We start from the raw sequence: 65,479 nt of genomic DNA on the forward strand, positions 1-65,479 counted from the left end.
TACTGGACAATCCCAACAACACAAATTCAGTCACTTCTGTCCTGTTTTCAGTAGCCATAAATCATGTTCTACATCACCTGTAAAGAAAGAAGATCAGAGTTGGGAAAGCCCAGCCATATCACAGGTATCTGCATACCACCTGGGGTAACTGGGTAACTTGTGAAACCTGTGCTTTTTAATTTAAAAATCTTTATAGACATTTAAAAAGACAAAATGTGACTTTCAAAACAATGTCTCTACATCTCAGATAAGCAACTCTGGACTGAAGATCTTATTCTAACTTTGAGCATCAAGAAACTCAGTTTTGTTCTTCTGTTAACTGTGTTGCATTAAATAAACTAAACTTACTCAGGGTCTAAGTAGATTGAGTAAGATAAGTTCTGACTTTATTAGAGGCTATTTTCCCCATAGTATTTGATTCTCATATCTTTTCAAGTCAAATTTTCAGGAAAAAAAATGGGTCAAGAGGTATACCAATCTTTTCATGTGGCTATACAAATAAAGACATTTTGAAATGCAATATGTTTATAACTACTTAGCCTTAGCTTCTCAGTGGTCTGTAATTTTATGCCTCTGAACAATATGCTGCCATCTTATACACACACATTTGACATTTGTGTCTAATCAACTTAAAATCCCTTTTAGCCTTCTAAAAAGGTTTTTAAAAATATCTTTTTAGAGTATTTTACTCTTCCCTTTCCTCAATTTTTAATAATAATTTTAGCTTTCTGATGTTTTATATATTTCATTCACAAAACTTGAAATAATATAACAATGGTAACAGACATTCTCAGTCTTTGAATGTCAAGAATATTGTCAGGTTACAAGAATTACTACCTGACAGATAAAGTATAACTTTTTATTTCTTATCTAAAATCAGTTTTAATAAATTTTCTTCTAGTCAGCCTTCCATTTCTTTCCTAAGTTTCTTCCTGGTATTATTTTTAGAATGTTTATCCTATGCATCTTGGAATTCTATAACACTGCTTCATGTAGTAGTAGTCCTGTGATGAGTCAATATGAGAATATTTTAATCTAAATTTAATTATCAATTCTGAAAAAGTTTCTCATAAAAGTTTCTTAATTTTCTCCTTATAATGTGTTCAAAAAACCTTGCCAATTGGGTCTTATGACTCTTTGACTTATATTTCTGTCTTAATTTTTTCAGATATGCCTAAGATTATATTCCTAAAATTGACACTTATTTTGGTCCTGAAATCCTATTTTTTTTTCTCATGAGCTCATTGTTCTACGTCTTTTGTTGTTCCATAATATTTTAGTATGGAAACAGTTCTGGAAGTACACATTTTTTAAGTTTTAAATTTTATTTAAATTTTTTATTAGTGAGCACACTTTCGGTTTCATTATGGTCTCAGCTATACATCCAAAATATTCTAAATCCTACCACAGAGGTTCCTGCACATCCATTCTTCTTGCTGCTCTATACACAGTAGCAAATAAATGGAAAAAGTTTTAATATCCATAAAAAACTGATGATTAGTAAAAAATGCCACATGCATTCACAGTTGAATTTTATTTAGCTATAAAGAAAGGTGAAATTGAGAATACATATCTTGTATTAACCTATATTGTTTGAATGATTGGTTTCTTCTTGTGTCAGTTACATAGTTTTTAAAATATTGAGCGTTTTCTTTTATGCTGCTGGTTTGTCATTTTCATGCTTTCATTTTGCTTGTTCTAGATAGCTATTGTCCATTTATCATGATACACACACATACACACACACACACATACACACACACACACACACACAGCCATGCTAATCTGTCTCAGGAATGAGAAAGTTTGCTACATGAACACATAGAAATCTTGTCTATATTCTACTTATCCCAACTAAAGTTGAGGGCTTTCTCTTATATATTACACCCAAATTAATAGCCATAACTTTCTCACTTTAGAGAAAATGTTCAAACTTCCATTGGAATAAGGTGATAAGCTATCAAGATTTGAGCTTTAAAGTAGAGAGAAGAGAAAAGTGCACATACAATGCCTGATGGGTTTGTACTGTAGGGACACATCAACTTTAGTCAGCATGCATATTCACAGCTTTTTCCCCATTCTCCCTTTTACACACCTTCCTCCTGGCCTGGCTACTTCCAGCATAGAGTCTTTCCTGTAAGGTAACCTCTTCCACTGCAATCCTTTGACTGCATGCTAAACATGTGGTTATATTATTAATACTTTATCTCTTAAAAATCCACTGTCACATTTGATAATGATTTTACCTGGTGTTGTATATTTTGCCCTCTGTTTCATTGATATCTCTAAAGAGACAGAGGAACAAAAACAGATAAAAATGCAGCACCAAATCCATCTGAATTATAGCTGATTCATTGAGCTGACTGTCTCTACCATAAAAATGAATCAGTCACAAAAAAAATATATGTGCAATCCATTAGTCAGGGATATTTGTTTTAAATATCTTAAAAATTAACTTGCCTTTTAAACTCTTAGATATCAGGAAAATCTTACACTGTATTTTATCACAAAAATATTCATCTCAGTGCACTGAAGCTTTTTTAGCATCTCACATTTTTTTAAGTTCATCCCCATTTGCTTGTTTCAACTTTGGTTTTCCTATATCTTCTGATTCATACATTCAGACCATCTTTAATTAATAGAAATTATCTATACAATAGAAGTTGGAATGTTCAAGAAAACTTACATTTTATGTTTACTCTCTTGTCTTCATTTTGTCCTTTATCTTTCCATGTTAGTGAATGTAGCTCAAATTATAAGTTATCGTGGTACAATCACTCTTTCAAAATAGAGCCACACAAATGTCAATGTGGAAGTGTAGATGGGAATGAAAGAAAGTACAAGAAGAAAAAGATATAAATTCACTTCCTCCATGAGGACAGGGTAAATGATCAGTCTCCAAGAAAAAAAAAAGCTACCAAAACTGTTGTCTCTTATTAACATTAAAAATGTAATGACAAAGTATTCATTTTATTTTAAACAGAGCAAAACTATTTTTAAAAGTATGATCCTGTTATAGTGCTCACTCATATCACTAAGAATAAGAATCAGTAATGCTGTTCTTGTGAGCCAATTTCATAGATTCATCTTGATACTATCTCTACTTTTCAGCCTCATCATCATGTCCAATAGGTTCCACTCAGAAAACCTGGAGAGAGAGAAGAAGGATGAGCGAGGGAGACAGATGGATGGATGGATGGATGGATGGATGGATGGACAAATGGATGGATGGACAGACAGGCAGCCAGAGCCACATACACAGCATTGGAACATTTCAAGTCAATAAACTAAACAAACATGAGAAGAAAAAAAGAGACTCCCTGAAACCACACTTAAGAATATCTGATCTCAGCACCAATCCCTAACACTATTAATGATACTCTGTTGTGCTTGCAGACAGGAGCCTAGCATAATTGTCCTTTGAGAAGGTCTGCCCAGCAGCCATCTAAGCAGATACCCATAGCCAAACATTGAACAGAGGTTGAGACTCTTATGGAAGAGTTGGTAGAAGGATTGAAGGCCCTGAGGGTGATAGGAACTCCAGAGGAAGACCAACAGAGTCATGTAACCTTGTCCCTTAGCAGCACTCAGAGACCAAGCCACCAACCAAAGAGCATACATGAGCAATTGTATTATATGCCAGGGGCCTCAGTCCAAACAAACAAACAAAAATATCTAATCTTTCAATACATATCCAGTACTTTGAGAATAGCTAGAGTCAGAGGAGGGACAGTGGGAGGGTCTCCATCTAACTCAATTGTCTTCTGCTCTCATTTTATGAAAGCATCATTAGACATAATATATTATTTCTACAGTTCTGTTGGTATCTGAACATTATGCAAGGGATCTCTTTGGGACCTTGTTGGTCAGAATTCTATTTTCAGTCCACTCACTTTCTTTTGCTGAAGATTCACAATGACTGATTCTGTGATGTGAAACTAAGATCTTCTTTGGTTATTGTCTCAAAAATAGACACTCCAAATGCTCACAAAATGAATTACAACTTCTGTCACATACTTCTGAGATGCAAGGATAATGAAAGGTTTCTCTATATATACTCTACTTGATTCCATCATTACTTACTTCATAACTTCACTCTACACTCCAAAGCACATTGCTGGTATGACTGATAATTCCTTCATTTTATCTCTTGACTCTAATATTGTACCTCATTCTGCTTTCTTCAGTCTTCTTGGTACAAATATCAAGCTATTTTCTATAAAATTGATATAATTTATTTCTGGCTGACTCCTTCCCATTTACTTTAAGACAGGGCACACATTTTTTCCTCTATATTTAACATCGTATGCTAACATAAAGTTCTAGACAGACATATATTCCTCCCATAAAACCCCATTTTTATCACTTTCCATAAAAGCTTTTCCGAAGGGGTAGGTCATTGCAATGAAGCAAGCTTATGTGGCATATACTCACTCTGGGATTCTCCTAACCCCAGGAGGCTCAAATTGTGGTCAGATGAAAAAGTAGTGTGATTAATTTCAAATGAATCACTCTAAATAACACTCCTAGAATTTAGAAAATTTCTTCTCCCTCCAATTCACATCATACCCTGCCCACAGCTCTGAGTTGACTTGATTTCTGTTGAATCAAACTGCTGTAATGTACACAAATAGCTGCTAAAGTCACAAGAAAAGTGATAGCTACCCATCTCATGGCTTGCTGAGACAACCACAGATCTACTCTTGGCCTATCTTATTAGAAAGACTACATATTAGTCTAACATAATTTTCACCTAACAGAAAATACATAGTACAAATTAATACACTATGTTGAAATGTAAGGATAAAAGACAAATCAAGAATAGAAAATTATCAAAAAAAAAAAAAAAAAAAACACTGTTCTTTCCACAAATAAATTTCAATAGATTGTCGTTTGGAGAAAAGATAAAGGTGGAAGAAAAAGCTGAATGTTATAAGAAACCAATCTCAGCGAATGAAACTTAATAGAATTCCTGATTTTTTTAACTGCTAAAAAATTCTTCACTGACCCCACATCTGATAGAGGGCTAATATCTAAAATATATAAAGAACTCAAGAAGCTAACCACCAAAAAACCAAACAACCCAATCAAAAATGGGTATAGAACTAAGCAGAGTATTCATAACAGAGAACACTCGAATGGCTGAAAAGCACTTAAAGAAATGTTAAAACTCCTTACTGATCAGGGAAATGCAAATCAACACAACCCTGAGATTCCACCTTATACCAATCAGAATTCCTAAGATCAAAAACTCAGGTGACAGCACGTGTTAGTGAGAATGTGGAGAAAACTGGATACTCCTCCATTGCTACTGGGATTGCAAACTAGCATAACAACTCTGGAAATCAATCTGGAGATTCCTCAGAAAATTGGAAATAGATCTACCTGAAGATCCAGCTATATCACTTGTGGACATATACCCAATAGATGCCCTACCATACCACAGGGGCATATGTTCCACAAAGTTCATACCAGCCTTATTTGTGATAGCCAGAAGCTGGAAACAACCTGGATGTCCCACAACAGAAGAATGGATACAGAAAATGTGGTTCGTTTACACAATGGAATACTACTCAGCTATTAAGAATGAGAACATCCCAAGTTTTACAGGCAAATGGATGGAACTAGAAAATATCATTCTGAGTGAGATAACTCAGACCCAAAAGGACATGCATAGTATGTACTCACTAATAAGTGGATATTGGCCAAAAATATACAGAATACCCAGGATATAATCCATAGAACTCAAGAAGGTTAACAAGCCGAAGGACCCAAGTGAGGATGTCTCAATTCCATTTGGGAGGGAGAAGAAAGCAATCACATAGGGGAAGAGGGAAGGAGGGACCTGGGTGGGAAAAGGGATGGGGAATGGAAAGGGGGAACATGATCAGGTATTATGGGGAAGGCCACTAGAAAGAATGGAAACAGGCAACCTCAGGAAGTAGGAGGTGGAGGGACCCTCTAGAATATACCAGAGACCTGGGAGGTGAGAGATTCTCAGGACTCAAAGGGAGGAACTTTAGATGAAATGCACTACAGTGGGGAGAGGGAACTTGTAGATTCCACCTCCAATAGAAAGACAGGACATCAAGTGTTGGTATGGGTTTGCCATTCCACAGTCAAAAACTCTGACCCAGAATTCTTCCTGTCTGAAAGAATTTCGGGGACAAAAATAGAGAAGAGCCTGAAGATAAGGAGGTCCAGTGACAGACCAAATTGGGATCCAGCTAAAGGGGACATCCCAAGTCCTCACATTATTACTGATGCTATGGTGTACTTACAAACAAGAGACTATCATGACTGCCCTCCAAGAGGCCCAACAAGCAGCTGAATGAGTCAGATGCAAATACTTACACCCAACCAGTTGACAGAAGCTGGGGACCCCTGTGGTAAAATTAGGCTGAAAGACGCCAAGGAGAAGGGCAGCCCCATAGGAAGACCAGCAGTGTCAACTAACCTGAACACTTGAGATCTCTCATACACTGTTTTACCAACCAGGCATCATACACCAGCTGATATGAGGCTCCCAACATATATACAGCAGAGGACTACCTGGTCTCAGTGAGAGAAGATGCACCTAACCCTCAAGAGACTTGAGACCCCAGAAAATGGGGAGGTCTGGTGGGGTGCAGGTGATGGAGGTGGGGACATACTCTTGGGGAAAAGTTTGGGTGGAGTAGGTATGGGATGAGGAACAGTCAGAGGGCAGATAAGGAGGGGATTAACAACTGGACTGTAGAAAAATAAGACTAAAGGGTAAAAAAAATCTAGTAGTGAAAAAAGTAAAAAAAAAAATCTATTTTTAAAAAATATGGCATGCACCAAATAACAAGAGTTTCTTAGATTATTTTGGGTTTTTTAAAAACTACTGATCACAGCCAGGCATAGCAACACAGACCTTTAACCGCAGCATTTGGGAAGCTGAAGCAAATGGATCCTTGTGAGTTTGAGGCCAGGGTCTACACAGTAAGTTCCAAGACAGCCAGAGCTACATAGTATGACCTTGGGTCTAAAACAAACAAATAAAACAGAACAAAAGAAACTACCAATTAAACATTCAGATAAAAAAATTACTCTGAAAAGAACTCAACAGTGGTTAATAGCACTAATAATCAGAGAAATACAAGTTAATATCGCAATAAAATCTGTCCCAGCTGTGAGAATGATTGAGAACTGGTTAATGAGTTTGTGGAGAAAAACAAATTTTATACATAAGTTGGTAGAAATATAAAAAAGAAGATAGCATAGAAATTATAAAAAATAGCAAGGATGCTCTTCAAAAAAATTAAAGATAGAATGACAATCTAGCTTTCATTTGTATTAGGAGTGAACAGAGAATAGGAAGAGCATAGATGATGCTTACTAACACAAAGTGGCTCTGAGTGATGTTGCCATCGTTAATATATGTCTTTATACATTTGTCTCACTTCAGCAAGTGTACAGGAATGACCATAATGTGGATTTTAGAATTTCATGTGTCATTAAGTGCTTTTTACAGAATGATAACATTTTCTTTATGATTGAGAATTTAATATCTATATACACTGAAATATGTCTATTACCTACTTCCCGTTCCAATTTTCCTTATGTCTCACTCAACACATACCCTCTTATCTTGACGTCTTTCATTTTTCTATAACCCACTAAGTCCAGTGAAGACTGCCCAAATGTACATCAATGTGATGACACCCTCTGGTGTATAGGAATCTTACTAGTGACCTCATCCTCAAAACAGTTTCTCTCCCAAACTCTTCCAGCAACTATTAATAGCCAATCTGTTGATTCAGCCAATCTATGCAAAATGTTGACTGGGTTGATCTTGTACAGGTCTTGCACAGTATCTGTAGCTGTTGTGAGTTTATAAGTACAGTAACTTCCCCATGTCTAGAAGACAGCATTTTACAGCATTTTTTACCATTTTTCTGCTCTTACATTTTTCTTTCTGCTACTGTTTCTGCTTTTTCTTCTTCTTCCTCCTCCTCTTCTTCTTCTATATCTTCTTTTTCTATAATATTACCTGAATCATGAAGGGATGTCTCTCTCTCTCTGTCTGTCTCTCTCTCTCTCTCTCTCTCTCTCTCTGTCTCTCTCTGCGTGTGTGTGTGTGTGTGTGTGTGTGTGTGTGTGTGTGTGTGTGTGTGTCCTGTTTAGAGTTGAGCACATTCAATTATGAAGAACATGTAAATTTGGTGTCTGGAATTGATAGCCAAAAGGGATATGAATATGTAAGAAGAAAGCATCTATAGGAATTCTACACTTTCTGCTCAATTTTGCTGCATGATCAAAGCTATTCTAAAGTATTACATTTTAAAATAAATAACTACATATGTACATAAAAACTGAGTACAGGGGACAATAAAAGATCATGATGAACAAAACAGTATATGGTTAGTTATTCAAAAACATCTTCCTAGTTTTTAGTAAAATACAAAATTCCATACAATTTTGAAGCATAAATTACTTAAATAAATGTAAAGTCGTAACCTTCTTAATATCAAGACAAAATACTATAAAATTTGATTGGTAAAAAGTATATGAGAAGACAAGATCAAGATAAAGATGCTGGCAATAGTCTATTGAGGACCCATGTGTTGACTGCAGGTGGTTTATTTTCAATGTATTCATGCATGGTAGAAAGCAGAGGGAGAGTATTCAATCACTTTTTGCCTTTAAACCCATTCATGAAAGTTTTAAGTTTATGACCTAGTTATCTTCCTAAATTTTCACCTCCTAATACCATCACTTGAGGGCAGAGGATTTCAATATATAAATTATTGGGTGACACTCCAGTCTATCACAGAGGATATTTTTGAAGGAAAGGCCATCCAGTGACCAGCTCAACTTGGGATCCATATCATATGCAGGCACGGAACCCTGACACTCTTACTAATGCCATGTTGTGCTTGCAGACAGGAACCTAGCTTGGCTGTCCTCTGAGAAGCTCTACCAGCAACTGACTGAGACAGATGCAGATACTTACAGCCAACCATTCGACTGATGTCAGGAGCCCCTTTGGAAGAGTTAGGGGAAGGACTGAAGGAGCTGAAGGAAATGAAAACCCCATAGGAAGAAAAACAGTATCAATTAGCCCAGACTCCTCAGATCTCCCAGAGACTAAGCCACCAACCAAAGAGCATACGTGGGCTGGTTTGTGGCCCCCAGGATATATGCAGCAGAGGACTGCCTTATCGGGCCTCAGAGAGAGGGCAAATAAAATACACTAGAATTATGCTGCAGAGTGTGTGATACACTGGCCTGTAGCATTATTACCAAGAAGAAGATGTTATAAATGAGCTTTACCTAGTACTTCTGGTGCACAAGACTTAGGGATTTGTCAGAATCCAGGGAATGGAAGGTAGAAGAAGAAGAAGAGAAAACAAGAGGTGTAAGAATTATCCATGATTCAGGGGCAAGATTCAAGAGACAACATACAATTTGTGGGAGATAAAAAGAATAACTTTGTACTTACTGCTTTACAAATTTTCAAGTATAACAATATTCTTGCTGTTGATGAGTGCTTAGAAATACATATGTCTGGTTTGTGACCAGTTGCCATTGTAAATATTTCATAAATATATAATACAGTCTTCAGTTGTCAAAGCAATAAAATTCAATTTCAAAAATGTTTCAATGCACTTGAGAAAAACCACACCAATGTTACATCTTAATATTTTACAATAAAGTCATGTACATGGTGGTGGATTCATAATAAACATGTAAGAAAGGTAGAACACCAAGTCTCAGGGATGCAAAAAAAAAAAAAACTCAAATGAAACGACAATAAGGAAATTATAGAATTATTCAGGGTTAATTACAGGCTTGAAGACTCAAAATCCAAAAGCTACGGGTGCGTGTGTGCTGGTTTGCACAACATGCTCCATTGGATCAACACTGTGGACTATGGTACAGATTGGAGCTCAGATAGCCTGTTAGTGATTTGCATGGGATGTAATGATGTTCTAGACTTAGATGCAGTTTAAGAGAAATAAGAACTGAGTTTCATTTGGAGAGGCAATATAGTATCCAAGTGAACAGGGAATTCCCAGACTGACAACAACTGCCTTCAGGTAGTCAATTATTTTCTCTCTGTACTTCATGTGAAGTGGGAGATGAGTAAAAAAAAAAATCTATCATCCAGGCATGATGGCTCATACCTGTAACCTTAGCCCAGAGAAGACTGAGGCAGGCAGAACAGAGGTGTTCAAGGCTAGCCTGGGCTGAACAGGAAGTGCCAGGCCACCCTAGGCTGCAAAGTAAGACCTTTTCTAAAAGACTAAACCAAATAAATATTATTATCAACTGTCTTATAGGATTTGGAAATGAAGGACTGGGTTGGTCTGGGAGAGAACTAAAAGCAATAACTGACAAATGCTGAGTACTGCATGTGTTAGCCATTACTATTCAAATGGAAGAAATTTGTGGGAGGACTTTTTAGGAAAAATTCAGTAAATGTCAAAAGACATAAAGTCAAGTCCAATCACCTTAACTGTAGCTACATGATAGAATTATTTGGAAAATCTTTTTGAAAAACCTAAGCTTTACATCATGCCAATCAAATACAAGTGTCTAGGTTTGGGGCCGAGGCAATATCATTTTTTTTTTGTTTGTTGAAAGTAAATATGAACCCTACTTTATTACCTTAAAAAACAGCTCCAAGTTCAGGAACAGAATCAAGAGAAAGTGATTGTGGTTGGGTCAGGATCAGGATAGGCAGGCAAACTAGCAACAATTCCTTCCTCATTTTCTCCATCTGAATTTCTAGATATTTCTGGTGCAGCCTCCTTCTCCTCCTCCTCCTCCTCCTCCTCCTCCTCCTCCTCCTCCTCCTCCTCCTCTTCCTCCTCCTCCTTCTTCTTCCTCTCTCTCTCTCTCTCTCTCTCTCTCTCTCTCTCTCTCTCTCTCTCTCTTTCTCTCTCTCTCTCTGTTGGGGATGCGCATTTGTGTGCATCCATGTTTGATAGAGCACATGCATGCACGAACTTGTAGAAGCCCAAGATTGATGTCAGATGTCTACTTTTCCAACTTACTCCATCCCATGGGCAGGAAACAGAATTTTTAAGATTCATCACATGACTGTAATACAGAGTAAACCAGAAAGCACCAGCACAGACAAAAAGAAGAAACCAATGTTATTAGAACTTCACACTATTGGTGCTTATGTAAATAAGTAGAGCTTATATAGTGAACATATTGTGATGGCCCATTTCCCTAGATTGTCCCTGAAATGTGATAATAACTTAGCAGACTTGAAAATCCATGTGATATTTGATAGTGGACAAGTTATCTGAGAAAATGAGGTAATATAGTCAAGTTGGTAAAGACTCAAAGTGAGAGAAGAACGGTGATGAAGAGAAGTTGGTGTGCATGAGCATGAGATGTGCCATTTCATAGAAACCAAACGTATAAGTGAAGTGGTTGCTTCCAACAAACTGTGTAAAAAAATGCTGAAAGTAGATGAATATTTGAGTAGTAAGAAGATATCTCATAAGTAAATAGGAGAAATGTGGAGATTAAACTTGAATTGCAAAGATCTTGGACTTGACAATGTGTCCTGAGATGGACAGGACACCTACAAAAGAGTATCAGTGTCAGAAAACTCAGTAAGTAAGGGAAGCAGAGATGAAGCCTTGCCTAAGCAGTGATGCTGAATGTGCCTAAGATCATTCTATCTCTTTAGGTGTGTCTATGGTTCTTCTCATAAACTAAAAACATGAGTGTCCTTTGAATACTCAGTAAAGCTGAAAGGTTAACATTGGTGCATGAATATGGAGTCTAACCATCAACATGAACATGTAAGTCTATTAAAAGATGCCAAAGCTTATGCCAATTTATAGCTACCACAAAACTAAGCCAAATCATGTTTCTTCATTATTGAGAGATAGGGAATTTTCTACAATGAAGTACTTATGTTATGTTATTCTTGTCTATTCTTTGTTTATAAAGTAAATATTGAACATAATTTAAAATATGTAAAGTGGAAATTCAGTATATGTTCACATTAAAGTGACCTATGAACATTGGGGCAGACATGAAATAGAATTGTAATTATCATTCTAGACTCATTACTGGGCATTTGCTTGTTCATTAACTAGAATAAGTAGTGAATTTGCCAATTTATCATTGTCACTTCCTTTCTATGTGCACCAACACATGCTGTATGAAAGCATGGCACATTAAGTGTCACTATGAGTAATTCTACTGTGCTTTATTTGACTTGTGTTTTCAAAATCTTATCTTCACATTCTTTAAAAACTCTGAAATCAAAGCAACCCAGCTGTAATGACTGAGATATTGTATATATGATGAAGATACATGAGGGAGATAAAAGTAAAGGAGGTCTTGTCATATGTGGGAGCTAATGTAGAATATTATTATCACAATGAATGTTCACAATCATAGCACAATATTGACATGAGCCAAATTAGGAGAAGCTTCATTTCTGTAAGCTATTGCTTCCTCTCATCATCCCTAAAATGATCAAAATCAGCCCAAGCCTGCTCTCTTCTAACTAATATCTAAATTCATTCTACTCAGGAGTCCACTCTCCCCTGTCTCAGTAGTCTGTGGAGGGCACCTTTCACATCCTTATTACGGAGACTATAAACAAATGGGTTAGCCAATGGAGTAATGGCAGTGTACATTACTGAAGCCACCATGTCTTGATTCTGGGAGTTCTGTGAGGGAGGCTGGAAATAAACCCAAATGATTGTGCCATAGAGGAAGCCAACCATGGTGAGGTGGGATCCACAGGTGGAGACTGCTCTGCGGCGACCAGCAGCTGAGGGCAATCTTAAGATAGTGGCCCCAATTCGGGCATAGGAAAGTATAATAAGGGAACAAGGGCCCAGCATGAGAAAGCCACCCTCCAAAAATATGGCCAGCTCATTGGAATGTGTGTCAGAGCAAGAGGCTCTCAGGAGTGGTCGGTGATCACAAAAGAAGTGAGGAAGTTTAACATTGCCCCCAGCATCTCCAACCCAACACAATGGCAGGATGAGTCCCACATGCAGTATGGTGTGTACTATGGATACTGCCCAGCTCAAGGCCAGTAAGCGGGCACAGATTTGTCGATTCATCACCAAAGCATAGTGCAAAGGGTCACAGATGGCCACATAGCGATCCAGAGCCATGACAGCAATGACAAGTGTATCTGTGACTCCAAATGCATAAAAGAAAAAGAACTGAGTCAAACAGCGGGCAGCAGGAATGGCTGGAGAATCAGATGCCAGATGAACTAACAGCTGTGGCAGAGTAACTGAAGATAGTCCCAAGTCTATCATGGAGAGTCCACGCAGCAGATAATACATAGGTGAGTGGAGCCTGGAGTCCCAGGAGATGAGCAGTACCAAAGTCACATTCCCCAATATGGTGGTCAAGAAAATAAATAGGAACAATAGAAAGAGGAAGCTGTGGGGCACACCAGCCCTGGAGAACCCAAGGAGCAAGAAGATTGGAGAATGTGATGCATTAGGAGCACAGTTCATGATTAGTAACCTTTGCCTGAAACAGATGTTAGGTCAAAACCTAAGTCAGATATCAAAGGTTAAGGATCAAATCATTTCAATGTAACTCAATAATGTCATTTAAGATCCTTAGATATTTAGTTTCAACTCTATATATACTTCCTCCTGTAAGTAAATTTCTTACTTTTTATAGCTATTTCTCCTCTTATGTCTATTTTTCTAACCCATTCTAGAAGCTCATTTCGTCTAATCTACACACCTATAAGTCTTTATAGGCTCCTATAATGATAAACTCTTCATTCTTTCTCCTATTTTCATGCAAACTGGTTTATCTCCTAACAATGGCAGTCACCATGAGATAATTACCTGTATCCACTGCTTTCAGCTCTTTGTGTTCCATCCACACCTTATCTCACTGTCAACTTCATAATTTCCTTTCTCTGTGCCTGTAGAGAGAACCTTTATGAAACATAACATAGAAAGAAACAGATCCTTCCAACTATCTAACTTTTTAGAATGAAAGTTCTTGAATTGTCTTGAGATTACCTAGTTTTCCTCTTTTTTTCCTTGGATCTTAGTTTTGCCATCATTAGCCTTATATACAAACCAACACCTGAAGGAATTCCTGCCTCATCTCCCCAGATCTGGTCAATCTCTAGATTCTGTGTTTTTCCATATATCTATCCTTTGCCTTTAATCGCTTCCCACAGTTTAGTTTTCAGAATCTTTGAACAGTACTAATTTCCACTGGCTCATTCCTGGTGTCTCTGCATAGCTGTTCTGATAGATTTTCTACAGTGATTCTAGAGTAACCTTTAGACACGTGACTCCATGATTAAATAGGCAGGAGCTTCAGAATCAAATCCAAGCAATCTGATCTCTCTTTCACACAACTTTCATTATCAGTTCTCATTATCTCTTTCCATATCACATCTACCAAGCATACACTTTACTCTCATCTGTGAGCATCATGACCTCTCACACCTTGTCTATCTCTCTAGTTCATTATCATTCTCTCTTTCTCTCTCTTTCTCTCTCTTTCTCTCTTCTTCTTCTTCTTCTTCTTCTTCTTCTTCTTCTTCTTCTTCTTCTTCTTCTTCTTCTTCTTCCTTCAACCTCCCCTCTCTCTATCCAGAAACTAATTTGGAAAGAAATATTGTGAATATCATTCTTTTAAGAATGCAATGAATCTAAAAGGGTCTATAATAAATGGTAGATGACAATGAATTTGAATTTTGAATAATAACATTCCATGTGGTTTAGAGTATAAGCTCTTTGACCTGTGTGGTGCAGGAAATAGAAGCTACCAAATGAATTGCAGACATTCTATAGGCTAAACTTTCAGTGGCAGTGGTACACAACAGAGACTCAGTGCAGATAGATGCTGATATAGACTTAGTTTTATGTGCTATAAATATCAGTATTCGATGTGAGAAACCACATGGAAACTTTAGCCTCTTAGCCTTTACTATATGGGTTAGAAATTTTCCATAAGAATTCATTGGTAAATCTATGCCATGCATAAAGTGGCTAATGCTAATCTACAAAGTATACCAATTTGTCAGACTAAACAATTAAAAAGAAAAACATTCAGATGGGTAAACACATTGGAGTACCTCAGAGAAGCAAATGGAACACTTCTTGGGAACTTGCAGACTTTAAACTGCACAAAAAGACCAAAAGTAAAATCTACCAGTTTTCAAATTAGAAAATATACCCCAAATCTATTCATTATGATTAGTTAAAAATGAACAAATGACAGGATTAGTCTCTTGTTATAAATTATGTTCAACATCTTCAAAAACAAAAAAGAAAAAAATCAGCATTATGAGCATGAAGGGTAAATGGGAAATAGGGAAATGAGGGGTCAGAGGAAGGGCGTACCAAAATGAGGGTTGTAGAAAAAATCTTTATGAAAACCATTATCTTGCAACCCAAGTAAAAGATGTAACTTAAGGGGATAGCAGAACATATGTGATATAAAATAGCACGGCACCAATACTAGGGTTTAAGTGGGGTGGGGGCAAGGGAATGATAGGAAGAAGGAAGTGAGGGCAAATTGACCAAAACTAAGGATGTGCATAGAAGTCTTGAAAATATACTAATGTGCAAGTTATAAGCAATATAGTTTTAAAGTAGTTTAAACAGAGGTAGCCTGCATAGATGAAGACGTGGTTTATTAGATGAAAATATCAGTATCAAGCATGGGTTACCTCCCTATAAGTTGTTGGTCAAGAAGACCCAAGAAATACACAAAACAAATAGGGTATTACTATATTCTTGGTTACCCATCCTAACTAGATGGTAAGACTCTATTACTGAAGACATGACAGACTTAGATGGCAGGACATAAACAAATCAGTCATAAATTTATCTGACAACTATATGCTAGCTAGCTTTCATAATGCTGGAGGGTTTTCCCTTTTGTCTTATATTCACTTCCTTTTCTAGTCCCTTGAACTAGGGCCTCCACAAAAGCAACCTACAATATCCTGTCTAATCCTAAATCCTCACAGATGAACTTACTGCTAACTAATAGAAATACAGAAGTCCACATTCCCAGGAAAACCAACTGTTACAGCAAACGGCTGATGGTTTCTGCCCTTTCTTAAGGAAAGTGTGATGTGCAACAAAGCTAAGAGTTGTATATACTGGAAAGTTAGAAATACAGGAACCAGGAAGGGTAAAGGGAATTAGAGAGCAGATTACAGAGGTTATTCATATGAACACCACAAAGAATAGAGTTATAATCAAGCAGATGCTCATACAGTACAACTTTTATTTTATGTAGTACTTGGAAAATAGAATCCATGCTTCTCAGTTACTTAAGAGGAATGAGAAAAGAAAAATGAGAGGTTTTAGGGGGATGGTTTTTAAATAATATTTCTAAGAATTCCATATCCCTAAATGAAAAATGAGATATTAGAGAAGTACTTTGACTATCTAAATTTTTATATGAATGCCAGAAATAGTTTTTACTAAATTAGTACAACAGTAAGTCACATACATGGAAGCTACTTACTTACTTATCCATTCATTTATTGATTGATTCATCTCTTCTACCATTATTGATTACTAACTTGTAATAAGACATGGAGACAACTCAACAAAAAGGCCACAAATAAGCCATGGCATGAAAAGAATAGAAAATAAATATTAGATTAAAATAATATAATGTGTAATAACATAAATATGAGCAAAAGACAGTGGGTCTTACTTGCAGCTGGTCTCAATTCAGCCTTGGATGGAGTCATAGAGGAACTAAGGTCATGGAAAGATTACTAAGAAGGTAGTAAAATCCCAAGGCCTGACATATCAAGACACTTTCAAGTGAAAAGAAAACAGCCTTTTATTTTACTCAAACAGCAGCTAGCATTCCAAGTGGATGATGTATGGATGTAACTGAGTGAGCATGCATATGTCCCTCTCTGTAACATTAGATGTAACTTAGTGGGTATGCATATGTACCTGTTTGTGTTTACAGGGGAAATACTTTATGCAAAGGATAAATTAAAAATAATTACTGAAATGCAAAGTTTACTCTTAATTGGTACATTCTCTTAAACATTCTTTTGAAAATCCCATGCTTCTAAAAAGCCTATGTGAGCTTTCTATTTGAGAAATGACTAAAAGGCATGTGAGTGTCAGCAACAGGCATGAAGACATGAAGAGAAGAACTAACAAGAACAGAAAACAAAGAATGCAAGATGGTAAATGAGAATGGAAATGGGAGATGTAAGAAGAGTGTAGATGGAATAGACACATTAAAGAAACAGAAGAACTCATAGTAGCAGAGAAGATCAAGAGAACAATGATGCACTAATCAAAACATCGTATTGTAATTTCAAAAATTAGGAAAATAATTTAAAAGTTTCAAAATGATAGAAACGTTCAGTTAAATAGTAAACATAAGTTCAAGGAATCTATTGTACAACATGGTGACTAAATTAATAATAATATATAACATTCTTTAAAATAATTTAAGGGGATGGAGATGTTGCAGAGGGGAAACCGGGAAAAAAAACAATATTTGAAATGTAAATAAATAAGATAACTAATAAAAATAATTTAAGGTGTATTTAGTGTCTTTATTAGAAATAAGCATTTGAAATAATGTTTATATTAATTCACTTGATTAAACCATTTCACAATGCTTGTAAACACAATGTTGAATATGATAACTACATATAAATTTTATTTTTCAACTTAAAAGTTTTTTAATAAATAAAATAAGAGAAAAAATTTTTGAAATAATGAGAGGCAGAAATAGAATTAAGGTTGTGGCTGGAGAGGTGGCTCAGTGGTTAAGAACCCTGACTGCTCTTCCAGAAGGTCCTGAGGTCAATTCTCAGTAACCACATGGTGGGTCACAACCATCTGTAATGAGATCTGAGGCCCTCTTCTGTTGTGTCTGAAGACAGTGAGAATGAGCTCATAATACATAAAATAAATAAATCTTTTAAAAAATAATGTTGAGAACTTTAAGGAAATGACTAGGGCAAAAAACAATGATAATTTTGAGGGAACAAGAAGGACATGTAGACATCAAGTCACAGACTGGAAATGTGGACAGGATAAAGGGAGAAGAGATGAAGGAAGGCTCACAAAGGGGATGAAGGAGAAGAGAAAGCGAGAATAATAAATGAGGCAAGATGAATGTAAAAACAAGAAAAGTTGTCCAATGGCAGAAAGGTAACCAAGAGAGAGAGAAGAAATGGGCATGAGAACATAAAAAAGACGGTGTTAAGCATAGATGGATACGGCACGACTGACAGGTTATCAATAAAGATGAGAGCCAGTGGGATAAATGAGATGAAGAACAATGGTTACCTCCTCATAGTACATCTACCTGGTAAGACATTTCTCTGACTGTGGACTCTGAGCATTAGTCTGCTGGTTGGCTGTCGGGATGTGTCCATTGTGCTGAAGGCAGGTCTGTATTAGAGCAGAGGGTGAGGGCTAATGAAACCAGGTGAAATTTAGCAGTTGTGTAATCCAGGGGATCTTCTCTCTAGCGCTATTAAAGGATGTTAGATACAATGTTTGCCAACTCATAAGTTAAGATGGATGTGCTCTCAGGGGAGGGCTCAAAGAACCTCAAGTCTCTCCTAATAATATTATGCCACTGACTCTAATAGGATAGAGGAGACTATTCCATCATTTCCCAGGAATATACCATGTATAATTACCTTAATAAATAACACAATTATCACCTTTCTGACTTCTTATGCCAGACATGTAATGCAAGAGTTCAAAGTAGTTTTGGGTCCACCTATAATTGAGTGTCATTCTGGAATACAGCACCCACAAGCTCTGTGATGTTGGTGATTAGTTAACATCTCAAATCTAGCCTTGTACAGAGTGTAAACAATACCTGATTTTTATGCATATACTATGAAGACTATCCTATTATATATTGAGTATGTATGTAGAAACTGGCACACAGTAAAAGGTTCAAACAATAGTAGTTCATGATTCTTCCTCTGCTGCTAAATACAGTTATTAAAAACATTATCTAACCAAAGTGAATTCAGAATTTAGTGGTTAAGGTTCACAGTGTATGTTTTGGTTCCTATATTGGATTATGCTTCTAGATGAAAGCTTCTCTGATAAATTCTCCTCTGTATCCCGTATTGAGCCCAGTTTCTGGCACAAAGCAATCTCTCAAGAGTAGGTAACTAACTGGACAGTGAGGAATAATTCTTCATTAACCAGAATACCCTGACAAAAGGAAATGACCTAACTTTCTAAACATTCTTCAACATATTGTTTAAGGAGAATAAATATTTTTTAAATGAATGGTATTTTAATCTTTATTTTCTTTGCTTTCTTCCATCTCCGGAATGACTATTCCAATCCATTCATGCCATCATCATTTCAAAGCTATATTATGAAATTTTCAGTTCTCAAAGTTAAGTTTCAAACTTAAAGTGTTCACCAGTCATGTTATAAAGGGTCTTAGATGATTATTTTATGTTTGCTTTAGGTCTGATTTGATGGTAGGTAGTGTTCCCTAACATTAACATTTGGTGAGCTCATTTTTATGGTTTTTTGTTTCAGTTGCCATGGTAAATAAAGTATATGGATGATTATGTTGTAATTTTATTACTGGACTTCTGAACAACTGTTACCAGAGTCATAAATACAATTTTTGCTGCCAAGGGAGATGGCATATGTATCTGAATGCCTGCCTTGACCACCTGTGAGTCTCCGTGTTAATCACCAGGTACTGCAGAACAGAAGCTTCTCTGATGAGGTTTGAGAGATGCACTAATCTATGAGCATAACAATATTTTTATCTCAAACGTTCAATTTTACCAATAAAGACTTAGGAGTCAGATGCTGGGGTGAGAGCCTGCCAGCTCAGTGAAGCAGAGAAAGAAACCACCTGACCTTCCTCCTCAGCTGAAAAGCAACCTCTCCTCTTTCCCCATTGTCTCCAAAACTCTTCAAACTGAATTTCCCTCCATTTAACTTGTTCTGTGTCTCTCTACCATCCTCTTGACTTCTTACTCTCTATGGGTTTTTTCCTATGTTCATCCCCTGTCAATAGGTTGCTTGCTCCACCTCTTGACCTATGGTTGCCTTTATTTAATCCTGTTTACAATAAACAGAAAGCTCTTGAATTAAACATGAGTGCTAGGGCAGAGCCACATCACACCTAGAAACATATTTTTCCAGTAAACCACATAATCACAGAGTTCACAATGTGAGCAAATATCCTCAACATAACAATTAATCCTCTAAGTCAATTTAATACTATGTCCATTTAGCAGAATAATGGCAGTAAGTTCCCCCCTAGAGCCTATCACTCTGTCTAATCACAGGTTCTTGCTCCTGATAATGGGTCTAGCTATTGATTTTATCTTGTAGAGCAGGTCTTAAATCCAGACTGGAAGTGGTTATTTACTCACATTATGTTCATAGCAATGGTGCACCAATGGGCATGTCTTACCAGCAGGCATTCTTGTACCTCACTGTGTTCACAGTAGGGTAAATTGATGATCATTTTTCTTATGTAGCATGTATAACAACTTCCAGCACTTTGAAAACTAGATAGTAGAGATGAAGCTTCCAGGTCAATACTAGCTTGATTTCTCTAAATTCTATGATTAATTGTGTAGTATTTTCAATACTAGGTCTTAGGACCAAGTTCTGGAGGTAACCAGGAACATTGGTAATAGCCTGTAATTTCATGGTGCTTATTGGACCTCACTAGCCAATGATTTTAAACAGGCTCCTGTCTGTAAGCACACCATAACATCAATAATAGTGTCAGGCCTTGGAGCCTCTCCTTGAGACAGATCTTAAGTTGGGACTGCCACTGGACTTGCTTTCCCTCAGACTCTTCTTCACTTTTGTTCCTGCAGTATTTTTAGACAGGAACACTGGCTCAGTGTTTTTGACTGTGGGATATCAACCTCATTCCTCCACCTGATGCTTTGTCTTTGTACTGGAGGTAGACTTAACAAGTTTCTTCTCCCCACTGTTGGTCATTTCACCTAAGGTCAAAGTATACGACATTTTTAATCGGGTTATTTGGTTTGTTGATGTCAGGTTTCTTGAATTCTTTATATATTTTGATTTCAGCCCTCTGTCACATGTGAGGTTGGTAAAAATCTTTTCCCATCCTGTAGGCTTAGATTTTGTCCTAATGGTTGTGTCCTTAGCCTTGCAGAACATTTTTTCATTTATAAATTATTCATATAAGTGCATTAGCTGTTGATGATCTGTTCAAGAAATTGTCTCCTTTGCCAATGTGTGAAAGGCTATTTCCCATTTTCGTTTCTATCAGGTTCAGTGTGTCTAGTTTAATGCTGAAAACTACTTGAACTTAAATTTAGTGCATGGGGGTGACAGATGTAATTCTATATGCATTCTTGTACATACAGACATTCAGTTAGACCAGCAGTATTTGTTGAAAATTTTTTCTTCTTTCCATTGTATAGTTCTGACTTCTTTGAAAAAAAAAACAAGCAGCCAAAGGTATATAGATTTACTTCTGGGTCTTTGAATAAATTCCATCGATCAATCTGTTTTCATACCAGTATCATGCAGTTATTATTACTATTGCTCTGTAGTACAGCTTGAAATCAGGGATGGTGATGCCTCCAGAAGTTCTTTTATTGAACAGAATTGCTTTACCTATCCCAGATTTTTTGTTTTTCCATATGAAGTTGACTATAGTTCTTTCAAGATCTATAAGAAATTGTGTTGGAATTTTGGTGGGAATTGCATTGAATCTATAAATTGCTTTTGGTCATTTTTTACTATGTAGATCCTAGCAATATAGGACCACTTTCCTTCTTCTGATATCTTCTTCAATTTCTTTCCTCAATGATTTGAAGTTCTTGTCATGTAGGTCTTTCACTTGCTTGGTTAAAATTATACCAAGTTACTTCATATTACTTATGGCTATTGTAAAGTGTGTTGTTTCCTTAATTTTATTTATATAGAAAGGCTACTGATATTTTTAGTTAATTTTTCATTCAGCCATATTGCTGAAGGTGTTTATAAGCTCTAGGAGATCTCTGGTAGAGTTTGGGGGTCACTTATGTATACTATCATATCATCTGCAAATAGGAATACTTTCACTTTTTTCTTTCCAATTTGTATTCCCTTGATCTCCTTTAGTTGTACTATTTCTCTTGCTAGAACTTCAAGTACTATATTGAAGAGATACAGAGAGAGTAGATAGCCTTGTCTTGTCCCTGATTTTAGTGAATCTGCTTTAAGTTTTTCTCCATGTTGGCTATTGGCTTGTATATATTGCCTTTATAGTGTTTAGGTATGCACTTGTATCCATGATCTCTCTAAGGCTTTTAACATGAATTGGTGTTGGATTATTTCAAAGGACTTTTCAGCCTTTAATGAGATTATCATGTGTTTTTTTTCTTTCAGTTTGTTTATATGGTAAATTACATTGACAGATTTTCATATGTTGAACCATCCTTGCATTCCTGGAGTGGAGCTTACTTGATCATGGTAGATGATGTTTTTAATGTGTTCTTAGATTTGCTTTTCAAGTATTTTACTGAATATTGTTGTGTTGAGAACTGCACCGCCCCACACTTTGTGGCTAAGTGCTCTGGTCCCAGGGGATCAGCCAAAAGGATCTAGCAAGAGAGAGAGTGGGGATGGAAGGAAGAGATACTAAGAGTGGAGACAAGACAGAGGGTCTGATCAAGTCTCAAGTCTCCTGTCTCCTTTATTGAAAGGAAATCCTGGGTGTTTATACAATTTGCCATGTGCCTTGTAGACGTGGATACCATGTGCACCTTGCAGCTGGGGGCACTAAACAGCAAAACAAGATATATGGGATAAACAAGATTTTTATCAGAGTGTGCTCAACTGTTGTAGGCTGTTGAAAAACAAGTCTCTTGTCAGGGTATATGGCTTCAGATGTTTGCAAAGATGATAGCTGCTTTCTGCTAGGAGGTGGCTCCCAACAGGTCCTTTTTTTTAAATTTTTTTTCAAAAGGGAAGGCTGGGAAAACTTACAAAAACAGTACCCGCCTTAGGTCAGAACAAAGGACCCCAGCCTCCCTTTCCTGTCTTAGGATGGTGAGGCCTCCCAGTTAGGGGCAAGGGTCTTGAGGTGTTCTCTTACCCATCATTGACTATCTGGCTTAGTATATAAGTTACAGGTTAATCCTCATCAGTCTTGATGACAGAGGTTTTAGAGTCCCCTATTTCCAGCCTGTAATAGCGGACCTGTATGGGTTTTATTTGAATAGAGTCTATCTGTTGTTGTACAAAAGCCATCAGTCTGTTAAACAGGGTGGACATGAGACACAAGAGACTTAATGCCTAAATGGTTGGTATAAAATCAATACTCTTTTTAAAGGGCAACACACAATTCCCTCTGTTGGACAAGTTAAAGGTCTAAGCCTTTTACCCACAAATTTTCAATAGAAGAAATCATACCAATGAAATCCTTGAATTTGCATCAGCTTAGTAAAAATCATACAGATTTCTATCAATAGATTATGGCTGTGTAATCAATTTTAGCTCCTCCTTCCTGTTCCAATAAAACCATTACTTTTCCCTAGAAAGACAGCCTAATATTAACCACCTCAGTCCCCAAGTCCAGGGGATTGGGGCGCCGACTCTTCATTAACTTCTTCAAGCTAATTATGGGCATTGAGATATTAGAAGGGGGATTAGGGGAATTGATAAGCCTCTGATGTCTGTCTTAACTGCATCCATCTAGAAGTCCAGGGCATCAGTGAACATGCAGGTTATAAGAAGATTCATTCACCAAGGCTGTGCATTCTGTAATATACAAATCTCAAAACAAATTTTAGTATCAAGATCATTATTTTGTTTGATTCTCTGGAATCTAGTATTCTGGAGGTCTACCTATGTCATGTTGGATTCATATAATTCTGGAAGACATAACTACTACCTTAATGACCTCTTCAGAAAACACATAGAAAAACCTTTTTTCCCAAATCTGTCTATCCTTGAACCAGTAACCAGAAAAGCCTTTATATTGACCTTTTATCCAGAGGAAAAATATAACTACACAACTCAGAATCACACCCATTTTGAAAGTTAAATCAATCTAATATAGCTGATTAACACTATCTTTCTGTTCAGCTCTCTGGCTAGAGCAACCTTCTATTTATCTATTTATCTGTTTGGCTTTCGACTCAGAGCAGCCTGCAATTTACTCCTCGAATCTTTAAAACCTTTTTATCTGTTTCTACTCACTTATTTTTTGCCCCATTTCAATACTATAACCTACTGGTCTAGCTGCAATTACCTTTGTTTCACTTCTGAATTCTCAGCAGACCCTTCTTCCAGTAATGTCCCTCACTGGGTCTCTTGTTCTTGCTATCTCTCGTTGAGCACCACTACCAAGCCAACTCTGTCAGTCCACAGGTTCTCCAGTGCAGGAGTGAGGATGGCCTCTTCCAATTCCCTCAGTGTCCTTCACTGTATCCTGCTTACTGGAGCTCCAACGTTGAGGCACCACTATGTAGAGGCCACACTGCCCGGCCTCTGTGCTACTGTGTCCTGGCCTGATATGCTGCTCCAATCCACAGGTCAGGGTCTAGCAAGAGAGAGAGTGGGGATGAAGGAAAAGAGACCTGAAGAATGGAGACAAGACAGAGGGTCTGAACAAGTCTCAAGTCTCCTGTCTCCTTTATTGAAAGGAAATCCTGGGTGTTTATATGTTTTGCCATGTGCCTTGTAGGTGTGGATACCACATGTGCCTTGCAGCTGGGGGCACTAAACAGAAAAACAAGATATGTGGGATAAACAAGATTTTTATCAGAGTGTGCTAAGCTATTGTAAGCTGTTGAAAAACAAGTCTCTTGTCAAGGTATATGGCTCGAGATGTTTGCAAAGATGATAGCTTCTTTTTGCTAGGAGTCGGCTCCCAACATTGTTACATCAATGTTCATAAGAGAGACTGGGCTGTAATTCTCTTTCTTTGTGTGGTTTAGGTATCAGGATGACAGTGGGATCATAAAAAGGAGTTTGACTGTGTTCTTAGCATTTCTATTTTGTAGAAAAGTTTGAGAATTCTTGCTGTTTGTCTTTAAATATCTGGTAGGATTCTGCACTACAACCATCTGACCCTGGATCTTTTTTGCTTAGGAGAATTTTAGTGACTGTTTCTATTTCCTTAAGGGTTGCATGCCAATTAAGATTGATTACCTAATCTTGATTTAATGTTGGTAAGAGCCATCTACCAAGAATATCATTTATTTCATTTACATTTTCCAATTTTTGTGAGTTACAGGTGTTTGAAGTAAGACCTAAGTATTTTTTGGATTTCCTAGGTGTCTCTTTTTATATTCCCATTTTTATTTTTTATTTTCTTAATTTGGATACTGTCTCCCTGCCTTTTAGGTAGCTTGGCTAAGAGTTTATATATCTTGTTGATTTTCTCAAAGACCCATCTCTTTGTCTCATTGATTCTTTGTATTGTTCTCTTTGCTTCTATTTTAGTGCTTTTAACCCTGTGTTTGATAATTTTCTGCTTACTCTTCTTGGGTGTCTTTGCTTCTTTTTGTTCCAGAGCTTTTAGATATGCTGTTAAGTCACTTGTATGAGGTCTTACTAGTTTCTTTAAGAAGATAATTAGTGCTATGAACTTTCCGCTTAATACTTTTTTCATTGTATTCCATAAGTTTGGGTATGTTCTGCCTTTATTTTCATTGAATACTCTAAAATCGTTTTCTTTCTTTATTTCTCCCCTGACACAGTGGTCATTCAGTGAAAAGTTTTTCAGTTTCCATGAATTTGTAGGCTTTCTGTTGTTTCTGTTATTATTGAAGTCCAGCTTTAATCCATGGTTATCTCATAAAATGCAAGGGGTTGTTTCATTCTTCTTGAATCTGTTGAGATTTGAGTTGTGACCAAGTATATGGTCAACTTTGGAGAAGGTTCTCTGAGTGCCGAGAAGAAGGTATATTCTTCTGTATTTGAGTGAAATGTTCTGTAGATCTGTCTGTTAGGTTGACTTGATTCATAGTATCTGTTAGTTTCATTATTTCTCTGTTTAACGTCTGTCTTGATGACCTGCCCATTGGTAAAAATGAGTTTTTGAAGTCTCCCACTATTTGTGTATGAGGTTCAATGTACTAAACAAGCTTTAAAGATGTTTCTTTTACAAATGTAGGTGCCCTTGCATTTGGGGCATAGATATTCAGAATTGAGAAGTCACCTTTGTGGGTTTTTATTAGTATGAGGTGTCCTTCTTCATCCCTTTCAATTAATTTTGGTTGAAAGTCTATTTTCTTAGATATTAGATCTACTGGAGCTGTCTGCTCCAGCTTGCTTCTTGGATTCATTTGCTTGGAAAATCTTTCTCAGCCCTTTACTCTGAGGTGATGTCTCTCTTTGATGTTGAGGTATGTTTCTTGTATGCAGGACAGTGATGCATCAATTTTGTTAGTCTTTTTATTGGAGAATTGAGTTCATTGTTGTTGAGAAATTGAAAGCTGATGAATGTTAGTTCCTGGATTATTTTTATGTTGATGGTAGGTGTGTGTGTGTGTGTGTGTGTGTGTGTGTGTGTGTGTTGTCATTCTTTTGGTTTTGCTATTCTGAAATTATTTCTTTCCTATGATTTCTTGGGTGTAGTTAACCTCCTTGGGTTAGAATGTTCCTCCTAATAGCTTCTGTAGAGCTGGATTTGTGGATAGATATTGTTTAAATTTGGTTTTGTCATAGACTACCTTGTTATCTCTATCTGTGATGATTGACAGTTTGGGGTATAATAAATTAGGATAGCATCTGTGGTTTCCTAGAGATTGTGGGACATCTGCCCAGGCCCTTCTGCCCTTTAGAGTCACTCTTGAGAAGTTGAGAAGCCTTTATATATTGCTTAGTCCTTTCCTCTTGCAGCTTTTAATATTATTTCTCTGTTCTGTCCATTTAGTGTTTTGATTAGCCTCTTAATGCTTTCCTTGTTATTGTTGGTTTTCCTGGTCTGATCCTTTGGTGCTACGCTGCTGACTATTGCTGACATCTGCCTTTATTCTGTTAATGTTCACTATCAATCAGCCTGGGTTTTCTATTAATCTTTTTATTTTTTTTTTTTAAATAAAGCAAGCACTTCTATTTGTATACACAAACAGGCTGTCTTTCCCTTAAGGCAGGATTGAAGAAGTCAATGTTGGATGTGAAGAAGACAAGGTTTTTGTAGAACTCAGGGATTTGACAGACAAAATAAGTAAGGTAACAAGAGAAGAATATATCTTTTTTATCAATTTTTCCTTTAATGTTAATGAAATATCCTCTATCTTTTCTGATTATCTTTTATGCTAAGACAGAATTCTAACATTGATTTTACACCATCTAACATTGATGGTGCAAAAATATTGATATGCTTTCCTAGTCCAATCTGTTAAACTATTACTGAGGAATAATTGAGACCACTGATGCTAAAAGTTATTATTGAAATATATTTATTAATTTCAGTTATTTTATTGTGGTGGTGGTATTTTCCTATCCCTTTTGGTTACCTGTTCCAGGTTTATATATATCCTTGTGTTCTCTTGAATATGTTTAGTTTACTCTTGAGTACGTTTAATCTTCTCTTCAGACCAAAGCACTCTTTCTAGTATCCTCTGTATTACTGAGCTTATAATAAGTGCCTTAAATCTGTTTGTATCATGGTAAGGTTTTTTTTCCTTCAGTTATAACTGATAGCTTTGCTGAATGTAGTAGCTTGGGCTGGCACTTGTGATCTTTCTGAAATTGTAGAACATCAGTCCAGACCCTCCAGGCTTTCAAAGTTTCCATTTAAATGTCAAGGTGAAAACACTCACTTTTAATTCTAGAACTTGGGGGTGCAGAGTCTAACAGATTTCTGTGGGTTCAAAAACCAGCTTGTTGTACATAAAGAGGTTTAGGCCAGCCAAGGTGACATAATGAAGACCATATTTTAAAATCCAAACCAAACAACACAAAAAAGTTAAATGCTATTCCACTGTGTCTGCCTTTATATGTAATTTAATCTTTCTTGAAGCTTTCAATATATATTTTCTGTGTTTGGTATATTTAGTATTTTGGTTATTATGTGACATGGTGAGTTTCTTCCTGGTACTGTTTTGTACTCTGTGTGCCTCTTGTATCTTACTAGGAATCTTTTCCATTATGTTTGCAGTGTTTTCTTTTAGGATTTTGTGATTAGCCATCCAAATTTCTAGTAAGGATAGGCATGTTAATCCTTGCCGTAAAAGAAACTGTAACTATACATGCTTTTGTATTATATAACTCTCCCTATTTACTAGCTAATCTTTTTATTTTATTAATTATTTTATTCACTTACATTTCAAATGATATCCCACTTCCAGGTTTTCCCTCCACAAACCTTCCATCCCATCCTCCTTTTTTGTCTCTATGAGGGTGCTCCTCCACACACTCACCCACTTTCACCTCACCATTCTAGCTTCCCTCTATGCTGGTGCATCAAGCCTCCACAGGACCAAGGGCCTTCCCTCCTATTGATGCCAGATAAGACCATCCTCTGCTACATATGAAGCTGAAGCCATATATACTCTTTGATTGGTGGCTTAGTCCCTGGAAGCTCTTGTGATCTGGTTAGTTGATACTGTTCTTCCTATGGGGTTGCAATCCCATTCATCTCCTTCAGTCCTTCCCCTAGCTCTTCCACTGGGGTCCCCAGACTCGGTCCAATGATTGGTTGAATCTGCATCTTTATTGGTCAGATACTGGAAGGACCTCTCAGGGGACAGCCATACCAGGTTCCTGACAGCAAGCACTTCCTGGCATCAGCAATAATGTTAGGGTATGATGTCTGCAGATGGAATAGATCCCAAGGTGGGGGGGGGGTCTCTGTATGGCCTTTCCTTCTGTCTCTGCTCCATTTTTGTCTCTTTCTTTTATACAGGAACAATTCTGGGTTAAAAGTTTTGAGATGAGTGGGTGGCCCCATTTCTCAACTGAGAACTGTGCCTATCTACTGGAGGTAGTCTCTACAGGTCCTATCTCCCCTTTGTTGTGTATTTTAGCTAATGTCATCCCTGTTGGGTCCCCAACCTAAAAAAAGAGATGGCCATAAATGTACAAGAAGCCTATAGAAAACCAAATAGATTGGACTACAGAAGAAAATCCTCTCATTACATAATAATCAAAACACTAAATGTACAGAACAATGAAAGAATATTAAAAGCTGTAGGGAAAAGTGGCCAAGTAACATATAAAGATAGTCCTATCAGAAATACACCAGATTTCTCAACAGAGACTTTAAAAGCTAGAAGATGTTGGGCAGATGTTATACAAACCCTAAGAGAACAATATGCTAGCCCAGGCTACTATAACCAGCAAAACTCTCAATTATCAATTTTATCCCTCTCACTCATATTACTTGGATGATCCTCTAGAACATTGAGAAACCTTTGGTTTATCTATAGGAAATGTCTTGGGGGTAATATACAAAACTCTGGTATCTGCAAATCCAATGGCACTGTTTTCTACCATTTTTCCTTAAGTCCTAAAACCACAAAGAGAATCAGCCCTCATTTGCTGAGTGAGGACTTTCCCAAACTATTTCATATCCATGGAGTACTAAAGCCTTAAAAAAAAAAAAAACCTACGGATTCTATTCTCTTTGATTTCTATCTTGATTTTTTCATGTTATATTCTGATTCCAAATGTTGTCCCTAAAATGTTAAGATTTAGATGTTTTGCTTGCTTACAAAGATATACTGATGACAGTTATATAATAGATGGTAGATAGATAAATGATAGATAGATTAGATAAATAGATAGATAGATAGATAGATAGATAGATAGATAGATAGATAGATAGATGACAGACAGACAGACAGACAGACAGACAGACAGACAGACAGGTTGAATTATGCCTCCTCAAATGTATTCATTGAAATCCAAGTTTCCAATATCTCAGACTATGATTGTCTCTTAGGATAGGAATAGGATAAATTTAAGATGAGTTCTAATTCAATATTACTGGTACTGTTGAGAGTTGTCTAGGACATAGAAATGCATAAAATTACATCTGTCTACTGAAGATACAGAGAGATATGAACATATACAAGTTAAGGGAAAAGACCTCAAATGAAACCTGATCCTAGACTTTAAACCATCAGAATTTGAGATGATATATTTCTATTGTTTGCACCACTCCAATTGTAGTCCCATGCTTGCAAAATAATGCAATGTTTTGGATAACTCTGCTCATTAAAACTAAAATGTAAGTGGTAGTTAATGCCTTTAAAAAGGTACCTACAGTATTTGCCTACAAACCACCTTCCATTATGACCATCAAATCTACTTGCAAAATGTGAACATCTCTGATTCATGGATAATTTCAGATATGACATAAATCACTTCAAGCCAGAATATAAAGATAGCTGAATTCTTATCAAATAGGGTATCAAAATCAAAAATTCTTATCAAGCATAGGGTGGTGATGAAAGTCAGAGGCCCTGAAGTCAAATTAAGCACTGATTAGGTCAAGGGATCTTGGGAAATTTGCCAAACATAATCCCTTTATGTCCTACATTTTTATGATTAATTTGTTTGATACAGTTTTTAACTTATATAACTTAACTCCTTTCAACAATAGATTGGTGTGCCTTAAAAGAAAAGGCATCAATGACTATATTTAAGGTAGTTCTAGTCAACACTTCAAATAAACCCACCAACACAAAGTGCTCAAAGACATTGTTGGCTCCCTCTTTCCGGAGTTTTCCTAGAACACACATAAAACTGAAAAAGCTATGTCTTCATCAGTCTTTCTTCTTGTTCTTGATGGAAACAAATCATTTGCTGACCTTGAAGAATCTTTGAGTACTTTCAGTATCCTTAATGCTTTTGACTATGCATAAGCATATAGGGTACAGTTCTGGCATATAATTTCATACATACAATGTATAATGGTCAGATCAGAATAATTGACATACTGATTACCCGATATAAATAAATATAAATATTATTTCTTTGTATTAGAAACATTCAAATTCTCTCCTAACATTTTGAAATATTTTGTTAGTTATTATCAAACATGATCCTTCTTGCTATAAAGCATTATTGCCTATGTTGATATACATCAGATAGCCTTCTCATACTAGAATTATTGTGAAGATTAAGTGGGTTGCATGTATCAAGTCTTTACCAGTGCCTGGCCTGCAGTAAGCATCAGTCCACACTGCTGTTGGCCTTGCTGTACACAGTGCTATTTATTTGCTTTGTCCTAAGAAGATCATTTAGCATGTGTTCAGGTTGAAGCCATTTAAATATGACCACTTAGAAGCCGTACCACACACTGTAGCTTTCAGAGATCTTTGTATTAGGTATTCGAGAGCCAAAGTCCAGAAGATAATAAAATGTTTGGTTTTAGGTTACTACTGTTTCTGAGAAGGATTTTCTCAAAAGAATCATAGGAAGAGGTACCTATACCTTGAACTAGAATCCATTTGTTTCCTGGGCATAATGAAATTTAATTATTTCCAGATCCTGAATAGCTAGTGCATACTTCGTATTATATAATTTCCATAATTATATTATGGAAACATAATAGAATTATGTCAACAGGTGTACACTATATTGTTATGGCATAGGAAAGATAACTACCATGACTAATTATAACTCCCAAGTGACATCTAAAAACTATGGATAGAAAGTAAGATGTCTCAGACCAGACCTTAACCTGTTGACCATGAAGTCATCAAGAACAGCCCTGGCCTCTCCAAGAGTCCATCTTTGCTCTGTATTCCAGAAAGGTTCTGAGTCAGATAGGCTGATATTCTGATCTAGAGATAAACATTTTTATCCTAAGGGGAATATGTTTCTCTGACTAGAAAGTGGGATGTTTGTATTTGGGGAGTTCCAGGACTGTGTTGGGCTCAGCTGTGGCCAAGATTACATTGAGGTTTATGAGGCTAATTCCCAATCCTCCATCCATCAAGGGTAAACTAACACTTTCTCTTCTGGACTGTTTAATTAGGCTATCAGGAGCAACTTGAGAAGTTAATTAGCATCAAGAAAAATGTGCCTAGAGGTTCATAGGCAACTTCTCCCCAGAGCCTCATTAAAAGAGCTGAAGTTGAGGCCATCCCTCTGATGCAACTTCTGCAGTGGTGGCAGCTTAGATACTTCTCTGACACAGCTCTAAGTGGGGCCTCCTGGGTTTCTTAGTGGGTTGTTCTCAAAGGGCCATATGCTACTTTAGTTTTAGAAAAGGTACAGAGATGCTGTGTATCTCAGAGGCTTTCCCTCTTCCCATAGGAAGCTCTTCTATCAGCTCAGCCTAAGGCTGAGCAGCCTGCTTCAGAGCTACTTTTTGTGGTCCTTGCAGATCGTAGTCGCAAAAGCAAATGAGTTAATTCTTCCCATAATATTTCAACTCTAGATTTAAAAGTTTTGTAATTGGATAAATTATGATTCTCAATATCTTCTGTACCTTTGGAATCATCTGGAGATATTTTGAAAAACTCACAATGGCAAAGCCACACCCAAGATGAACCAAATTGAAATTTTTGAGCATGAAATACAGGCATAGTGCTGACAAATTTCCCAGGAGACAGTGTTGAGTAGCAAAAGCTGAGCTCTTCAGAGAACCCTGATTAGCTAGGGATATTTGTGAGAGCAACAGCTTGAATTTTATAGGCCCTTAAGTTTCCTCTTCCCTCATTTCCCAGATGTGTTTTCTTTACCTGCCTTTAATTTATGTTTTTTTTGTTTTGTTGTTCTTGTGTGTAGTACATTTATTTATTTGTTTTTAGGGTTGGTGTGTCAATATTTTATCTTGTGGGAGGACATTAAGATGACACTATGTTAAAAGTATTTCAACTCTATTTTTCTAGTCTTATATATTTCTATTTTGGGTTTTTTTTTTTACAGATATCATGAATTTGACCTAATAGTAAAATTTAAACAGAAGTCATGAACACCATAAGGTCTCCATTGATTCCTACTACAAGCTCTTCATTTATTTAAAAAAAAATTATATGTAAAAATGTGAATATTAACAACCTTGAAATCACACCATATAAATACATTTTTGCCAACTTGACTTTTCATCCAACAATATGCACTGAAGATGGTTGCAAGACACTAATTTCTACAGTCTACACTGTTTTTAACTGCTCCATAGTATTTCAGGGTTAGCTTAAAATATGAAGTTACACCAGGTGGTGATATATGCCTTTAATCCTATCACTCAGGAGGCAGAGTCAGACAAATCTCTGTTCAAAGCAGCATAGTATTAGTTCCAGGACAGCCAGAGTTACATAGAGAAACGCTGTCACATTAAAAACTAAATAATAAATAAATAAATAAAATATGAAGTTACCATAATTTAGTTAAACATTTTTTTTACTTGACAGATAGTTCCCTCTTTATAGGGAAGAATGGAAGGAGAAAGAGAGAGAGAGAGAGAGAGAGAGAGAGAGAGAGAGAGAGATTGTTCCTATGCCTGTTTTGACCATATGAGTCATTCATCTACTATATTTTGTATATGTAAAAGTGGAATTTGAATGATACCATCAAAATGGTCCCCCAAAAGGCTGTGATAGCATCTAGCTCTTTACATATTTATCTCCTGTAGCACATTTGTATGGTAGCAGCACCTTCCAAGTTTGTCAATATACTGGTCAAAATGTAATTAATAAAATTAATAAACTTAATTAATAAAAAAAACAAAGAAATGGGCATCTGTTTGCACCAAATGGGAGTTGGGGATGTAAAATTTTACATGAAATATTTAATGCCATCACTGCCTTGACCAGGACTTAGAATGCCTTATAGTCTTACGTATCCGTTAGAGTCTTCAGTGGACACTCACATTCCCTGCTCAGCCTTTTACATTCAGCTTTATTTGTGCCATCACTGGTCATATAAAACTTTTTCAGGCCTATATATCAAATTTTCCATCTCCCACCCCATTTGAACTTGGCATTTCTGTTTTGCTGAGTAAGGATTTTCTCATATTCATCCAGGATACAGGAACTTAAATTTTCCTGGTACAACAATTTAAGAAGCATCAATTGACCAGAGGTGACACAGAAATTATAACCCACTTGTCATATATGTAATAAACTCCATCAGCTTGACTATACATTTATATATGAATGCTGAGCCTTCCTAAATAATACAGCATTTTGTGTATCTTTTTGATGAGGAAGAAAAACTCACTTCCTTCTAATATTTTGTTTTTCTTTTTTTTTTTTTTTTTTTTTTTTGAAGCTGAAAGTAGGGCCTTTTATTTCACTTGGATTGTTTAAAGGAGACCAGAAGTTTGGTTTGATGTTTAAAATAGAGGGGAACACATAGAAAATCAATAACCTGAAGAAGGGATAACACACTGGACTTCTCTGGGAAGAGGAGGCTATTCCCAGGCTTGAAGCTGAAGCTACTTCAGGAGGGTGTCACAGTGCTAGGTAAAGGGTGATGGGACAGTGGTCACTGCCAAGAGCCTTGGACCGGATCTTGCTGTCACACAATGCAGGTAAAAGAGAGTGGGACAGCAAAAAGTAATCAAGGCGCCAACCGACATTCTTAGAGAGGGCATTCATCATGTAAGTCCAGAAAGTGTAAGCATAGGCAGTGTTGGGGTAGAGATGCCGGAAGCTGTCAGCCAGTGGTACAGCCTGTAGCAATTCCCCAAAGCCTTGGCGCTCCTGGGGAGTAAAGTCAGCATTCTTTTTGTTTCCTTTGGGGTTACGAAGGTCAATTTCTTCATGAGCCACATTGAGATCCCCACATAACACAAGAGGCTTTCGGGAAGCCAAGTCCTTTAGAAACTTTTGAAAGGCTTCATCCCAACGCTGTCAGTATTCCAGTCTTACCAGACCCCTGCCTGCATTGGGAACATACGCTGTTACCAAGACAAAGGACTCAAATTCAGCTATGATCACCCGGCCTTCTTGATCATGTTCTTCCTCACCAATGCCACAAGAGACTTTGAGTGGGCACTGTAAGAAAGTAGGTGGGAAAGTAGGCCCACACCACTGTACCCTTCTTTGTCTGATGGAGCTGACCAGTACTGATGAGTGAGTCCAGGCAGCTCTTGCAGTTCAGCCGGGAGTGTGTTCTCTGAGCATTTGGTCTCTTGGAGGCACAAGATGTCTGGTGCTTCTTCCTTTACCCAATCCAAGCCTTTCTTTTTAATCCAGGCTCGAAGCCCGTCCACATTCCAGGAGTATATCTTGAGTGTGGCAGATTTGCCACTGGGTGAGGTTTTCTGAGCTGGAGCGTCCTCATACAGGACAGGGCCCTCTCCTGCGGCCTCCTTCTCAATTTTCTTTGCTGCTCCCTTACTTTTCTTGGTCTCTGGCTCGGACTTGGGTTCTTCCCTGTCTTTGGCCGGTGCTCTCTTCCCCCGCTTTGGCATTGCTGTGACGAAAGCCCTTAGGCACCTGGAGCACCGAAGCAGTTTTCTGCGTTGCCTCCCAACGATGCCTGGGAGCCCCTCTCAGCACAAAGAATGGAGGCCGCCTGTTCCCACGTGGGCGATTGGTATCATATTTTGTTTTTCAAAAGGTTTCTATTCTTTTGTATATTTTCTCTTTTTAGGAGCTGGAGAGATGGATCACCAGTTAAAGGTACTAGATGCTCTGCTTTTCTAGAGGGCCTGAGTTCAATTGCTAGCAACTACATGATGGCTTACAACCATCTGTAATATGATACTATGTGACCCTGTACATCCTATACTGGTGTACAGGCATGCATCTAGATGAGGCATTCACATATATAAAATACATAAACAAATAAATCTTTATTTTTTATCTACTAGATTTTAGAATTGCTTGGATTCATTTTATAAAGACTGTCATATATATATATATATATATATATATATATATATATATATATATATTGCTTGAATGATGTCCCCCAAAAGTCTCAAGCATTTGAACACTTGATTCCTTGTTAGTGGTGCTGTTTGGGAAGGTTTAGGAGGTGCGGTTTTGCTGGAGGAAGGAGTGGGTTTTGAAGTTTCAAAAGCTGAGAAGCATTCCCAGTTAGCTTTCTCTCTCTCTCTCTCTCTCTCTCTCTCTCTCTCTCTCTCTCTCTCTCTCTCTCCTTTCTGCCTGTGTACCTCAGTGCTTTTCAGTGATGACAACAATGGATTTTTGCCCCTTTGGAACTTTAAACAAAGTAAGTCCCTCTTTGTGTAAATTGCCTTGGTCACCAAGTTTTGTCGCAGCAATGGAAACGTAAGTAAAAACATATGGGACTTGCTAGGTAGTTCAGAGTGGCCTCAAACTCGCAATCCTACCTCAGCCTAACAAGTGATGAAACTGTAGGCATGTAGCACCACATAGTTTGGAATCTTACCTTTTCTTTTCCACGCTACCCGGGGACAGGTACATACAGTGTTGTTCTTGGTTCCCATCATAACTTAAAAGGGAAACTTACACAATATCCAAGAGCCCTTGACGTCCTGCAGATGAAGGAGGAGGATGTCCTCAAATTCATTGCTGCAGGAACCCACTTATGTGGCACCAACCTTGACTTTCAGATGGAGCAGTAAGTACATCTACAAAAGGAAAAGCATAGGTATCTACATCATAGATCTGAAGAGGACCTGGGAGAAGCTGTTGCTCACAGCTCGAGCCAATGTTGCCATTGAGAACACTGCTGACGTCAGCGTCATCTCCTCCAGGAATGCTGGCCAGTGAGCTGTGCTGAAGTTTGCTGCTGCCACAGGAGCCACTCCAATTGCTGGCCGCTTCACACCTGGGACCTTCACTAACCAGATCCAAGCAGCCTTCAGGGAGCCACGGCTTCTGGTGGTGACTGATCCTAGGGCTGACCACCAGCCCCTCAAAGAAGCCTCTGATATCAACCTGCCTACCATTGCTCTGTGTAACACAGATTCTCCCCTGTGCTATGTAGACATTGCCATCCCATGCAACAACAAGGATGCTCATTCAGTGGGTCTGATGTGGCAGATGCTGGCCTGGGAAGAACTCCGCATGTGAGATACTATCTCCCAGGAGCACCCATGGGAGGTTATGCCTGATCTTTACTTCTACAGAGACCCAGAGGAGATAGAGAAGGAGGAACAGGCTGCTGCTGAGAAGGCTGTGATGTAACCAAGGAGGAATTCCAGGGTGAATGGACTGCACAAGCTCCTGAGTTCACTGCTGCTCAGCCTGAGGTGGCTGACTGGTCTGAGGGTGTGCAGGTACCCTCTGTGCCCATCCTGCAGTTCCCCACAGAAGACTGGAGTGTGTAGACAGCCACTGAAGACTGGTCAGCAGCTCCCACAGCACAGGCCACTGAGTGGGTTGGAGCCACCACTGAGTGGTCCTGAGCTGCTCTGCAGACACCTGAGCAAAGGGAAAAAAGGTGGAAGGAAAATAAAGTTCCCAAAAACTGCAAAATGAATGAATAATGAATGAATGAATGAATGAATGAATGAATGAATCTTATCTTTTGAAGACTGAATAATATTTCCATAGACATTGTAGAGCTTCTATTGAGTATATGAATTATGTGACTATTGGCCATCACAGCTACCACCAAGAAAAGCATAGTACCACGAAAGAACATGCAACCAGAAGGTAAGCTTTCTGATCTGGATCCCTACTTTGCCATTAAATATCATTGAATATCATTGTTCCCTCTTTCACAAAATGCTGACAATAATAAAAGAAAACTTACCTCATGTAATCATGAATTCTTCATGGATACTGGGGCACAGTAAGTTTTATCAATACTATCACCTGACCTCATGTGTTTCAATAAACTTGAGACTTTTCAACTCTTTTATCAATTAATGTTTGTGATTGATTTTGTTGAACATTCTGGTCATCATGCTGCTCACAGTAACTGTTTCCCCCACTTCTACTAGAGTAATTATGCTTCATTGTTTTTCTCCCCTACTAAAGGTGGGAATGATGATTTTAAAACACTGCATAATTTGTGGATTATGCTGTGCTAAGTTATTTTCTTTTACAAAGTCATTTTTAAATTATTTCATTTATTTACATTCCACCTCCGTGCTCCCTCCTACACTTCATCATCCCATTCCTCCTCCCCCTTGCCTTCAAGAGAGTGCTCTCCTCTTCACCAAGCCACCCCCTTTCCTGAGGCCTTAAGTCTATCCAGGATTAAATATATCTTCTCCAACTGAGGCCAGATCAGGCCGACCTCCAGTGTATATGTGCCAGGGGCCTCAGATGGACCTGTGTATGCTCCTGGTTGGTGGCTCAGTTTCTGAGAGCTCCCTGCAGTCTGGGTTACCTGAGACAGCTGGTCTTCCCATGGGGTCACTCTCCCTTTTAGCTTCTACAGTCTTTCTCCTAGGTCACCCATAAGGGTCCCCAACTTCAGTCTACTAACCAGTGGTTTAAGTATCTGCAACTGTCTCAGTCCTCTGTTTGGCCTCTCACATGACAGCCACACTAGGCTCCTGTCTGTAAGCACACCATAGCATCAGAAATAGGGTCAGGCCTTGGAGCCTCCCCCTGAGATAGATCAAAAGTGAGGCCCATCATTGGACTTTGTTTCCCTCAGCCTTTTCTCCAATTTTGTCCCTGCAGTCTTTTAAGACAAGAACAAATCTGGGACACTGTTTTTTACTATGGAATGGTAACCCCACCTCTTTACTTGAGGCCTTGTCTATCCACTGGAGGTAGACTTTTCAAGTTCCCTTCCCCAATGTTGGGCATTTTGGCTAAGGTCATCCCCAATGAGTCCCAAGAGTTTCTCATCTCCAGAATCTCTGGTACTTTCTAGAGGGTCTCCCACCTCCCACCCCTTGAGGCTGCTTATTTCCATTTATTCTCTTGGCCCTCTGGGATTCTCTCCTGTTCATAGACACACATACACACACACACACACACACACACACACACACACAATTTTTTAACAAAGTATGGAATTCTGACTATATAAAACTGTGTTTCTGTTGTGGCTTCAGTGAAGCTGGCTGGCATTTCATCAGGACAAATCATGTATGTCACAGGTCTTTCACTGAGTTCAGGAGATCTAATTTGTAGGTTATTAAGATTTTTGAAGTTAGACTTTAGTGGAAAACAGAATCTTCACCTCATTCTTCAGCTGCTTCAGATACAGGTTCTAGTCTCACTCATAGCTCTGTAGCAAAACACATGCTGAGACAGACCTCCCTTCCATTGTCCTTACACCCATCTCCAGTCCATCACACAGATCTTCACCTCTTAACTTCCCTGGTTTCACTCATTGCTTTATCTCAGTCCCTAAAGCCAGCAGGCACTCCCTTGGAACCAGAAGGCTACTTCAACCATGGCAGCTTGTAGGCTAACTGAAGACCTTGTCCCAGTCTCATTCCCAACTCTGTAGCAGACTTTCTGTTGTGCTCTCTCCTCACTATCAGCACCCATTCCTAGGGGGCTAAGAAAATCCTGGAGAAGCTCCTTGCTTCCCTCTTTCCTCTGGACCCCTCAGTCCATGCCAGCACAACCTCATTCCTTTTTATCAGCTACCAATAACTAGAAACACATTTTACCTAGAACCCAAAGTGCCCACACTTATCAGTATCCCAGAATCCTTAAGTAGCAACATACAGCCACCACATTCTCCTAATCACTGTAGAGGGCAAAAGAATCTAAGGATCAAAACATCTACTCAATGAACATGAGTTCAGGTATCAGCATGTAGAATTACAATTGTCCTAAGCTGGGATTCCCTAGACACCAACATAAAAACACAATTAATAACAGCCAGGACAATATGTCTCCACTAGAACCCAGAAACTCTACCAGAGCAGCCCTAACTATTGCAATATAGCTGAAGAAACAACAACAAAGACAAGGCTGCTCACTCTCATCCCATCTATGCAATACAATTGAAGTTCTATATTGTGCAATAAGACAACAAAATGAGATCAAGGAGATACAAACTAGAAAAGAAATAGACAAAGTATCAGTCTTCACAGATAATATAATAGTATACATAAGCAACCCCAAAAATTCCACTACAGGGATATTTGCTCCAGTATGATCATAGCAGCTTTATTCATATTAGTCAGAAACTGGAAACAACATAGATGTCTCTCAACTGAAGAATGGATAAAGAAAATATGGTACATATATACAGTGGAATACTTTTCAGCTATTTAAAACAAGGACATCATGAATTTTGAAAGCAAATGGATGGAACTAGAAAATATCATCCTGAATGATGATAGAAAAAGAGGGAAGGACAAAGCAAGGATGCTTGAATTTCACTTAGAAAGGAGAATAAAATAGTCATAGAAGGCAGATGATGGCAGGGAACTGGGTGAGCGAGGGGATGGGGAGAGGAATGGCAGTATGGAATCCTATATGGAAAGAGAAAGAAAAGGGGGCCAGAGGGCCAGGAGAATGAATGGAGATCTGCAGCTGGAAGGGTGGGGTTGGGGAGCACCTCAAGGATGTGCCAAAATCATGGATGGGGAGGCTCCAAGGGTTCAATGGGGTGACTTTAGCTGAGACTCATAGCAGTGGGGATATGGAACTTGAAGAGGCCACCACCTGAAACTAGGCAGGCCCCCCAGTGGAGAGATAATGACACCAACTCACCCACAAAACTTTTGACCCAAAAATTATCCTGTCTACAAGAAAGATAGGGATGAAGATGGAGCAAACTGAAGGAATGGCCAACCAATAACCAGCCCAACTTGAGATCCATTTCATGGACATGCACCAATTCCTGACATTATTAATTATACTCTGCTATGCTTGCAGACATGAATGTCCTCTAAGAGGCTCTACCCAACAGATTACTGGAACAGATGCAGAGAGCCACTGCCAAATGTACGACAGAGCTCAGAGACTCTTACAGAAGAGTTAGGGGAATAATGATTGCAGGCCCCAAAGAGGATAAGAACTCCACAGGAAGATCAATAGGGTCAACTTACCTGAATGCTTTGAGGCTTTCAGAGACTGAACAACCAACCAAAGAGCATACAAGCTGGACCTAGCACATACACACACACAAACACAAACACAAACACACACACACACAAACACACACACACACACACACACAAATTGAAAGGGGGAAGGGAACAGATGTGCAGCTTGGTCTTCATGTGAGTTTCCAAGCAACTAAAGCTGTTACCTGTCTATGAAATCCATTCTTCTGTGTGGTTTCGGTATCGGGATGAATGTGACCTCACAGAATGAGTTTAACAATGTTTTTTCTGTTTTTATTTTTGTAGAATAGGTTGAGGAATATTTGATTATTAGTCTGATAGACTTCTGTGTGAAAACAAACTTACCATGGGTCTTTTCTTTTCTTTTCTTTTCCTTTCTTTTCTTTTCTTTGGAAACTTTTAATTTCTGTTTCTATTTCCTTAGTGGATATAAAGACTACTTAAATAGTTTACCTGATCTTGATTTAACTTTTGTAAGTAATATCTATCTACAAAATCATCCATTTTGTTTAGATTTTTCCAATTTTGTATAGTGCAGGCTTTGACAAAAGACCTAATGATTCTTTGAATTTCCTCAGAGTCTGTTCTTATGTCTCCCTTTTCATTTCTGATTTTGTTTATTTGGATACTGTCTCACTGTATTTTAGCTAGTTTGACTAAAGGTTTGTCTATCTTCTTGATTTGCTTAAAGAACCAGCTCTTGTTTTCTTGTTTTTGTTGATTCTTTGTCTTGTTTTTTGTTTGTTTTTTGTTTGTTTGTTTGTTTGGTTGGTTGGTTGGTTGGTTGGTTGGTTGTCTATTGGTTGGTAGGTTTGGTTCTGATATTTGCTTTAATTTATTAATTTCAGCCCTGAGTTTAATTATTTTCTTCCTCTTTGATTATTTCCTACTCCTCTTAGGTGTGTTTGCTCCTTTTTGTCTGGAGCTTTCAGTTGTATTTCTAAATTACTAGTATTAGATCTCACCAATTTCTTTATGAAGGCATTTAGTGCTATGAACTTTCCTTTTAGCAGTGCTTTCATTGTGTCTCATAAGTTTGTGTGTGTTGTGCATGCATTTTCATTGAATTCTAAAAGGTCTTTATTTCTTCCCTGCCCCAGTTTCACTGAGTAGAGTGAAAATGGCCCACCATTTTTGCATAGTCTGCAATGAGTGAGCTCAATGGCAAGTTCCCAAAGAGACTTTATCTCAGGATTGCTACTTGCAGCAGATATGCCTTTCTTGTCATTATTAAATTAATAAAATAATATCTGGGCATTACCCTAACCTATTGATCAGATCTTCTGCAGATCAACATAAAGATGAACTTTCATGAATTGATACTGTTTAGATAAATGAATGATTCTATAGAATTTCTGATTTTATTAAAATAATTTTAGAAAGAAAGGGATTTTTTAATTTTTATTAGATGTTTTCTTTATTTACATTTTAAATGTTATCCCCTTTCCTGGTTTCCACTGTGAAAATCCTCTATTCCATTCCCCTCCCTCCTGCTTCTATGAGGGTGCTCCCCCACCCACACACCCACTCCTGCTTTCCCATTCTGGCATTCCCCTACACTGGGGCATCTAGTGGAGGAAAGGTTTTTTTGTTTTTTGGGGGGTTGTTTTCTTTTGTTTGTTTTTTTTTTTTAAGAATGTAAAGGAATTTGTTTTTTATTCTTTAATCCTTTTTTACAGTCCAGACTTCGTCCCCCTTCCAGTCTGCCTCACCATCACTTCCCATCCCATACCTCCTCTGCTACCATCTCTGAGAGAATATCCCCACTCCTTACCCCATTCCACCAGACTTCTCCACTCCCTGGGGCCTCAAGTCTCTAGAGGGTTAGGTGCATCTTCTCTCACTGAGTCCAGACCAGACAGTCCTCTGCTCTGTATGTGTTGGGGGCCTCATATCAGCTGGTGTATGCTGCCTAGTTGGTGGCTCAGTGTCTGAGAGCTCTCAGAGTTCCAGGTCAGTTGAAACTTCTGGTCTTCTCAAAGGGCTGCCCTTCTCCTCAGTTTCTTCTAGCTTTCCCCCAATTCAACCACAGGGGTCCCTGGCTTCCATCCATTGGTTGTGTGCTAGTATCTGCATCTGACTCTTTCAGCTGCTTGTTGAACCTCTCACACATGTCCATGCTAGGCTCCTGTCTGAAAGCACACCACAGCATCAGTAACAGTGTTAGGGCCCCAGGCCTCCCCTTGAGCTAGATTCCAATTTGGACCTCCTTTTCCCTCATGTTCTTCTCCATTTTTGTCCCTGCAGTTCCTTCAGACAGGAACAATTCGGGGTTAGAGCTTTTGCCTGTGGTGTGGCAACCTGTCCCTCCACTTGATGCCCTATCTTTCTGCTGGAGGTGGGCTCTACAAGTTCCCTTTCCCCACTGTAGAGCATTTCATCTAAGGTCCCTCCCTTTGAATCCTGAAAGTTCCTCACCTCCCAGGTCTCTGGTACATTCTGGAGGGTCCCCCACCTCCTACCTCCTGAGGTTGCCTGTTTCCATTCTTTCTGCTGGTCCTCAGGGCTTCAGTCCTTTTTCCCCACCCAATACCTAATCATGTTCCCCTCTTCTCCTCCCTACCTTCCTTCCCACCCAGGACCCTGCCTTCCTCCCTCCTCCTGTGATTGCTTTCTTCTCCATCCCAAGTGAGATTGTGGCATCCTCACTTGGACCCTTTGGCTTCTTAACCTTTTTTAGTTCTGTGGACTATATACTGGGTATTCTGTATTTTTTTGCTAATATCCACTTATTAGTGTCCTTTTGGGTCTGAGTTACCTCACTCAGAATGATGTTTTCTAGTTCCATCCATTTTCCTGCAAATTTCAAGATGTCCTTATTTTTATTAGTTGAGTAGTATTCCAGTGTGTTAGATGTACCACATTTTCTTTATCCATTCTTCATTGTTGTCTTCACTTTTAATAGCTATGTAGTATTCCATTGTGTAAAGAAACCACAGTTTCTGTATCTATTCTCACATTGTAGAACATCTGGGTTGTCTTCAGATTCTAGCTATCACAAACAAGATCACTATGAAGATAGTGGAACATATGCCCCTGTGGCATGGTGAGACATTTGTTGGGTATATTCCCAAGAGTGGTATAGCTGAGTCTTCAGGTAGATCTATTTTTAATTTTCTGAGGAACCACCAGATTGATTTCCAGAGTGGTTGTTCCAGTTTTCAATCCCACCAGCAATGAAAGAGTGTTCCTCTTTCTCTACATTCTCACCAGCATGTGCAAAAATAAAACAAGAAAACACACACACACACACACACATCAAACACACATCTCCAGTTTCTGGTCGGTAACATCTCTGAGCATCATTGGATGCAATTTCCTAATAAAAAGGCAAAGACTAACAAAATAGATTATAAACAGGATCCATCATTCTGCTGCATACAATAAACACAGATCAATAAAGAGTCACCTGAGTTTTTGATCTTACCCATTTTGATTGATGTAAGGTGGAATCTCAGGGTCAATTTCATTTATATTTAGGAAGAAAATTTTATCAAATGCTCTTAGTTATTTTGCTATAAAGGAATGTAATAATGTTAGAATCATGAATACAATGTGCCTACTTCTCATATAGTATGTAAAGGCTGCATAATAAGAAATACAATGAATTTTCATAATCACATTAAAATGGAAATAGACTTAGGACAAATTTGTGTTCAAAGAAAAGGATTTAGGTCCAAAGATGAAGCTACAGGTGTGCACTATGATAAGACAAGACTATGTTTTTTTTAAAAAAAAACTTTTGCTTTGAACTTATAATGAGCTTATTAGAATGAAACATGCTGCTTTGACCTTAATATCAACATCCTTCTGTAACTTCCATTTTATGTAACATTTTACCTCTGAGGTAATTTTTTAAAGAACTTTTTGTCTAAGAAGGTATAAAAAGGCCAGAGTTGGGAGGGAAAGGCCAGAGAAAAGAGATAAAGTTGTTGGTTGGATGGTTTGGTTTGGGGAGCTCTGCCCCATTTATCCATCCATCCATCCATCCATCCATCCATCCATCCATCCATCCATCCATATGGATATGTCTGTTTGTTTAGTTGTATGTGTGTAGGTTTATGTGTATATGTACACATGCCTGAATACTTTTAGAGAGTTTGATGCAGGTAGATGAGCCTAACAAAACTGTGAATGTGTCAAGTGTATATGAGAATGTGAACAAAAATGTCAATATATGTATGAATGAATATGTGTCTGTGCATATTTGCCTGTATAAGGCATCTTATTTTTTTTCTTTTCCTTCCTCTTTGATTCACAAAGAGTTAACCAGCCAAAACAGTGAAGGGCTTCTAGCTGCCCAAAAAAGTGAGCTCTAGCAATAAATCCTTTAACTGTTAGCAACAAGTGTCAATAGATCCAGAGGCCTACAGCTTCTGGGCTCAGAGTGAGTTAAAGTCAAGATAGGCATATATTATATTATTATAGAAAGCAACCTACTCTCTTGCAAGGCCGAGTCTTGCCCCTGCCGATGATCTTCCCCCTCAGCTGCTTCAGAGAGGACCTAGGCCAGGGCTAAGCTCCTGATCGTAGAGAGTTGTTAAGTTTCAATGAGTTTGTAGGCTTTCTATTGCTTCTGTTGTTGTTGACCTCCAGCTTCAATCCATTATGGTTTGCTAAGATACAAAGAGTTATTTTAATTTTCTTGTACTGTTGAGGCTTGCTTTGTGACCCAGTATATGGTCAATTTTAGAGAAAGTTCCATGAGGAGCTGAGAAGATAGCATATTCCATTCTGTTTGGGTAAAATGTTTTGTAGATTTCTGTTGGGTCCATTTGATTCATAAGATCAGTTAATTTCATTATTTCTCTGTTTAGTTTTTGTCTGGATGACCTGTCGGTTTGATGTGTGATTTAAGCTTTGTCATGTTTCTTTTACAAACGTGGGTGCCCTTACATTTGAGGACATAGATGTTCAGAATTGAAATGTCATCTTTGTGGATTTTTTTTTTTTTTGATGAGTATGAAGTGTCCTTTCTCATTTCTTTTGAATGCATTTGGTTTATATTTCATTAGACATTACAATGGCTATTCCAGCTTGTTTCTTGGGTCTGTTTGTTTGGAAAACTTTTTTCCAGACTTTTACTTTGAGGTAATGTTTATCTTTGTTATTGATCTGTATTTATTGTATGCAGCAGGATGATGGATCCTGTTTATAATCTATTCTGTTAGCCTTTGCCTTTTTATCAGGAAATTGTATCTGTTGATGCTCAGAGATGTTTCTGACCAGAAATTGGTGAGATATGGTGTGTGTGTGTGTGTGTGTGTGTGTGTGTGTGTGTGTGTGTGTGTGTTTCCTTGTTTTATTTTTTCTGGTATAGAATTATTTCCTGTGTTTTCTTGTGTGTAGTTAACATCCTTGGGTTAGAGTTGTTAGGTTAGTTGTTGGGTTAGCGCTTGATTTGTGGGTAGTGGGTAGATAAGATTTAAATTTGGGTTTGCTTTGCAATACCTTGTTTCCTCCATCTATGAAGATTGAGAGTTTTACTAGGAATAGTAGACTAGGTTAGCATCTGAGGTTTCTTAGAGGCTGCAAGACATTTGTACAGGCCATGTTAGCTTTTAGTCTCTGTTGAGAAGTCTGAAGTAATTCTGCCTTTATATGCTACTTGGCCTTTTTCCCTTGCAGCTTTTAATATTCTGTCTTTGTTCTGTACATTTAGTGTTTTGATTATTATATGACTGGAGAATTTTCTTTTCTGGTCCAATCTATCTGGTGTTCTATAATCATCTTGTGTGTATATGGACTTATCTTTCTTTAGGTTAGGGACTTACATTTCTTCTAGGATTTTTTTGAAAATATTTTCTGGACCTTGTAGCTGAGAATCTCATCCTTCTGGTTTTCTTATTCTTAAATCTGGTCTTTTCAGTGTTCCAGATTTCTTGGCTGTTTTGTGTCAGGAACTTCTTAGATTTAGGATTTTCTTTGACTGATGTGTTGATTTCTTCAATCATGTTTTCTATCTGAGAGTTTCTCTTCCATCTTGTGAGTTCTATTGGTGATGCTTTAATCTGTAGTTTTTATTCTTTCCCCTAAGCTTTCCATCTCCAGGATTGCTTCAGTTTGTGTTTTCTTGATTGCTTCTATTTCCATTTTCAGTTTGTAGACAGTTTTATTCATTTCCTCCATCTGTTTAGTTGTGTTTTCTGTATTTCTTTGAGGGATTTACTTAAATCCTCTTTAAAGACCTTTGTCATCTTTATAAGATTCGATTTAAGGTCATCTTCTTGTGCTTTGGCTGTGTAAGGATATCCAGGGAATGTTGTAACAGCTGGATTCTGATGTTGACATATTGCCCTGGATCTTAGTGATTGTATTCTTATACTGTCCTTTAGCAATCTGGTTGTCCCTGGCATTGGTTGGATGTTACTGATGCCAACAGGACTTCTGAGGGAGGCAGGCACAATCTGACAATGGATCCCAGGCAAAAAGATGCTCCTCACCTCTGCTGGCTGTGCCTCAGGTGGACCTGGCAGGCAGAGGATTGACTGGGGAGCAATCTAAGCTGGATGCTTCTTAGGTCCCCACAAGGTTCCTTGATAAGGCAGGGATAGCAATGGGTCCAAAGATGGAGGTCATGGGACAGCATGCATCTCATCTCTGCTGGATGTGTCCCAGGTTGACCCAACTGGTGGGGAATCGCTAGGGAAGGGTCTAGGCTGGATGTTTCTTCCCTCCTCTACCACCTCAGGGAATCAGGACTCTCCTGGAGTCCTGCAAGGCTCCTCCAGATGGCAAAGAGTGCTATGGGCCAGACTATGGAGGTCAGGGGACTGCATGCAATTTACATCTCTATTTTTTTAAATAAGGGGGAGTGGGGAATTATTGCCTTTGCAGCCCAGCTCCAGTTCCAAGCAACCATATGGTGTCTCACAATCCTTTGTAGCTCCAGCTCTAGGGGATCTGATTCAGACACATAAAATAAAAATAGATATCTTGAAAAACAAAATCAAACAAAACAAAATTGGATTTTGAAAAGTCAAAGTACAGCAAATGCTATGAAGCTTGCAAGGCAGATCCAGTGTAAGAACCTAGTCAGTCTGGCACCAGGAACTATACTCCCTCATGATAATACCAGTGACACATGTATCTAAGATCATGTTCTACAATGAGACAGAGAGCCTCAAAAATATCAGAGCTTAAACTTAAGTACATGCATGAGTGTTTGCATGCGCACGCGCACACACACACACATGCACACACGAATACATGCAAGCTTTTGGAGTGCATGTGTAAGCACAAATTCACTTCTAGCTTGCTACTGCACAGTACTAATTACTTTCCCCAATGTGAGAAGCTACTCTGGAGACCATGTTCCTCAAAGTGATGTTCTCCTTCCTGGGAAAATCCCAGGGGCAATTCTCTAGGGTTCTGGCATGAGACAGGACAGGCCCTTGGGTCTTTCTTTATACTACTAGTCCCTAGAGTAGGGGAAAGCCACATCTCTGAAGCTAGATTAGAAGTTCAGGAGGCCTTCTTCAGAGACTGGATGTCCATGTTACAAGTTTTAAATCATGATCTTCTCTGTCAACCTCACAGGTAAGCAGGCTGGTGGAGGTGGTCTTTGAAAACAAAACAGTAATTTCAATGTATTCTAGTGACCGTGCTCCCTATCCAAGATCCTGTTGTTGCCTCTTTCTCCCAATCTTTCTTCTTGTGCTTTTTCTTCCTTTTCTGTTTCTCTATGTCTGTCTTTACAAGTAGAGGTGTGTGTGTGTGTGTGTGTGTGTGTGTGTGTGTGTGTGTTGTGTGTTGTGTATATCTTTTTGTTCCTTGGGTCAGATATTTGAAGTACCTCCTCTGTGTGTAAAACACAATCCTAGGCACTGTCCTGCATTCTTAAAGAGTACAGTCTACATCCTTGAATTAGTGACCCATAGAATGTTCTCTTCCAGGAAATGAGAAGAGAGGCCAAGCAAACAAAAACAATGAACATGTTGCAGTGAGAAGAGCAGTTCTCTGCAGCTATACTGTCCCAGTGAGAGGCCTCCATTCATTTTTGTTACCTGTAAGATGGGTATTATAAAGATGCAATGAATCAATATATGTGAAGTTCTTATAGCAATACCGAGCACATGTAAGCATTGGGTAATTACCTACATTGTTGTGATTGAGAATGCCCACAGGATGAGGGTGCAGTGAGAGGGATGTCTTCTACTTAGGATCTGAACTAGATACAAACAACTTGGTAAAAGACAAAAGCTACTCTTTAGAAATGCTACTTTGAGCAGCTTTGATAGTCACAGTGATGCAACTGTGAATTAAAGGTATGTTTTAGTTGTTCATTATCATGGAATTTATACTTTTATAGCCAGGAATGGTTAGAAAAATGACCTGCCATCACCAACAAATGAAGCAAAATACTCATTACAGATGGGATGAAAACATGACCCTGTCATTCACCCTAATACTTTCTAGAACAGCCACAAAAAGGACCAGACATGAAGCCTTCAACTCACTATGAAAGATGGCCCTGACATCATATGCCAGATAATTTAAGGTTAGTGAGTAAAGTTCTGAGGACCTGATAGGTAAGGGAAAAAAACTTAAGAGGAAACAATGATGTCCCCAGCAGAGATATTTTTAAATAACTGGCTTCTCATTTGGGGGTTTGAATATAGTGAAGAGGTCATCATGGAGCAATGAACAAGCAGATGACCTAAGGATTTATGCTTCACCCACATGCAATGTAACACAATTGATTTAGGAAGTATCTTACTTCTAACATTCTATATAATTTGGACATTCTCTTAAACTCAGCAAATCAACTAGCCAGATGATATTATCTTCTTTGATATGAATGAAACCAAGGTTCAGATCAATTAGATAGCATTTAATTAAGACTTCTTAACAGCACAGTCAAACTCAAAAACAAGTTTTTGTGAATATAAGTCTAGCAGACTCTCTGTAACACTAGGAAGAGTCTTTTCATGAATATCCCAGAATAACTGAAGGGACTTGCAGTGTTACTTCACAGTAGAATGCACATCCCTAGAATGTGAATGAAGCTAGAATCCTCCAAATCCATTTTTAAAAATAATTGAAGAGGAAAACAGAGAAATACCAATATGGAGGTAGAATTAAGGTAATCTAAGATTATTTTGATTGAAACATATGTCCATGTTTACTATACAGGATACTAAGTGAGCAATACCTATCATAATGATTAGATGGTTTCTGAAATCAGGTACTGATTCAATCGGGTACTGGAGGCTTGTCCTCCACACCCCAACTTCTGGCCCCACAGCACATAGAGTGGACATTTTGTAACTGTTAGAATTTTAAAACATCTGCTGAATATCAGAGGTTTTGCTCACCTCATCATCCTACTTTAAGAGGAAGTCAAGCCAATATTAAGGAAACCAAAAGCCTGGTCACATCATCTAGAAACCTAAATGAGCTGCTGTCCTTAAAGGTCAGACTCACTGGATGTTAAGTGGTGAGAATGAAGCAAAAAAACAGAGCTATAAAATACCATAAACGTATGAGGACAAGCTTCACCTCATGGTGGGAAAGAGTCACTCCCAAGAAAGCAAGCTCCTCTGGATACTGTGAGCATACCAGCTCTGGAATACTGAAGGATAAAGCCTAGAGATCAAAAGCTCTGTGACTCTAAAACATGTAAAGCTTTTATGTTAGGCCTCCATGCTGAGACCCAGAAGTCACAGTCTGTAATCTATAAATTCACAGCTGCACACTGGCTGGTCACACCTAAACAAGGCAGAAAACTTCCACACAAAACCATAGAATTAATAAGAGAGATGTGGGAGTAAGGATCTTAGAAATAATGATTTCTAAAAGAATTAAAGCAGAAAAAAGTAAGAAGTGGACAGAAAAAACAGAGAACTCCCTAAAAATGGGTGGATTTGCATCAAAGGATCTGTGGTGCTTCAAAGGCTTTCAACATGAAATGAGCAGGACAGTTAGAATAATTGAAGGACAATATGCCACCTTCTCTGGAACCAAGAGACAAGAGCTGTAACTCTAATCTGGCACAGGAGTGAAAATGGGGTAGAGGCAAGAATTTCAATGCTGAAAGAGAGGAGCCCAGCCTTTACGGGACTCTGCAGAATCCTAAACTGAGTAATTTCTTAAAGAGGACTGTGCACCTGCTACTGAAGATCTGTTTGTCTTGAAGCTGTGGGTGAAAATTGAACAAATAACAAGATTTATGTTTCTAAAATCCAGGACCCAAGACAGAGCCTAAGGTCATGGGCTGAGGCTAGGAAATCTGAGAGCTATTGTCAGGACCCAAAAGAACTGAAGTTTGTTCAAGACCTCTATGGCTGTCATTTCTTTGAAAGCAAGGAAAAGAGCAACAGACAGTTTTGTAGTTATGGTGTAATCAGTGCTACAAACTATATGGAGAATTTTCCCAGACTCTATCTCAAGTGACATGTATGTTTCCAAAGGTCACAGGTAAGTGGAGTAGAAAGTTGCATGCACACACAATACTTACATGCCTGTGTATCATTATTGATAGATATGCAGACATTAAATGACTTCCACATGAAAAAATACAAGGTTAACAGATCCGGCTAAATGAAAAGAGGCTGAATCCTTGTCCCTGAGAACTTGACACCAATTCACATACTATAAGTTTAAACAGAGATGATAAAGTAGCCTATTAAGACCAGTGCAAACAATGTCCTATGTATGATGGCAAAAGAACCCAAGGGGAAGTGGAGTATGTCTAGAGAATGAAATGAGCATACTGACTAGGAGTAAGGTAGTTGTTTCAGGTTAAATGTATCTGTAATGGTTTTCAATGCTCATAAGCTCCAATATAACTCTCCATATATCATAATCTATTTGTATGTATGTGTGTATACACAGTCAGTGAAAGAAAAAAACAGCATCACAGAAAGCATATACCCCTGTACCTAATGTATTTACAGTGTTTATCAAAGAGTAAGCCTTTAAAATATGCATACAAGTCTAGTTCTGGTTCCCTATGAAGTACGATTATAGGGCAATTCCACCTATTTAATTATAAAATTATAAAGATAATGTGTTCATTATTTCTTGAAAACAAACAATATGATCTTACTACAGAAATGTGAGATCCTGAATGTTGGCTAATTCCATTCCACAGGGTATACATATTTCAAAAAATCATGTTGTGGACAATAGACATATGTTATTTTTAATATGGTTATCAAATAATAAATGAGCTATATAGAGAGTAAAATTACATACAAAAAATAGTTTTAACCCTCCTGATATCACTTTAGAAGACAACCAGAGGGCTGGGTGAGAGAGTCCCTATAAGTATCTAAGCAGCGAAGCAAATGACACAAAGAGATAAGAATGAAAACCCAGTGTAGGTTGACTATGTCAACCTGAATCAGACTTCAGGGAGCCTGATGCCAGGCAGTTCATTGTGAGCATATTTAAAACACAGTACAAACTGGAGAAATTTTTCTAGGCAATAATTCCAGGTACACAATAAAGTTTAGGGTATGAGTACATAGAAACTCTTTTTACAAAGTAAATCTGAGCATGAGGGTGGGTTCTACAGCCAAAATCAAGTGTGGTTTCTGACTGATAAGATACGGGTCAGCAGGCCATAAAGTACTTGTGACATCTCCCATAAGGAAAGGGTCTGGAATAATCATTCTGTGGAATTTGGATGAGAGCTGTCCCTTCAAGATAGCAAAAAAGTAAACAACAACAGATACTATATAAAACAACAGATACTACGGTAAACAGCTATACACTAGCCTGACCAGAAATAGTTCAAGATCTGCCCTTAGACAGCCTACACTGAAACCACAGCTCTGATGTTTGCTAAGTGTGGGTTCTGGTAAGTTATTTAAAGTTGTCAAACTGTATATTTTTAATTCATAAAAATAAGAATAATAAAATTGTTGCTTCTTATGATTGAAACAAGAAATATGATTTAAAAGCCATCTAACATACACATAATTATAGTATGTGCAATGGGTTGAATAGTGATTAAAGTGTCAGGGTACATTAGCCATTTTATTTCTTCAAACATAATCTTGAATAATAATATACTACAAATTGTTCTTTTAGTTTTTGTCACCATGTATTTATTGTACAAGTGTGATTTCTGTTATGCTTTATTTGAATTTGGCTTACTTACTTCATTTTTCCCATTATATTGGTTTTTAAATTGTATTTGCTTGAAATTGTCCCTTTCAGTCCCTGAGATTTATTTCCAGGTGTCTCTCAGATCTTCTGACCATTTTAAACTAAAATACTTTTCTCTGTTACATTTTCTAATATGAGAAGAGTATGAATATTTTCTTACCACATATGATAGCACACACCTGTAATCTCAGGAATTGAAGAGTGGAGGCAGGGAGATTATAACGTCTCAGGCAGCTTAACAGTGACCTCGGGCTCAGGCTTGGGTGTACACCAAGACCCTGTCTCAAAAAAATAGAAACAGTGTGAATCTTTTTACATTTATTTAATATCTAGACAAATTACTGAAACCTTCATAAATCTTCACATAGTCACTAGGTTACTATTTCAGTTCCTTAATTTGCATACTCAAGCTGCTTAAAAAGAATAACAATTGCATCTTTGCCAATGTTTATGCCCCTTTTTCTTAGTATTTTATTGGGATATATTGATTGTACAAAATAATGGGTTTCACTGTGACATCTTCATACATGCATGAGATCCAATTTGACCATAATCACATGCTTCGCCCTCTCATATACATGTTCCTCTTCTATTTCCCTTGCAGCCTCCATTTTCATGTATTCTTTTCCCCTCGAGTTCACATATGAGAAAACGATGCAATGCCTGGCATTCTGCACCTGGCTTATTCAGTTCTACCTAGTTTCCTACTAATAACATGATAATGTTTTTCTATAGATGTGAATAATACTACAATATGTATATACATAGCTTTCCTTTATCTAGTCATCCATTGATGGACACCTACAATGATTTTTTTATCATTTTTCATCAGCTTAACATACCAAAGTCATTTATAGTATAAGCAAAGTAGCTTAATAGTGATGATTGGGTGTCCTTGCCTTTATCATATATGTGATGTTAGTAGAAAGGGGCTCTAAGGTTCTAAATATTATTACTAAATTTTTTAGTGTAATTTTTAAATATTTAGCATGAAAAGATGAGTTTTCTAAAATAAAAAAGTAACAACTTTGAGTAATTAATTTCAGGAACAAATTCCATTCCTGTCATAATACTTCTATATTAAGAAGGACAGCTAGCTTCGAGGTTACCAATAAAAAAATTCATATTTTATTATTTCAATGAAAACGTTAAACATTAGTCATATTTCTTTCTGAAACACTAGGAGGTGTTTATCTCAAATGAATGTCCAGTAAGTACCACTGATTAATTGAGATGTGCATTATTGTGCTATTCGTACCATCATCACCATTTCAGAATTCTGGGGAGAAGACCTTTATGAGAAGACCTCGAGGATATAGAGGGCTTGAACAAGAGCATCCTTACTCAAAGTGGAAATCAACACTTGATCTCCAAAGCCAGTGTAAAATGGAAGCTAAGAAGTTGGTCAAGAAACAAATGGGTGCGTATAATATAAATATATATTATATGTATATAATATATACTCACAGATGGCACTGAGAACTCCAACATATTAAGCAACAGTTTCTCCTAATAAAAGGAGAGCTTTCATCTTCTAATTTAGAAAGCAGTCTAGAATTTTTCAACTTGTTGCTTCTTTGATGTTACTGTTGTTGTTTTTATTTTTAATATAATTTCTTCAACTAAACATACTTTTTAAAATCTTAATGAATGGCATTGGGATTTCACTGCAGGCCAGAGGATAGGGGAGAGATTGTCTTGATCAATTTGTCCACATCTTTCCCAAAGTCTTCCAACCATATCCAGAGACAGGAAAATGAACAGCAGCAGCACCTCAGACTTCATCTTGCTGGGTCTCTCTTCCAATCCCTGGATGCAGAAACCCCTTTTTGCCATCTTCATCATCATGTACCTGGTCACAGTAATGGGGAATGTGCTCATCATCCTGGCCATCCATTCTGACACCAGACTCCATACCCCCATGTACTTTTTCCTTAGCAACTTGTCATTCATGGATATCTGCTTCACAACAGTCATTGTGCCCAAGATGCTAGTGAACTTGCTCTCAGAGACAAAGACTATCTCCTATGTGGGATGCCTAGTTCAGATGTACTTCTTCATAGCATTAGCAAACACTGACAGCTACCTGCTAGCCTCCATGGCCATTGACCGACTGGTGGCCATATGCAACCCTTTACATTATGATGTGGTAATGAGGTCACAACACTGCCTCCTCATGCTGCTGGGATCTTGCACTATCTCCCATCTACATGCACTGTTCCGTGTCCTCCTCATGTCTCGCCTCTCATTCTGTGCCTCCCATGTCATTAAGCACTTTTTCTGTGACACTCAGCCTGTGCTGAAGCTGTCCTGCTCTGACACATCCTCCAGCCAGATTGTGGTCATGACTGAGACCCTGGCTGTCATTGTGACTCCTTTCCTATGCATTCTCTTCTCCTACCTGAGAATCATTGTCGCTGTGCTCAGGATCCCCTCTGCAGCTGGAAAGTGGAAAGCCTTCTCTACCTGTGGCTCCCACCTCACTGTAGTGGCCCTGTTCTATGGGAGTGTCATCTATGTCTACTTTAGGCCTCTGTCTATGTACTCAGTGGTGAAGGACCGGGTAGCCACTGTTATGTATACAGTAGTGACACCTATGATGAATCCTTTTATCTACAGCCTGAGAAACAAAGATATGAAGAGAGGTTTAAGGAAGTTAAGGGACAGGCTTTACACATAGAAATGTAAAATTATGAAACATATAACTGAGAGATGACCTAAGACATTTTCAGGCTATACTTCTTTTCTCTACATCTCTGTATGATACCCTATGAAGTTATGTTAACCACCAGCATCACTGATCTGGAAGTAAGAGAGTGGTCTTTAAATTATCTTGACCAGATACATGTACATGTAGACTGTGTGCTACAGTAATCCAAATTTCAGAACTTTTTCAAACTCAATACATTGGTAATTATACCTTCAATAATCATATCCATGGTCTCAGACCTGGGAATTTTAAATTGATCAGTGTTCAGAAGAATAAATTAAGTGATCTAAGTGGGAAATTGAGAAAGATATTCTGATCTTATGAGTTGACATCATTCTAAAGACAAATTGAACATGATCCCCCCCAAAAAAGAACTCAAAGGTGAGGCAATGGGCAGCACATTCAAATGGTGGAGACATCTTGTTTTAAAAAGGATGTCCGTGGGTGTCAGTTACTGTTGTGTATACAGTACTAACACCTATGATGAATCCTTTCATCTATAGCCTGAGGAACAAAGATATGAAGAGAGGTTTAAGTTAAGGGACAGGCTTTACTCATAGAAATGTAAAATTATTAAGAATAAGGAGAATAAAAGTTGGAAAGAAAGAAACTACAAAATATTCATAGGTCTCACCCAGGTTTCACCATTAATTCCATCACAAGAGCGAATTTTTAGGACACAACTTCTTTTCCATTTCTCTTAATTCTTTGTTTCACTACATGTCTTCACTAATCTTCCTTAATAAACTACACATGTCAGTCTGTCAGTGTATCAGCAGAATACAAGCAAGGTTGTACTGTACAAGTAAACAACCCAAAAGTCTTGCAAACTAAAAAACAAAGATTTAATTTGTACTTATACTACATGCCTGTTAATCCCAAAGAGGAGAGGAGGAATGACCAAATCATCATGGCCAAATTAATTTAAGCAAGATTTTTTTCATTTGAGTACACTGTTGTCTTCAGACACACCAAAAGAAAGCATTGGATCCCATTATATATGGTTATGAGCCACCATGTGGTTGCTGACAATTGAACTCAGGACCACTGAAAGAGCAGTCAGTGCTCTTAGTGAGACACCTCGCCAGCCTCAGTTTACATTTTTCAAACATACTTTAATAAGGATTCTAAAACACTTCTGTCTCCCTCTAGCCCACCAGAGGTAGGGGGAAGGAAAGGTTAATAGGAAATGGGGTTGTATAACTGTTTTAAAAAAGTTCTTTGGGGTGATTCCAATCTTCATTGTGAGGATATCAGCAGTACCAACTGGCAAATACCAAACATGAATCAGTAGTAGTGGTTTGATCAGGAAGAAACCAAAAGGCTCTAAGAAATCAGCAAATCTGGCAAAGTGTTGCAAGGCAAACCAATGTAGAGCCTCCTCTTACTGTCTGAGGGGTTATATTTATATTCTTGCTAAATATCATGTGCCCTCTCAAGCATCATCTCTATCAAAACATCATATGCTCTCTCACAAGACAGCTTTCAGCACAGCACCACATGTCTGTTCTCAGATAAACATCCTCTCATAAGACAGTTTCCATGAAAAAAAAATCACAGGATAGAACAGTCTCCAAAGAAACAAGAAACTTCCACTTCAGTCTCATATTTCCAAAAGTTCAAAGTAAAAAGAATTCTAAATACTATGGAATCATAAGTTACATATATAGGTGCTAAGAACACACAGTCTGGTTTTTCTAAGTGCTCCATTTCTTAGTAGGGTCTGGGATGTCATCACTGTCAGAACAAAAGGTCACCTCCCACAAAAGATTCTATTTACCTTCAAGAGAAGTGGGTGCAGAGAGAAATTAGTCACTGAATACTTTAGGAAGATTTTTACTAAACCAAAAATTGAATAGAAAGGTTCCTCACAGGCTTTGAGAACAAATGACAGGTCTCATTGCTGTCTTTACACTTGCTGTATATACTTTTTTTAAAAGTCTGGTTGAATACAAAGGAGAAAAATATCTGAGCCTACTTCCCTGTCCTAGCCCAAAGTCATTTTCATGCTTGAAGCCTACTTCTTTGTTCTAGCCTAAGATTTATATTCCTGCCTGAAGTTACTTCTTTGTTCTAGCCTAATGTCAGACTTCTGCCTGAAGCCCATTTCCTTGTCCTTGACCAATGTCATATTCCTGCCAAGCAACCCCAAAAGGTCTCCACATCTCCCCTCTTTTTATTTCATAAACAAGACTGGGGCCGTCTTAGGTTATTCTGAAATAAATGCCTTCCTTAACCATCGTGGAATATGCATAATCAAAAGCAATGCACTTCTGTTTTAGGTTGGTAAGGCTCTGTGCAGAATCTTACTCATCCTTGGCTTGCCAACCTGTTAAACTGATAACTCTGTCTGGGGGTCCATTTACAGTTTCAAGCCATGTATGTTTGCTGTCAACATGTTGATGTTGTTAAAATCAAGTTTTAACACAATGGGCAGAAATAAAAGTATTCCCAGGACAAGAAGAGCTAGCATGATCAAGCTATGTATGCCATTCTTGAAGCTTGACCAAAATAGAAATACTGACCTCAGGCTATGGATCATTTTGTCAGCAGTATCTGCATCATCAAAGCTCAGCAGATAAGCATTCTTTAAATTCATAATCTCACTATGCAAAGTTAAAACATTCAGAGAAGTGTCATAATTGTGCCAAATACCCTGCAAGTGTCTTTAAACTTTTTCCTAATTATAATGACTATCATTGTAAATTTTAGAAGCAACACAACTCCATTGGTATTTGGCATCAAGCTTACAGGTCAGCATCTTTCTTTGTCTCAGCATCAGCATATCTAACCAATCACTCTGGCAGCCAACATGCTCCTTCAGCATCCTACAGATAAAAGACAAACATGCCCTCTTCCTCATAAAAAATACCTGATCGGGATCATGCCATATGCCAGTAAGTGAATCCTTTCATTTCACCTAGGCATAAGTATGCCTAGTTGTAGGGTGCCAAAGACACTTAACAGAGACTTCCTTGCATCCAATTTTTTAAAAATTTAAAATAAAAAGAACACTATTTAAATAAATAATGGTGTATGGAGATATAACCTCCTTTTTATTTTATGAAGATATTGTTTTAAAGTACCATGGGCTCCTTCCAAAATACTTTGTCCTTGAGGATTAGAAGTAATCCCAGTAATATGGGTAATATTAAATTGTTGACAAAAATACTCAAATGCTCGACTGCAATAGCCATTTCCATTATGTTTTAATCTGATTTGGAACAGCTAGCATAGAAAAACAATGTAGAAAATAACTAATTACATTTTTAGTTGCTTCTCCTGTTAAAGCAGTTGCAACTAGGAAGCCTGAGAGGGGGTCAATAGTCACATGTACATATTTTAATTGTCCAAAATCAGAAATATGAGTAACAACCATTTGCTATAATCGATTAGGTATAAGTGCTTGAAGATTAACACCATTATGTGGTATAAGTAGAAATTGAGGACATTCAGGACAAGTCTTTACAATTTGACATGCACATTCTATAGAAATACCAAATTGTTGTCTCAAGCTATTAGAATTTTGATGATTTAAAGAATGAGATTGTTTGGCTAACTGTTCCTGTGTAAGGCCTATAATCTGCCTGGTATACAAATCTGCTGTGGCATTGCCCTAAGGGGTCCAAGCAATCTAGTATGGGCTCTTAAATGTACAATAAAGTTAAGGAACAGTATGTTCTCTTAAATTAAGTTGTATTTTCATAAGTAACTGAAAAATTGGAGAATTAGCAGTATCTGAAAAATGAACAATTTCAAGTAATTGTAAACCATGAACAATATATTGGCTATCAATATACAAATTAGAATCTTGAATTTTCAGCATTTTTTAAAATTGGATATTTTATTTATTTGCATTTCAGATGTTATCCCCTTTCCCAATTCCCCACCACCACCAGAATCCCATCCAGCAATCCCCCAGCTTCTATGAGAGAGTGGCCCCACCCACCCAATCCAACATCCCTGCCCTAGCATTACCCCACACTGGAGCATTCAGCTTATACAGGACCAAGGACCTCCTCTCCCACCAAAGCCCAACAAGGCCTTCCTCACCTATATGTATGGCTGGAATCATGGGTCTCTCTATGTGTGTTTCCAGGCTGGCTGTTTAGACTCTACAAGCTCTGGTTGGTTGGTATTATTGCTCTCCCCATGGAGACACAAACCACTTCAGCTCCTTCAGTTCTCTCTCTAACTCCTCCATTGAGGAGGCTGACTGAGAGCATCCATTTCTGTATATGTCAGACTCTGGCAGAGCCTCTCAGGAAACAGCTATATCAGGCTCCTGTCAGCATTCACTTCCTGGCATCCAAAGCAGTGTCTCTGTTTGGTGACTGCACATGGGCTGGATCCCCATGTGGGGCAGTCTCTGGATGGCCACTCCACCAGTCTGTTCCACACTTTGTCTCTGAATATGCTCCTGTGAGTATTTTGTTACCCTTTACAAGGACCAAAGCACCCACACTTTTGTTTTCCTTCTTCTTCTGCTTCATATGGCCTGAGAGTTGGAACTTGGGTATTTTGAACTTTTGGGCTAGTACACACTTATCAGTGAGTGCATACCATGTGTGTTCTTTTGTGATTAGGTTACTGCACTCAGGATGATATTTTCTGATTTCATCCATTTGCCTAAGAATTCCATGAATTCACTGTTTTTAATCCCTCCATTGTGTAGCTGTACCACATTTTCTGTATCCATTACTCTGTTGAAGGACATCTGGGTTCTTTCCAGCTTTTGGCTATTATAAATAAGTCTGCTATGAACATAGTGGAGTATGTGTCCTTGTTATCTGTTGGGGCATCTTTTGGGTATATGCTCAGGAGTAGTATAGCTGGTTCATCAGGTAATACTTTGTCCAATTTTCTGGGGATCTGCCAGATTGATTTCCAGAGTGGTTGTACCATGTTATAATCCCAACAACAATGTAGGAGTATTCCTCTTTCTCCATATCCTCCCCAGCATCTGCTATCACCTCAGTATTTGATTTTAGCCATTCTGACGTGTGTGGTAGAATCTCAGGGTTGTTTGGATATGCATTTCTCTGATGACTAAGGATGTTGAACATTTCTTTAGGAGCTTTTTGACAATTCCAGTTTCCTCAGTTGAGAATTCTTAGTTTAGCTCTGGTCCTGATTTTTTTAATAGGGTTATTTGATTGTCTGGGGTCTATTTTGTTTTTTTTTTCAATATATATTAATATTTATAGCTTTTTAAACTCTTGGAGTCTAGTTTCTTGAGTTCTTTGTATATATCAGATATTAGCTCTCTATCAGATATAGGATCGGTAAAGATCTTTTCCCGATTTGGTGGCTTGTCAATTCTTGATCTTAGAGCATAAGCCATTGGTGTTCTGTTCAAGAACTTTTCCCCTGTGCCCATGTGTTTAAGGCTCTTCCCCACTTACTCTTCTATTAGTTTCAGTGTGTCCGGTTTTTTGTGGAAGTCCTTGATCCACTTGGAATTGAGCTTCGAACAAAGAGATATAAATGGATAGATTTACATTCTTCTACATGCTGACCTCCCATTGAATAGCACCATTTGTTGAAAATGCTGTCTTTTTTCCAGTGGATGGTTTTAGCTCCTTTGTCAAAGACTGAGTGACCATAGGAGTGTGGGTTCATTTCTGGGTCTTTAATTCTATTCCATTGATCTACCTGCCTGTCTCTGTACCAATACCATGCAGGTTTTTTATCACTATTGCTCTGTAGTACAGCTTTAGGACCAGGATGGTGATTCCCTCAGAAGTTGTTGTATTGTTGAGGATAGATTTTACAATCCTGGGGGTTTTGTTATTCCAAATGAATCTGAGAATTGATTTTTCTATCTCTGTGAAGAAATGAGTTGAAAATTTGATGGGAATTGCATTAAATTTGTAGATTGCTCTCAGCAGGATGGCCATTTTTGCTATATTAATCCTGCCAACCCATGAGAATGAGAGATCTTTCTATTTTCTGATATATTCTTTAATTTCTTTCTTCAGGAACTTGAAGCTCCTGTCATATAGATCTTTCACTAGCTTGGTTAGAGTCACACCAAGGTATTTTATATTATTTGTGACTATTGTCAAGAGTGTCATTTCCCTAATTTCTTTCTCAACCTGTTTAATGTTTGAGTAAAGGCAGGCTAATGAATTGTTTGAGATAATTTTGTATCCATTCACTTTGCTGAAGTTGTTTATCAGGTTTAGGAGTTCTCTGGTAGAAGTTTTAGGGTCACTTAAGTATACTATCATATCATCTACAAATAGTGATATTTTGAATTTTTCCTTTCCAAATTGTATCTTTTGGCCTCCTTTTGTTGTCTAATTGCTCTGGCTAGGACTTTCAGTACTATATTGAATAGGTAGGGAGAGAGTGGGAAGCCTTGTCTAATCCCTGATTTTGGTGGGATTGCTTCAAGTTTCTCTCCATTTAGTTTGAAGTTGGCTACTGGCTTGTTGTATATTGTTTTTACTATGTTTAGGTATAAACCTTGAATTCCTTTTCTTTCCAAGACTTTTAACATGAAGGGTTGTTGACTTTTCCCAAGTGCTTTTTCAGCATTTAGTGAGATGATCATGTGGATTTTTCTTTATGTTTGGTTACATTAAAGAATATCCATATATTGAACCATCGCTGCATTCCTGGGATAAAGCCTAATTGATCATGATGGATGATTGTTTTGATGTGTTCTTGGATCCGGTTTGCCAAAATTTTATTGAGTATTTTTTAATTGATATTCATAAGGGAGGCTGGTCTGAAATTTTTTTTCTTTGTTGGGTCTTTGTGTGGTGTAAGTATGAATGTAATTGTGGCTTCATAGAACAAACTGTGTAGTGTTTCTTCTCTTTCTATTTTGTGGAATCACTTAAAAGAGAATTGGTATTAAGTCTTCTTTGAAAGTCTGAAAGAATTCTGCACTAAACCTATCTGATCCTGGGTTTGGTTTTTTTTTTTGTTTTTTTTTTTTTTTTTTGTCGAGATACTTTTAATGAATGCTTCTATTTCTTTAGGGGTTGTGGGACTATTTAGATGGTTTATCTGATCCTGATTTAACTTTAGCACCTGCTATCTGTGTTGAAAATTGACCATTTCATCCAGATTTTCCAATTTGGTTGAGTATAGGCTTTTGTAGTAAGATCTGATGATTTTTTTTAATTTCCTCGGTTTCTGGTGTTATGTCTCCCTTTTCAGTTCTGATTTTATTAATTTGGATACTGTCTCTATGCCCTTTGGTTAGTCTGGCTAAGGCTTTATCTATCTTGTTGCTTTTCTCAAAGAATCAGCTCCTGGTTTTATTGATTCTTTGTTTCTATTTGGCTGACTTCAGCACTGAGTTTGATTATTTCCTGACATCTACTCCTCTCAGTGTATTTGCTTCTTTCTGTCCTAGAGGTTTCAGATGTGTTGTCAAGCTGTTAGTATATGCTTTCATCAGTTTCTGGTTTTAGGCACTTAGAGCTATGAGTTTTTCTCTTAGCAATGCTTTCATTGTGTCCCACAAGTTTTCGTATGATGTGCCTTCATTTTCATTAAATCCTAAAAAGTCTTTTCTTTCTTTATTTATTTCTTCCTGGACCAAGCTATCTTTGAGTGGAGCATTGTTCAGTTTCCAAGTGTGTAGGGGCTTTCCATTGTTTTTGTTGCTATTGAAGACCAGCCTTAGTCTGTGGTGATCTGATAGGATGCATGAGATTATTTCAATCTTGTAGCTGCAGCTGACAAAAAGCACACCCTTCCTATAGCAAAGAGAAGTCAATGTTAGTGGTTGTGGACAATCTGAAGCAGCCACATATCTCACACCTTTGTTTACAAAAAAAAGATAATCACATAACATAATTGTATCAATCCCCCAGAGTTTCAAGGGACTAAACCACTAGCCAAAGAGTACACATGGAGCAACCCATAAATCCAGCTGCATATGTAGCAGAGGATGGCTTTGTCAGGCATCAATGGAGGAAAAGCCCTTGGTTCTGTGAAGGCTTGATGCCCCAGTATAGAGGAATGCCAGGGCACAGAGGAGGGAATAGGGGATTTTAGGAGGGGAAATCAGGAAAGGAGATAACATTTGAAATGCAAATAAAGAAAATACTCAATAAAAGGAAAGGAAATAAAAGTAAAATAAACTCAAATTCTCACTACTATGGTATCATATTCCCTTTAGAAATATACAAGTTTGGAAAACATCTTTACTCACCATATATGTGATAGAGAGTTAATATCCAAAATATATAAAGAACTCAAGAAGTTAAACTCCATCCTTTCTGTCTGTGAAAGCACTAGCTCTGTACCCAAACCCACAACACCCAAAGGAGGCTGGACTCCCAGGAGCTCAAACATGCCCAGGAACATAGGATCAGAGGATCAGAGCATCTTAGTAGCTTGGTCACACCAAGATTTCAGGATCCCAGAGGCCACCTGACTCCTAGAAGCTCTTATACCCAAGATCTAGTATCATAGGATCACAGAGACAGCTTGACTGATGAGTTCTGACACAACCAAGACAACAGGAGAGACAGGCTCCAGTCAGAGATAGTGATAGGAGCACTAGAGGTAACCAGATGGTAAAAGGCAAGCCCAAGAACATAAGCAACAGAAATCAAGGTTACTTGGCATCATCAGAACCCAGTGCTCTCACCATAGCAAGTCTTGGATACCCCCATCACACCGAAAAAAGCAGGATTCAGAATTAAAATCACTCCTCATGATAATGATAGAGGACTATAAGAAGGACATAAGTAACTCCCTTAAAGAAATACAAAAGAATACATGTAAACAGGTAGAAGCTCTTAAAGAGGAAACACAAAATATCCCTTAAAGAATTACAAGAAAACACAACCAAACAGGTGAAGGAATTGAACAAAACCATCCAGGATCTAAAAATGGGAGTAGAAAAAAAGGAAATCACAAAAGGAGACTACTCTGGAGATAGAAAACCTAGGAAAGAGATCAGGAGTCATAGATGCAAGCATCACCAACAGAATACAAGAGATAGAACAGAGAATCTTGGGTGCAGAAGATACCATAGAAAACATTGACACAACTGTCAAAAAAAAACCAAAATGCTAAAAAGCTCCTAACCCAAAACATCCTGGAAATCCAGGACACAAAGAAAAAATCAAACATAATGACACTAGGCATAGAAGAGAGCAAAGATTCCCAACTCAAAGAACCAGTAAATATCTTCAATAAAATTATAGAAGAAAACTTCAATGACCTAAAGAAAGAGAAGACCATAAACATACAAAAAGCCTACAGAATCTCAAATAGATTGGACCAGAAAAGAAATTTCTCCTGTCACATAATAATCAAAACGCCAAATGCACAAGACAAAGAAAGAATATTAAAAGCAGTAAGGGAAAACGGGTCAAGTAACACAAAAAAACAATCAGAATTACACCAGACTTCTCACCAGAGACTATAAAAGCCAGAAGATATTGAACAGATGTCATACAGACCCTAAGAAAACACAAATGCCAGCCCAGGCTACTATACCCAACAAAACTCTCAATTACCATAGATAGAGAAACCAATATGTTCCATGTAAAACCAAATTTAAACAATAGTTTTCACAAATCCAGACCAAGAAAGAATAATAGAAGGAAACTCCAACACAAGGAGGGAAACTACACCCTAGAAAAAGCAAGAAAGTAATCTTCTTTTAACAAACCCAAAATAAGATAGCCAAATGAATGTACTTCTATCTCTAACAACAAATACAACAGGAAGCAACAATCACTGGTCTTTAGTATTTCTCAATATCAATGGACTCAATTCCCCCAATAAAAAGACATAGGCTAACAGACTGGATATACAATCAAGACCCAACATTCTGCTGCATACAAGAAA

At 37.9% G+C, this 65,479-nt stretch overlaps 3 protein-coding genes and 2 pseudogenes across 15 annotated transcripts in view; 2 read left to right on the forward strand and 3 right to left on the reverse strand.

The window, feature by feature from the left end:
- Positions 1 to 4,315, reverse strand: part of LOC117704574 (olfactory receptor 1L1-like) — a 6,529-nt gene extending 2,214 nt beyond the window's left edge. For 2 of the 4 annotated variants that reach the window (XM_076928635.1, XM_076928631.1), the window contains exons 1-3: positions 4,084 to 4,315; positions 2,687 to 3,148; positions 1 to 77 (exon numbers count right to left, since the gene is read on the reverse strand). The exon at positions 1 to 77 is cut by the window's left edge. In XM_076928635.1, the coding sequence (XP_076784750.1) occupies positions 1 to 58 (58 nt within the window). In that variant the 5' untranslated portion in view covers positions 59 to 77; positions 2,687 to 3,148; positions 4,084 to 4,315. The remainder of the gene's footprint in view (positions 78 to 2,686; positions 3,149 to 4,083) is intronic. The other 2 variants (XM_076928632.1, XM_076928633.1) reach the window with 2 other exon arrangements.
- A 7,875-nt stretch (positions 4,316 to 12,190) lies between these two features.
- Or1b1 (olfactory receptor family 1 subfamily B member 1) lies at positions 12,191 to 18,541 on the reverse strand. Of its 5 annotated transcripts, none has more exons than XM_076928636.1 (3): positions 18,313 to 18,541; positions 13,830 to 13,909; positions 12,191 to 13,500 (listed from the first exon to the last, which is right to left on the reverse strand). In XM_076928636.1, the coding sequence occupies exon 3, from the start codon at positions 13,482 to 13,484 to the stop codon at positions 12,531 to 12,533; it is 954 nt and encodes a 317-aa protein (XP_076784751.1). In that variant the 5' UTR covers positions 13,485 to 13,500; positions 13,830 to 13,909; positions 18,313 to 18,541; the 3' UTR covers positions 12,191 to 12,530. The 5 variants fall into 5 exon arrangements, with proteins under 5 accessions (XP_076784751.1, XP_034352848.1, XP_076784754.1 ...); XM_034496957.2 differs by having other exon boundaries at positions 18,294 to 18,541; XM_076928639.1 differs by having other exon boundaries at positions 12,191 to 13,425; positions 18,313 to 18,540.
- Positions 18,542 to 28,866: 10,325 nt separating this feature from the next.
- On the forward strand, positions 28,867 to 37,290 carry LOC117703558 (small ribosomal subunit protein uS2-like; annotated as a pseudogene).
- On the reverse strand, positions 34,150 to 35,345 carry LOC117703556 (DNA repair nuclease/redox regulator APEX1 pseudogene; annotated as a pseudogene).
- A 10,977-nt stretch (positions 37,291 to 48,267) lies between the features above and the next one.
- On the forward strand, positions 48,268 to 59,340 carry LOC117704271 (olfactory receptor 1L4). Of its 6 annotated transcripts, none has more exons than XM_076928640.1 (4): positions 48,268 to 48,363; positions 48,720 to 48,901; positions 54,217 to 54,361; positions 54,615 to 59,340. In XM_076928640.1, the coding sequence occupies exon 4, from the start codon at positions 54,698 to 54,700 to the stop codon at positions 55,619 to 55,621; it is 924 nt and encodes a 307-aa protein (XP_076784755.1). In that variant the 5' UTR covers positions 48,268 to 48,363; positions 48,720 to 48,901; positions 54,217 to 54,361; positions 54,615 to 54,697; the 3' UTR covers positions 55,622 to 59,340. The 6 variants fall into 6 exon arrangements, with proteins under 6 accessions (XP_076784755.1, XP_076784760.1, XP_076784756.1 ...); XM_076928645.1 differs by having other exon boundaries at positions 54,670 to 59,340; XM_076928641.1 differs by having other exon boundaries at positions 48,720 to 48,832.
- Positions 59,341 to 65,479: the final 6,139 nt, after the last annotated feature.

The sequence above is a fragment of the Arvicanthis niloticus genome, chromosome 2, assembly GCF_011762505.2.
Source record: "Arvicanthis niloticus isolate mArvNil1 chromosome 2, mArvNil1.pat.X, whole genome shotgun sequence".
In the NCBI taxonomy this organism is placed as follows: domain Eukaryota; kingdom Metazoa; phylum Chordata; class Mammalia; order Rodentia; family Muridae; genus Arvicanthis; species Arvicanthis niloticus.

Excerpts from the sequence above, each read along its gene's own strand:
- LOC117704271 (XM_076928640.1), top strand. The coding sequence starts at position 54,698 with ATGAACAGCAGCAGCACCTCAGACTTCATCTTGCTGGGTCTCTCTTCC.
- Or1b1 (XM_076928636.1), bottom strand. The coding sequence starts at position 13,484 with ATGAACTGTGCTCCTAATGCATCACATTCTCCAATCTTCTTGCTCCTT.